The sequence below is a fragment of the Saccostrea echinata genome, unplaced genomic scaffold (assembly GCF_033153115.1).
Source record: "Saccostrea echinata isolate AGI-Se365-2 ecotype Australia unplaced genomic scaffold, CSIRO_AGI_Sech_v1 ptg000081l, whole genome shotgun sequence".
Lineage (NCBI taxonomy): Eukaryota > Metazoa > Mollusca > Bivalvia > Ostreida > Ostreidae > Saccostrea > Saccostrea echinata.
The window spans coordinates 1,977,946-2,050,034 of NW_026889830.1; the positions used below are offsets into that span (position 1 = coordinate 1,977,946).

General features: G+C 33.0%; 6 protein-coding genes across 7 annotated transcripts; 2 read left to right on the forward strand and 4 right to left on the reverse strand.

Annotated features, from left to right (window-relative positions):
• The first annotated feature begins 830 nt into the window (after positions 1-830).
• On the forward strand, positions 831-32,210 carry LOC133176748 (A disintegrin and metalloproteinase with thrombospondin motifs like). Of its 2 annotated transcripts, none has more exons than XM_061311820.1 (14): positions 831-903; positions 17,911-18,448; positions 27,035-27,086; positions 27,331-27,593; positions 27,835-27,951; positions 28,453-28,591; positions 28,766-28,965; positions 29,072-29,307; positions 29,750-29,892; positions 30,044-30,173; positions 30,272-30,545; positions 30,713-30,820; positions 30,960-31,012; positions 31,156-32,210. In XM_061311820.1, exons 2-13 carry the CDS (start codon positions 18,365-18,367, stop codon positions 31,002-31,004), a joined length of 1,791 nt encoding a protein of 596 aa, XP_061167804.1. In that variant the 5' UTR covers positions 831-903; positions 17,911-18,364; the 3' UTR covers positions 31,005-31,012; positions 31,156-32,210. The 2 variants fall into 2 exon arrangements, with proteins under 2 accessions (XP_061167804.1, XP_061167803.1); XM_061311819.1 differs by lacking the exon at positions 831-903 and adding an exon at positions 8,597-8,737.
• A 5,846-nt stretch (positions 32,211-38,056) lies between these two features.
• Positions 38,057-40,329, reverse strand: LOC133176769 (uncharacterized). The gene is made up of 2 exons (XM_061311840.1): positions 38,311-40,329; positions 38,057-38,122 (listed from the first exon to the last, which is right to left on the reverse strand). Exons 1-2 carry the CDS (start codon positions 40,327-40,329, stop codon positions 38,057-38,059), a joined length of 2,085 nt encoding a protein of 694 aa, XP_061167824.1.
• Positions 40,330-45,532: 5,203 nt separating this feature from the next.
• Positions 45,533-47,805, reverse strand: LOC133176770 (uncharacterized). Its single transcript, XM_061311841.1, has 2 exons — positions 45,787-47,805; positions 45,533-45,598 (listed from the first exon to the last, which is right to left on the reverse strand). The coding sequence occupies exons 1-2, from the start codon at positions 47,803-47,805 to the stop codon at positions 45,533-45,535; spliced, it is 2,085 nt and encodes a 694-aa protein (XP_061167825.1).
• Positions 47,806-52,209: 4,404 nt separating this feature from the next.
• LOC133176747 (acyl-coenzyme A thioesterase 13-like) lies at positions 52,210-63,100 on the reverse strand. Its single transcript, XM_061311818.1, has 3 exons — positions 62,978-63,100; positions 54,882-55,066; positions 52,210-52,668 (listed from the first exon to the last, which is right to left on the reverse strand). Exons 1-3 carry the CDS (start codon positions 63,065-63,067, stop codon positions 52,515-52,517), a joined length of 429 nt encoding a protein of 142 aa, XP_061167802.1. The 5' UTR covers positions 63,068-63,100; the 3' UTR covers positions 52,210-52,514.
• A 52-nt stretch (positions 63,101-63,152) lies between these two features.
• On the forward strand, positions 63,153-64,656 carry LOC133176746 (thiol S-methyltransferase TMT1B-like). Its single transcript, XM_061311816.1, has 2 exons — positions 63,153-63,664; positions 64,042-64,656. The coding sequence occupies exons 1-2, from the start codon at positions 63,158-63,160 to the stop codon at positions 64,279-64,281; spliced, it is 747 nt and encodes a 248-aa protein (XP_061167800.1). The 5' UTR covers positions 63,153-63,157; the 3' UTR covers positions 64,282-64,656.
• Positions 64,657-67,488: 2,832 nt separating this feature from the next.
• LOC133176771 (C1q-related factor-like) lies at positions 67,489-67,949 on the reverse strand. The gene has a single exon (XM_061311842.1). The coding sequence runs from the start codon at positions 67,876-67,878 to the stop codon at positions 67,489-67,491; it is 390 nt and encodes a 129-aa protein (XP_061167826.1). The 5' UTR covers positions 67,879-67,949.
• Positions 67,950-72,089: the final 4,140 nt, after the last annotated feature.

Genomic DNA, 72,089 nt, shown 5'->3' on the forward strand with positions numbered 1-72,089 from the left:
ACAATTTCCCGTTAAAGTGATGAAAATAAAGAGCTCACGGTGGTAATCAGGGGATACTATATTGAATTAAGATATCTTTAATCGTTTGAAAAAGTAACTGCTTTCATACTGAAATATTTCCACTTCATGAAAGAACTACGACGGATTGTATAATATATGATGCGCAGGAATAAAATTTAATAAGTTTTATTTTTTAATGTATTTTGTTCTTTGCATTAGAAGCAAAGTATGATGTTAAATACGTCATACATTCAAACATAAATTATGTACATTATAGTGTTCCTGACTATAATGGTTGTTTATAGTCAGATTTAAAAAATGAATTTCTTGAAAATATATTTTTTTCTTTTTTATTGTATCCAAGTATCTTACAAACAAGTTGCCTGATATGACACTACATTTACTTGTATTAAAATGAGGCCACATAAAACTAGGCAATATCTGGTACAAAACGAAAAGCAACCTTAATCATCTTCCGTATTAAATCTTTTTAATTCTTAAGACTTCAACTTTGTCAAGCCTAATTATCAGGAAAAAATGGTCTAAAATTTCTTTAAAAATTGTAAATTGTATATTTTAAATCAAATTTTATTTCATTAGGACGTATTACAAAAAATGCTTACTTAGAAAAATTAAATTTGCACACCAACAATATCTTTGCATGTTTTTTTGTAAAATTGCTGTCATCTTTTAAGTAATAGCTTTGCTTGTCTCATTTATCACAAACGGTCGTAATGCAGAGATGCTTAAAATGTAGAGTAATTTTTCGTGGGAAATAAATTTTCTGTCCAGAAAAAGCTTCTGCAGTGGTTTACTTTAGTTTGTAAGGGATTATGGCTGTTTTATTCTTCCAGGGCTTAGCAGTCCAATGTTTTCTTTGTTCATAGGAAATGTGGCATATACGTGAGTACAAACATACATCAAGTTGTCGGTTGAATGTGTTCCTTTATATGTATTTTTAAATATGAAATAACATGTATCTTAACGAAACTTTGAATGCTAAACGCAAACGGTAAATCAAATGTTCGATACCATTAAATGTTTAGAACTGCTTTTTTTTCCACATATTTAAAACCATACCACTAAAATCCGGGTTTACAGCTTCATAAATGTATCTCCTTTCGTGACCTCTGGATTGTTTAATTATGGTCTGTTTGGCTACTTTTAAATTGGATCTATTGATTAAAAAGATTAATAGAGGTCCGAGTCTGGAAAGGCGATAAAACTGGTTAGTAGACAAAGTTTCTATGTAATTATACTTTTACGTGTATCAAGTTTTTGCCAGCTAGGATTATAAATTAACTATGAAGGAAAGATGTAAATATCGGGATTGTGTAATTTTATTTTATGTTTGGTGGTGAATACCAACCAAGAATCAAGTAATAATTGCAACACTATTACGGTTAGGTATCACCTCATACACACATTTCTTATTACTTATAATGTTCTTTCCGTCCTTTATTCTTTACTCAACAATTAGGCTTTTTGATATCGTTAGCAAAAACAAACTGTAATGCCTATTTAAACCATTTTTATTACGACTTTTTTGGGTAAAATTTAATGCGTATGTGCAATTTATCATTATAAACAAGACAATGTCGTGTTAGAACCACTTAAACTGATATATTATGAGAATATTTTCGTTCCTTTTTTACTACTTCCCCCTTTACATAACAAACATTATTTGCTCTATAAAACCGTTTGGAGAGATTCCAGTGAGCTGAATAAAGTCATCTAAATAATTTCTTGCTCTAAGTGCAATTTGAGAAAAATATTGAATAGGAACGAATTATAGAAACTTCTTTTAATTAATGTGTGTTTCTTTTTTAAATTCGTTAACAAGTATATCCCTCACAATCAATCGAAATAATCCAACTGAAACATAATAATTATCAAAAAATACTAAACATTTTTTTGCTAAATAAACACATTTTTGTTTTCTATTAATGACTTATACTGTAGCCATTTTTTTTCACTCAAAACGATAGAGACCTTTGAGTCTTAACGACTCCCTTAGTGATACTAAGCTTGTTTTTTGAATCGTGTTCTTTTTGAAATCCACTCTTTTGTAAAACGTAAGAACTCCATGTATCTTCATTTGGTTCTAAAGACAATTACTTGTATCTAGAGAAATTTTAATTTCTAGTTATGAAAATATGTACGGAAGTTTGGTAATTTGATGTGCTGTTTCTGTGAAGATTTTTTTTTAAAAGTTCTTTTAGAATTCAATAGGCAGGATTGAATACCAAAAATGACTTTATTTTGCCCTGCATTATGCTGAGTGCAAATGAATGTAATATTTGCGTTCTTGAGAAAATAATTTGAATCCCTTTGTGGACATGCCCCCATCAAACCCCTGGGGCCACAGAATGATTAGTCTTAAATCTATTTAAATAAAAATTAAAATCTTAAAGAAACAAGATGTGTTTGTGAAACACTGATGCCCCCGTATGGCAGCTTATGGCGAAGATTAAAGTTTCTTAAATGCAGGTCAAACTCCAAGTCAAGAAATCAAAAATGTTGGTACCCAAAGAAATGTCTTGTCTCGAGGATACACTGTACCTGTGAAATATGAAAGCCCTAGTACAAACCGTTGAAAAGTTATTGCGAAGATTAAGGTTTTTCAAAGTAAGTAAAATGGCAAGGTTAAATGGTGCCCAAGGGAAGTTCTTGTCACAAGTGATTCACATGATCATGAAATGTGAAAGCCCTAGAACCAAACGTTCAAATGTTATGGCCAATGTTAAAAATTTTTAAAAGTAGGTCAAGCTCCAAGGTCAAGGTCAATGCCAAAACTGTTGGTATCCTAAGGAAGGTCTTGTCACAAGGAATATACTTGTGAAGTATGAAAGCCCTAACACCAACTGTTCAAAAGTTATGGTCAAGGTTAAAGTTTTTCAAAAGTAGATCAAACTCCAAGGTCAAGGTCAAAGGGTCAGAGTTGTTGGTCTCTTAAGGACAGTCTTGTCAGTCTTGTCACAAGGAATGCATATGTGAAGTATGAAAGCCCTAACACCAACTGTTAAAAAGTTATGGCCAAGGTTAAAGTTTTTCAAAAGTAGGTCAAACTCCAAGGTCAAGGACAAAGGGTCAAAGTTGTTGGTATCTAAAGGAAGGTCCTCTCACAAGGAATGCATATGTGACGTATGAAAACCCTAGCACCAACTGTTCAAAAGTTATAGCCAAGGTTAAAATTTTTCAAAAATTGAAGTAGGTCAAACTCCAAGGTCAAGGTTAAAAGGTCAAAGTTGTTGGTTTGCAAAGAAAATTCTTGTCACAAAGAGTACACAAGCGAAGTATGAAAGACCTAGCTCAAATTGTTCAAAAGTTATGGCCAAGGTTAAAGTTTTTCAACAGTAGGTCAAACTCCAAGGTCAAGGTCAAAGGATCAATGATGTTGGTATCCAAAGGAAGGTCTTCTCACAGGAAATACACCTGTGAAGTTTCAAAGCCCAAGCTCCAAGTGTTCAAAAGTTATGGCCAAGGTTAAAGTCTCAAAAAATTTTGCAAAAGTGGGTCAAACTCCAAGGTCAAGGTCAAAAGGTCAAATATGATGGTACCCAAAGAAAGGTCTTGTCACAAGAAATACACATGTGAAATATGAAATCCATAGCTCCAACCAATCAAATGTTATGGGCAAGGTTAAAGTTTTTGCGGACAGACAGACAGACAGACGGAGTGACAGGGCAAAAACTATATGCCCCCGAATCTTCGATTACGAGGGCATAAAAAAATTGAAGTTAACGAATATTAATCGATCTAAAAAAAATCTACAAGCAATACAAATCTGGTAACAGGGCATAAAACACGGATCCATGAAATTTCAGAGGTGGGATCAGATACCTAGGAGGAGTAAGCATCCCCTGCCGACCTATCACAACCGCCATGAGCCCTATGTATTGACCAGGTAGACGGAATATTGCGTTGTCAAATTTAGAGTAAATAAAGGCCCAACAATTGGTATGACACACGTCAGTCAAAATACAATCCAATGATATGGTATTTTTGCTAACAAGGTCATTATAACGATCATAGAATTTTCGAAATGCTGACTTTAAACGAGGCTGTTGAAATCAATGTAACACCAACTAATCTGTCAGTATCCTGCCTCGGTTTAAAAGTTTATCGTACTTTTAGCATGGTCTTGAGTATCGAATACGTTGGGAGACTAAGAACCATATACAGGTGATAGCGTAACATTATTACAGAAATAAGGGAAGGTGACGCTGACGTCATCTCCTTTGTCATGAAATTTAGTTGTTAGTTGGCCCTTATCGTCTATAGTCAGTAAAACATCCAAATATTGATACAGATGTGGCAGACTCGGTGGTACCTTTTATTTCGAGTTCACTGGGATATATCAAGTCGATATATGAATAGAAGTAACTATTATTAATTGATATTACGTCGTTGATATATCTATATGTCGAGTTGAAGGCCAAAGCTAGTGTTTTCTTCTTCTCATATAGAATTTTGGAATAAATTTTGCTTCATAGGAATACAAAAACAGGTCGGCTAATAAAGGAGCACACAATTATTGCCCATGGAATCTCCACAACAGTTTGTTGGAATACCTGGTCTTCGTAGATTACATAGATGTTGTCAATGAGGAATTCCAGCATCCTTCTCATGTCAACCTCAGAGTGCTTGTGTGTCGAATCAGAGTGATTTTTAACAAAGTTACTTCGTTGATGACCAATCACAAGATATAAAAATTTCCAAGTTCCGTTTATACATGTAGTTTTTAATTTATCATGAGGAACGGTTGTATAAGATGTATTTTAAAAAAAAGGCGAACGTTTTTATGTTACTGACTTTTGAAAAATTTGTTGATTTCAAATTTTTCTTTAAGTTATTTGGAGTTTTTGAGAATCCACATCTGATATATACCAATTCTTAGAATTTGAAATAGCACAGTATGTCTGAAGTTTCTCCTTTACAGCATTAATATTTTTGTGAGGAGTAAAGATAGGGCTTCGTAGAGCATTGCTGGACCCGGCAGTGTATCTGTAAGGATTTTCATGAAGTTTATGAATCCAGTATAGGTAGAGTAGATCGAACTCACCTTGGTTGACTGGAATGTTAAAAGTATTAAAGACTGAAATGTGATTTTGAAGAATTTCATTCTTAGAAAGTGAGCTGTCACTATAATTTGGATTTTCAGACGTAAAATTAAAAGCAAATTCTTCTAAAATACAGTTATGATAATGAGCCTTACAAGGACGATGTTGTTACAAGCCTTGCCTGCTGGAACCATAACATATTGGTCATGAAGTCTTTCTAATTCTTTTATGATCTAAAGTGTTCAGGTCTTCCCTTTCATAATAAGTCCAATGTCTGGTATAGGCTTCTACAGAATTCATTATATAAATGAAGTTCAATTGAAAGATCGGGATTTCCTGTATTTAGGACCTTTTTAAGATGATTGGTTTTAGGTCGTCATTTTCAACTATATTATCATCACCGGTGATGACTTGTCCAGCGAGACTGTAGTTGAAAGAAGAACAAGACCACTTAAGAGGAATTTGTTTTGAATACTCAATATCAAGGCACTGTAAGCTTTATTTATAATTGAAAAGTTTGGATGCAATAGTTTTGGGGATATCTGTAGGAAATGCAGGGTGTAAACTTGAAATACGGTTGAATGTATGACTGAACTTTTTTATGATTAAGAATGTTACTAGGGTTCACAGCATCCTATCCTTTGTTGGTAAATCTAAGTGTAAGGAATCGACGGGTTGAATTACAATTGTTATCTTCCGACACACATGGTGGCTTAAAGAGACTGTGTTGGGCATTGTTATTAAATTTTACAGTTTGACAATTCAATTAATCCTCGAGATAAGATATTTCACTGTAAAAAAAAAGAAAGAAAAAAAAGAACCCTTTTTGTTGCCCCTTTCCCCTAACCCTAACATGGATTGCTCAAAGTTGAATCTAAATTACACAAGGATGCTTTCTCCATATTTCAGTGTATAAAATTACCCTTTATGTGGTTTCATTCGTGCCGCTATTAATTTTGAAAAGGGATCTGGCAAGTCACTTGAACAAATATGAATCCCAATAACCAAGGGACGTTTGTTAAAGTTTGGCTGAAATTAGTCTTGAGGTTCTAGAGAGAACAAAGATTTTGGAGGATAGAAATTATACTGAGGAATGACTAATCTATATATATTCTGCCTTATAAAACTCACATTTCAGTCTCTTATAAAGTGCACGAATATATTTAGTGTATTCTCGTGGACAGCAGTCTCTAATGACATTGTCTATTCTATGCTTATTAATTTATTATGCAAATAAGGGTAATTTTCTAATTTGTTACAAACACCTGTGGATATATTCAGATCAGGAAAGGTCCAGGTAAGAGTGGCAGTGAAGCAGTTCCGTGTCCTTCAGAGGCTTACTTTTTTTTACAATATACTTCAAATTCTATATAAAAACGAGTTTAGAAATTATGTAATTCGTATCTTAAGTACTTTTATGATTTGCTGTCCCTTTTCTTGCTAATCAACAGACCTTCCCTCCTTTTAAAAAACTAAACTTTGCCACAAATCGTAAAAATCAGATAGATTTTGATTTCTGAAAATGGCTTTTAGAAATTCTTACATTAAATATCTACATTTTAAAGCAAAATGTATATTGTCAAATAAATGAAAAACCCGACAAGCTTAATCCGTAAGTTAAGAATAATCTGAAATTAAAAATAGTTTGAAAAGAATAGAGAATATCAAAGTCTAGAAGTTTGTTTTATCCTACATTTAAAGAATTTCACTTTTTAAATCTCTGTTCAAAATTTGTTGAATATATCATATATTATTGGGTAAACAATTAACTCGTAATCTCTTAGAAATTCATTAACTAGCGCTTTCATTCTGCTTAAGAATGTAAAAGAGATAGATTAAAGTCCTAACTTATTTAAATTTTAAGGAAATGACTCTTTGGTCCTATCTTAGAGAAATACTAAAATTCTGAGGTTTTTAAATTAAAAAGAATAACTATCACTTGTGACAAATTGACAAAGATTTAGTATAACACAAGAACACATAATTTTTCTGCAATAAATATCAAGATTCATCTCTATTTCAAATATGATATTTGACTATTATAAGATTTATACTTTAGAAAGTAAACAATTGCATGCCAGTTTTATTTCCAAAATTTGTGTGGTGACATATCATCATTAGCTGTGTTGTAGACATGTTTTATGAATTCATAGTTTTTGAGAAAGAACCCCACCCACCACCCAAAATACTTTGGATAAAACGAATTAAATCTTAAAGCACCCAGCATTAAAATCGCCAATTTTTTTTTTATAAAAAGTGATGTACTAAAAAGGTTGTGGTTTTTTTTGCATTTTGAAATAATAATTTCTAAATTTGTAAAAAAAAAAAAAAAAAAAAAAAAAAAAAGGAAATAGAATTACTCCTGTTAAATCCAACACAGAAATTGAGGTGAATGAAATATATGGAGATAACGAACAGTATTTAAGCTCAAAAGTCCATTAAACATTACAAAATAGATGCAGAGCAAACACGGACCTCCAAAACATCAGAGGTGGGATCAGGTGCCATGGAGGAGTGAGCATCCCCTGCCGACCGGTCACACTCGCCGTGTGCTCCTTGTCATGATCGGGTAATAATGGAAAAAATCCGTCGACAATTCAGTGTGTAAATAATGGCATAAAAATTGGTATGAAAAACGTCAGTCAGCATTTGACTCAATGATAAATTGTATTTGCTGACAAGGTCATTGTATCGACCATAGAACTTACGAAATGATGACTTTAAACGAGACTGCTGATATTCTTGTTTCATCAACTTGTTTGTCAATAATTTACCTCGTTTTAGAAATTGTACATACGTAGAGCATGTTCTAACGTATCGAATCAACTGAGAGATATAAATCCCGCATGCAGGTGATGAAGGTATATTGCTGCATAAGTAAGGGAAGTTGACGATTGAAAAGTTAAAGTCATCATGTTTATCATAAAGCTTGGTTGTTAGATTACCATTAACGTCTTTTTCAAGTAAAATATCCAAATATGAAACAGATGTGTCAGAATGTAACGCATGAAATCCGTTGATTATATTTAACAAGAGTATTAGACCAGGTGGATTCATAAAGTACGACATATTGTTTTTATGTTATGTACATATAGCAAACTGTACTGCAGTAAAAGTTTTTGAAGGCGTCAAACCTTCATTTACATAGAAATGGTAAATGTCAATTTTTATGGCCAACTTAAAAGCTAAGACAGAAAATGCGTATACAAAAGATACATGTATATAAAGATAACTATTCATGCCTGAAACATTTGAATTATGATACGAAAGCAAAAGAAAAATGTTGTTTACACAAATTAATTATTTATTGCTAATTAATTTTCTATTACTGGTATCCAATAAGGAACTTCCCCTTCCTAAAAAAAAAGTGTCAAACTCTCATTCAGTTTAAATGTCTTATTATTCGACAAATCACATTTTAGAAACTCTGTTCCCTACATGTTTGGAGCCTCTGTCTGTTTCCAAATTTAGAATTATGTTAATTAGACAATCTAGGAGAATGGTTTGACATACAACTTAAAGAGGTGAAGAAGGCAGACATCATTTATTTCTACAGAGCAATTTCAAATTTGTTTTTAAAGCACAGTGTAATTATAGGGATTTAACTAGATACCAAATATAGGCACATGTCTTTTTCCATATCTGAAGTCTTTGGGGATTTTCAACTTTGACAAGTAAGTCTTTTAATGACTGTAACATTGATTACAGGCTTAAATTTCAAAAATACCTAATTATGCATAGATGTCTTTTCTTGATAGACATTGTAAAGGTTACAGTAGTAAAGACCAGATGAAATATTTATGTGTTTACTTAAAAATGCATTTATAGTTATTATTTTAGTCTCATATATCATTTCAATGTGTATCAAAGAATATGTCTAAACTTGTTTTTATACTTGTCATTGTCATTGGTCATTTGCAAAATTATTTTGTTTAAAATATTCTGATTGTACACGCAAGTACTCTGAAGTTGATATCAAAAAGATGTTTGAATTTCTAATTGACAATAATCTATGAAGTTTTTGGAGATTAAGTTTTCCAACAAGCTGTTGGAATTGCCATGGGAACTAACTGCGCCCCGTTATTAGCAGACCTATGAAGCAGAATTTATTCAAAAAACATCTGCATGAGACGAAGAAGTCTTCAATTCGATATTTGGATATATCGACGACGTTTTATTATTATTTTTAAAACAATAGTCATTTTCATTCCTATGTTGATTTGATGTATCCTTTAGAACTCGACATAAAGGACACCACAGAGTCTGACACATCTGTTTCATGTTTGGATAATTAACTAGAAAAGGACGTAAATGGCAACCTATCAACAAAACTTTATGATAAACATGATGACGTCAACTTTTCTATCGTCAACTTCATTTATTTATGTAGCAATATACCATTATCACCTGCATATGGAGTTTATGTCTCCCAGTTAATTCGATACGCAAGCGCATGCTCTACGTACAACAATTTCTAAAAAAAAAAAAAGTCAAGCTATTGATAAATTAGTAAATAATACAAGGATACTAAACAGTCCCTTTTAAAGTCAACATCTCGCAAATTAATGACCTTGTTAGCAAATACAATATATCGTTAAATCGAATGTTGACTGACGTTTTTCATACAAATTATTAGGACATTTTTTACACTGAATTGTTTACAGATTTTTTGCGTTAGTCTGATCATGACAAGGAACACGCGGTGGGTGTGACCGGTCGACAATGGATGCTTACACCTTCATGGCAACTGATCCCACCTCTAATGTTTTTAGAGGTCTGGGTTTTTACTCTACTTCCAATTTGTATTGTTTCAATGGATGTTTGAGCTTGATTACTGTTCACTATCTTCATATTTCATTCTTACCATTGGCCAAATATAATGCATATTGATACCTCTATGTCTTAACTTAATCCCAACCCAAAGTGAATAAGAAGTAGGGTGTACAATGGAGATCTATAATTGATTTGTCTTCACAGTCTCTGAATGAGACTCACAAAAAGACATAAATATGTGTAAATGAAATGGGAAAATAATGAACGGTAATCAAAAGTCCAGTGAAACAATACAAATTGTGAGCAGAGCAAATACGGACCTCTCAAAACATCAGAGGTGGAATTAGGTGCCATGGAGCAGTAAGAATTCCCTGTCGACCGGTCGCATCTGCCGTGTACTCTTTGTCATGATCGGATAAACGGGAAAATCCGTAGAAAATGCAGTATGAAATAATGGTCTAACAATTTGTATGAAAGACGTTAGTCAACATTCGACCTAAAGACAGATCGTATTTGCAAACAAGATCATTGTATCGACCATAGAATTTGCTAAATGTTATTGTAGATACCTTGTATTATCAACGTGTTATAAATATCCTGTTAAATAAGAGACAGAAACAAATTATACAATTACACGCCCAACAATAAATAGGAACGTGCCAATATCTGTTTCATTAAAATCAATTCGCTTTGAAAATGAATTTTCTAATTTTCCCAAAACTATTTTTAAAAAAAAAAGGGGGGGTAAAAAACAGTTTTAAAATGCTATTATACTGCTAGTATGAGATGTTGGAAATAAAATATTCAGATATTTTAACACACCATATTCCTTAGGATTGGAGTAATTAACTATAAGGTAAATCGTGTTTTTGAAATAAATTTATTTTGGCGTACTTTTACGATATTGTATCGACACCAGAAAAAGTTCTTGAGAATAATAAAAGTAAAACATCTCATTGCTGATCTTTTGGAGGCTTCTCGAAAATGACACTTTCTTAATTATTGTGCTATTTTTCTTGCAAAAATAATGTTACGCGAAATACAAGTGAGTTGTATTTTAAAATAAGAGAATTATACCGGTAACAGATTGCCAACATATATGTTAATATACAGTTGCTCTAACTCTTAACAATTATTCTACGGGGCACCAATAAGAAGTCCTTTATCATTATTTATTATACATACTACATTATATTTCATACTTATAAACAGAATATGAAGTGAGAAATAAATTGTGTAAAACCATGACATCCTTGTAAAGGGCGCCCCTTTACTTGTTCATATTACGCAATATAATACCAATTACTTCTACTTTTACCTTATTAGAAACCCTTTCTTGCATTTTCTGACAGTGGGAGTTGGCTGCCAGAGAATTAACATACAATTACCTTTACAAATTATCAAACACCATGCAGAGAGACAACAGCAGCAATTAATCTACATATCAACTAAAGCGTTGGGATTTTGAATACAGCTGTATAAATAATTCTGCTGTATCAAAAAAATTCACAAAAGATTACACGAGCAGTGACGGCATATATTTTTATGCCCCCGTATCGAAGATTGCCCTGTCCGTCCGTCTGTCTGTCTGCCTGTTTGTCCGCAAAAACTTTAACCTTGCCCATAACTTTTGATTGGTTGGAGCTATGGCTTTCATACTTCATACGTGTATTCCTTGTGACAAGACCTTTCTTTGGGTACCACCATATTTGACCTTTTGACCTTGACCTTGGAGTTTGACCTAGTTTTGCGAAATTTTGCCAAACTTTAACTTTGGTCATAACTTTTGAACAATAAGTGCTATGGCTTTTATGCTTCACATATGTAATTCTTGTGACAAGACCTTTCTTCGGATACCAACAAGTTTGACCCTTTGACCCTGACCTAAGAGTTTGACCTACTTTTGGAAAACTCTAACCTTGGCCACAACTTTTGAACGGTTGGTGCTAGGGCAATCATGTTTCACGTGTGTAATCCTTGTGACAAGACCTTCCTTTGGATACCAACAACTTTGACCTTTTGACCTTGACCTTGGAGTTTGATCTACTTTTAGAAAACTTTAACCTTGGCCATAACGTTTGAAGGGTTGGTGCTAGGGCTTTCATACTTCACATATGCATTCCTTGTGACTAGACCTTTCTTTGAATACCAACAACTTTGACCCTGACCGTGGAGTTTGACCTACTTTTGGAAAACTTTAACCTTGTTCATAACATTTGAAAGAGTGGTGCTTCAGCTTTCAAATTTCACCTGTGTATTTCTTAGGAGAAGGCTTTTCCTTGGGCACCATTAATTTTGACTATTTGACCTTGACCTTGATGTTTGACATACTTTTGAAAAAACTTTAACTTTTTCCATATCTTTTCAATGGTTGCTGCTAGAGCTTTTATATTTCACAGGTTTATTCTTCGAGACAAGACCTTACTTTGGGTATCAATATATTTGAGTTGCATTTGAGAAAGTTTAATCTTTGCTATAAGTTGCCAAACGGGGGCATCAGTGTTTCACAAACACATCTTGTTCCTTATAGCATCTCATCTGTTAGGAATTAACCACCTTAAAAATCTTATTTTTTATCGAAGTGGTTTCTTTTTTCATTTTACAGGAAGAAAGTTGTCTTTCTTTGAATTACGCCATACAGAACATTGGCCATGGGACAAACGAAACCGTTATGTTGGGGTTTTGTCCTGAAAATAATCTAAGAGCATTGAGTAGATCTGGTTGATGTTTCGGGTGGGGGATAAAAAAGTACATTTATTTATCACATTCGTATCAGTTAAAAGGTTCATTACATATACACCTATAAAGATAACATGCAGTATTTAATAAAAACACTGGTTATTAATATGTATCTTAAGAGTTGTGCGTATTAACCGATTATCGATTACTTTTCTTCTATTCAAATCTCTTTCATAAGTTCATTAGATGGTGTATTGAAATAAAATGCTAAAACTTCCAATATACACACTGCTTCGTACGTGTATAAATTTAATGTTAATTTATCCCGTCGTCAGGTGTGGATCATTAGTGTCAAACAGGAAATTTTAGTGCACTTCAAACTAAAACGAAAACCGCAGAGGTTTCCCGATAATGTGTCGATGCACATTGTCTCCTCTGCACCAATGAATTCACTTAATGTGGTATTTTGCAATACATTTTATCCTCTAATTTAGTTCGACATATTGCTTCATATCTTAAAATGGTTACTTAAATAGATGATATCAGAACAGAATATTCAAAAAATGCTCATGTCATTTTTCAAGAAAGCTGACTTAAATAATTTTTGAAACCTTTTTAACTTGACCTATTTTAATATTTGATTATGATTACTTTCAATACGCCTTTCTTCTATAACTCGTTAAATCATCCTAAAACAGATTTGTTTCCCATTAAAAATAAACTTATTTTTCAAAGGGCTTTTAGTTTGAGCTTAAATTTATATCAGAATTAAAGGCCTGTAAAATCACAATAGATATATCATAAGCAGCAACACATCGAAGTTATGAAGATGACTGGCAATTTAGATTAGCAATTTAAATGTTCATCAAAAATCGCACCAAACTAAGCAAATCCAGAAAGACCCAGAATTGCATCGTAACAGCATTTCAACTTATCATTCCTGAAAAAGTTATGGAGACATGAAAAAATCATTAAATGGCACCAATTTCTTAATTTGAATTCTTAATTCCATTCATATCATTTATTGAGAACAGAGTAAGAAACAGACTAAAAACAATAGAGATGGATGAGATGTGCAAGTATCCCTTTAGACTGGTCACATTCGCCATCAGCCCTTTGTCTTTGTAAGTAAAGGCTCAAAGACATGTATTAAAAAATGTCAATCAACATTCGACGTAGCGACAGGTTTGTAACTGCAAAATAGACGTCATTGTATCCACTGTAGAATTTGCTAAATGGTGACTTTAAACAAAATTGTTGATACCCTTGTAACATCAATTTATTCATCAGTAGCCTGTCTTGGTTTATAAATTGATCGTACATGATACATGCATTTGAGTTGAAAACCAAAAAGGATAAATAAACACAAAAACAGGTGATACGTATATAGAGGATATTCAATGTTTTATAGTTGGATAGTGGGATTTGGAATTTATTTATCGAATTTAAAGATCACTTTAAATGTGTCACTACTGATATGTCAAATTCATAAACGTATCGAATGAATCTCTCAAAAGATGTAACTAGCTGTGAAAGGTTGTCACCATACAAATCGACTACAAGTGGAAACTGAGAAAGCATTGGCTGAGCTTAAGATTCATTAAATATCAGTCCCTGTAGTTGTCTCATAAAGTTAAAATTTGTCTCCCTAGAGTATCATTAAATCATAACAAGAGACACCATATTTTGACTCTGAAATTATTTCATTTCGTTACATCATTTCTGTAAACATCATAATTACATATGGCAAGAAGTTGTTTTCCAGATGAGGTATATGTATTTGAATATTTCTAGGATTTTGTTACTTGTGAATGGAAAGGAAATATGTCAAGATGTCGTTTTAGTAGAAAAAGAAATTCTTTGCAGTTATATTTAAAATGTTTTAAAAATACAGGTATTTATAATGCAAGAACCTAATACACTTGAAGGTAAATACTTGCAATCCCTTTGTCATTTTTTAATTTTTTTTTTTTTTTTTTTTTTTTTTTTTTTTTTTTTTTTTACAGATCATTATTTTCATCATTCTTAAACAAGTATATAAATTAAAAAACGAGAAGTATTATCAAGTTAAACAATCTAAACATGTGTTATACTGGCTCGAATAAGTGTGCTTGCTACTTGCCCAAATTAGATAGCTTTATCTTGTTCTATATCAAGTATCAAATTTATGTAATACTTCTATACTTTTTCGGAGATAAATCTTTCATTAACATATGTTTCTGTTGTTGCTGCATTTTAAACTATTTTTTCATAATAATGAAAATAACTAAAATATATTTACGTCGCAGATGCAGGGAAACATTAATTTTTTTTTAAGTATTTGCTTTTTTAATATTGAATATTTCATGAGAAACCTGACAAATGTTTGAAGACAAATCTAAAATTTATGAAAATAGCTAAGCCAATGTACTTCTAAGAAACAAATTACATTAGCGTTTAACATTCCCAAAATTTGACCACAAACAGACTATTTGGTAAAATGATTTATGTCAGTAACTTCACCTTTGTAAAAATTAAATGACCTCCGTAAGGTAGCCAATATTTGCTTTGCAAAAAAGACAGTTAACATTTAAAGATCACAAGATATTCTTATAATACTGAGAATGCACAAAATGTTGCTGTAAATTTATCCAGCAGATATGGTAATAATAGCCGTCAGATTTACTTAAGGAAAATCATGAATTAAGAATTAGTTTCGTTACAAGCCGAATAATTCCACGTGCATATGGTTCTTTCTTACATAAGTAACACGTAGATATGAAGTAAACACACAAGTTGCTTCATTTACTATTATTGCAGAGCTGTATTACGATTCTAAACATTCTCGATATTCTATTGTAAACCTCTTATACATATCAGCTAGTGCCACTTTCACTAAGGTCAAATTCGAGACATTGTGACGACTAGGAGGGAAAAACCAGCCTAATGATTTTAATTCATCTTAATTAATTATGCGCTTCATTTAATTTATCAAAAAAGAAACATTTCCCTCAGAAAATGTTCTACAATGTATCTGCCGTATAGATTTATGATTAACCTGCAATGGGAGGAAAAAGTAACACAGAAATTGTCATGTCAAGGTCTCCTGATACTTAAAGCAATGATAGATATGACGACTAAGTTAAATAATGTATAACAAGAAAGTCACGAGGTCAGATTTCAATACTCTAACCGAACAATAATCATCAGTGCTCGTTTAAATAAGCCTCAAACTGTCTTCGCGTGGTTCTCCAGCAAAGAAACCTTCTCACTTAAGTCAAATTTTTCATGTAGACCTAATCTGATGCCATCTAATTCAAACGAAATGTTACCCCCAGGCCAGTAGAACGCGTGAGGAAGGGGGAGCTTTTTTAAGAAAGGATTTGGAGACATAACGTTTTATGTACAATTAGTATCTCCAGAATGTTCTTTGAAACATCAAGGGTAAAATCTAAGAACATGCTTATAATATTTAGAAGTAAAGAATGTCAGATCACGCGCAAAATTAATTCAATCACGTACATCGATCATTCATTTATTGATCTGGTATGTAATGGTTTCAATAACTTTATCAATTGTCACCTTTTTTATGGTTCAAAAAACAAGGAATAGACGCAAAACCTACGTTTTAAAATGTTTGACTGATTTACAATTTCAATAATCTTCAGAATTTTTGATAGATCTTTAATTTGTATTGCATATATACTGCAGATTACAGTTATGTAATAATGATCATTAGGAGACTGTTCAAAATTATATTTTGCATAGTACGTAATGTATTTCTGGGTATCTATCAACGTCAAACACGTTATTTTTAAGACATTTCCTTGACATTCATATAAAAGGTTTATAGGTCAAGATTTCTTGATAATCACATCAAAATTAATCATTGCAAAACCAAATAATTTCATTCTAATTTGTTGTAAGGAAAACATTAAACGTAAGGTAAACATAATATCATTATGTAGATCAATACAAACTGTACATATGTTATGTTGTAAAAAATGTCAAAACTCTAGAAATCGCATGCTTGCAATTATACTGATGTAATGTGAAGATAAATAATTTCATTATTATTAATCGGAATTCATTTTTCATTTAATTGCATTGAATAATATGCTATCTAGCGGGCATCTTTTGATGATTTCATGTCAAAGTGCATATCCTCGTCTTAAAAGTATTTGAACCTTGTGATATGGTATTGACATATGCAAATTAGTCCATTTGCATAATCACACTAACAACGTTAGGTACCAATAACCATTTCTGCTCGTCTGTGCTCTGTGTTTTATTGTAAACGTAAATTCATTGTCTAATTTGTATATTTGACAAAACACATTACTATCGCTTAATACATTGATTTGTAATTAGTTTCCTGCAATTTTGATAGTTGACATGATTTCAGTGCAATTTTTTATAATATTCAGAACATGTCCAATAATTTAAAACAAAGAAATTATCAGGATATTTATTCTTTCAATAAGACAAGCAATGCTTAGCATTTCGTTTATACAACTTAATACGAGAATTTTTGTGTCAACCACGTCTTATCCATTTTATCTTCAATTGTATATGTTTTGTAACTTTTTTAAAACTATATTTTAAGTTTAAGTGAAACAGCCGTCTTCAGAGCATTATACATGCTTATATTAATGATCGATGTCTTCACATTCCACAATATAAACACTAATTAGAATTCTATGAAAAATATTTAAAAAAAAAAAAAGAAAAAGAAATGCATGCTGCAGTTGAATATAAACATATAAATATTTTGACTTCAAATAGAAATAAAATTTGTTATGAACAATTTTCCCCATAGTCAGACAAAAACTTATTCAACTCAGTTTTTGAGATGTCTATCAAAATGTTAGAGTAAAAATACGTGTACCATTCTTAGCATTTAACACAAAAAATAATGGATTCTCTTCGGGTCAGACACTTACAGATACTCAGTAGTCAGTACTACACTATTCCAAACAACATCACTTAATATTTGATTCTCAGTTAGAATTAAAATACTTTGTATTGATTATAACTTGAATATTTCTTTCTTGCCAAAACCCTTTTTTGGTTGTGTTTTTGAAATAAGGTAATAATTTGGTAAAGTTAGCTTTCCAATTTATTTCGATTCAGAACACGTCAAAAAAGACATTAATTACGTGATTTGATTTTAAATGATATTTCTTATATCTTATTATTCTATTGGCATTTTGTGTATAAGAAATTAGAAAACGCTGTCATTACCCAGAAGCTGTTTAGCCCTATAACCTGATAACTGTGTACTACACCTTTTTTGTGGTTCCTATATTTTCTACTGGCGATACAGGATATCTTAAGTAATCATAATTTCTAATATAACAACAAGTTATATGATGTTATTTCTCATAAAAATGCCAAATTATTTTCTATTTTACAGCAGTAAAGTCTGAAAACACAGGTAACCAACTATTTGATCTCCAACAAGTTGCCCTGAAGACAGTAAGCAGTCAAGCGTGACCAACGAAGGCACTATTACGCGAACGTACGACCGTGATTAACCCCTATTACGAGCATGACGGAAAATCAACTACTTCCGAAGAGCTAGCTTTTTCTCCAGAGTGATCGGCGAACTCGTCAACGAAAAAAGCTCAAGCGCAACTAACATCCAGCGAAGCCTGTTCGTTATCAAGTTCACGATTACAGCTCTCCGGGGTGCATCGTCTACAATACAACACATAGAACCAGAAACAGAATGGAAAAAAACATTTTAATTTAAAAGATTCTTTCAATGAGGATTTTACAAATAACTTCAGCTATTAAGGCCATCGTCGATGTGATTTGATTTCTGTTATTTTTATATATTTATTTATTGAGTGATATTTTTATCTATTATGGAATTTACACAAATCTTCAAGACTTATTTGCTTACCCTCTTCATATCCACGTGCACAAGTTATTCACAATGGCAAAATAAGGTAAGATGATGAACATTTTACTTCAGAAATCTACCCCTATTGAATGTATTTGATGACAGCAGTTTTGATTGTCACAATTTATATTTAAATACAATAAGTACACTAATTTAAAATAAAAAAAAAAAAAGTTTGGCATATTTACTTTCTTTTGAGTATACCGTTTACAAAATATCAAAGGAAGAACGAATACGGTACTTGCTACACTGAAATTAATTTATTGCAAACGTGTAAAGCACACGTTGAGTTTGTCATAAATATTTGCACGAAATAGCCTTATGCTATCTTTACACTATCGCAATATCTTGTAATAAGTTCACAGAAATAATTTGTCTTCATATTTTTATTTTTAAAGCTTTTAATTGGCGATTCATTAAATTCTAACATTTGCTATATATGGAATGATAAAATGCTTTAACGATGCAGGACATTTTGAGATTGTAATGTACAGATCCTTTTTTAAAAAAAACAAAACAGATCCTAAGCTTGAACAATTGTCATTGCATCCATTTAATTATAAATCTCAGGATATGACCTGAAATAACAGAATTTCATTTTTTTTTTTTTTAAAAAAAGATGAAATCGACAGTCTGATCACATATTCTTGACGGCTGAGTAACGACCAAAATGTAAATTTCAAATCAACTGCTGTCATTTTTCAAGAGGGAAATATACGATTATAAAGCGACACTCGATAATTTTCTTTGAATAAATTAGAGTTCTTTTTATGATAAATAATTGACTAATGAAATGTTTACTGAAGAACTTGACAAAAAGTTAACATTTAAATGGCATTTTCTTGACCCATGGCAAGCACATAAGTAAATTAGTGGTGAAAGAACGTGGTTTGACTAAATGATATTAAAAAATTCAAAAATAACTTCAATTTTCTTCTGTAAAAAAAAATTGAAGTATACCATCACAAGTGAAACACAAATTGCCTTAACAGGTTTAAGTTTTCCTCTTTCAATATTTTAATTAGAATGTCAAATTTAAAGGGTCACGAGTAATTAATAATAGGGAATAAAAGGGGAATATAGGAAACGCACTGATTTATGACGTCACTATGGGCACTTCCGCAGGAAAATATTCCATTATATAGTGCATTATCTCTTTATTAAGAAAAGCATTAAAAATAATTTGATTTGTTTAGTGAAGAAACTTTCATCACATTAATTTGTAAACAAATATTCCTTTTAGGCACAGGTCAAAAAATAAGACTTGTTATCATGCTGTCTTTGATTAAAAACAACAGTTGTCTTATAGGACATTGACAAGATAGGCTATGCTATGGCAAATCTCCACCAGCTGTGGACAGTTACAAGAATCATATTTGACGAAGAAGCTTTGTAGATATGAGAGTTTCTTATGGTTTAGACAGAAATAATGTTCAATGTACGTGGTTTCAGTATGCAAAGTGACTCTATAAAGAAGATTCCTTTGTTCTGGAGAACTTACTATGTATTTAAAGCGAGATTGTTTTTGAGTGAAAATTTTACAATCCATACAATTTTACCATTTTTAGTTTATGGTGATTTGAAGTACTTTAAGTTATATATACAATGTATGCCTTATATTAAATCTACAGATATTCAATTTTACAAACAATTTCCCATCTAGATCCTCACATTTTTTAGGCCTAGGTGGCAAAAAATCAACAAAATGTAGAATTTTTAAAAGTTATTCATACTTTTTAAAAAGAATGTGGTATATTTTCTAAACAATCTTAATTTTTATTTATAGAATTATATTCTGTGTATCAAGAATTTTCAGTCTTTGACATTACTAATTGATTTGTTACTGAAAATAATCGTACTTCTATTACGGCAATTTTATAAAATTCTGTATAAGAAGACTATCTAAGTTATAGAACTTGTGTCTTATCCTTTCGACTTTCTCAATAAAAAAAAATATGTTCAATTCACTTCAAAAATCAAAACCAGCATCATGTCAGGTACTGCTACGTTTGAACAATACAAAGTGCACAATCATTTCTTAAATTATGTCTCAAATGGTAACTGTGGTCTTAATATAGAAGCATTATATATATGAGAGGCGGTATGCTTTAATAAGCTTGATTGATAATCCTCGTTAAAAAATAATCGATAATTATCATTTCTTTACCAAATTTTGACACGAAATGTTTTAAATTTGCATACATCAAAAATCACCTCAAAACCTTTTATATGTTTTATTCTTTTATATACTTGCGTAACAACCAGATGCCTGTACTATCTTCCGTATATATACATATATATCTGTAGTTTGATTGCTATAGTCTTAAGTAATTCTCAGGATGGGTCTATGTCTGTTTAACGATTGCTCTTATTGCATTACATATTATAGCTTTGCACAGACCGAAAAGTTTCCAGTATTTATGACTTGAGTCATAGTGACGTCTGCAGGTTATTTCAGACTTTTCAGCATCTGATAGAGTGAATGCAAAACAAAGGATGGAGCCTGTAACATGTAAATGAAAAGTAAACGTTAAAATCAAGCATATGTCCCATGCCTTACTTACATATTTTTGCTGAAGTACTTTTCTTGATTTAAAAATACTTTTAACCCGTACAGTTGGAAGTTCCCAAGAACTATCTGGTTATTTATGGTGACAGTCGAGAAAAGAGAAAATGGTTGGACTCCATGCATTTCCGTCAGATGTCATTTTTCAAAAACAGTATTTAGCTTAGTAGTGGTGCAGCTAATTCAATCAATCTTAAAGGGAATAAATTAGGTCTGAATATATTACCTTCAAAATCCTGAAAATTTAAATCAATTTTTAATAAAAATAGATATTCTTGATTGTGCATTTTAATGTTCGGAACACAATGCAACTTATTTGTTATGCCTTTACAACGGCAAAACCGTTTTCAAATTTTTGTCTCCTACATAAATTTCGGTGATTTACACCTTAATTTATTAGATTCTTCAACAACAAAATTGTGAAAGGATCGCCTTTAGAGCTAACACAGATTAGTAAAACATACGAATAACACAAACCCTGCTGTGAATCATTTAGCCAAGTGGCCTTGGGCAATAGTTTGGATACACTAACACTGACTCCATTACGGGTAGAAACCCCTCAGGGAAGCAGTTCTGATGTTGTGTGTGCTAATCTTATACAAGTCTGTAGGTATTTGGATGTGAACAACGTAAGCATATCTTATTTGTTTAATTACATCACGGACTTGACGTTAATCGTTCCTTCTTTGACCCCAATGTATCTTTTTATAAGTACTGAGAAATATTTGCTAGTGTCCGCAAATTTTAAACTAATTTTAGAAAGTAGCTATCAACATTTATTTCAAAATTATGATTAATATACTTTTAAATACGAGGATTATACTCCTCAGTAATACGAATACTATCGTGTTAACTCTTTTTATTGTTCTTTACGATATGCATTAAAAGGAATACAGATCGAATACTCCCATGAACGACAACTGGGGTATTTAGTGTACAAAAGTTTTAGATTTTTTTTCATTAACATATGAATAAATAATTGTCAGCTTGCTTTATCTTTGTTATACAAGACCATGTCTAACCATGAAAGATATTAATGGAGGTTTTTTACAGAACCTTTATATTAGGTGTCAAGAAACATAATTGCCTCGTTAACTCTACATCAACCCTGGATTATTTCTGTAAATAGACACCTTTCTTGTCCTTTCATTATCGTTTCTCTCCATAAGGTTAGGATTATAAGGAAGTTCCGATGTGTCTCAGACATGTCCACTTAATTTTGAAAGGTTCCAACCCTCCCAGAACAGTAATGTGTATCTTAATTGTTACCACTGACAACAATGCATTCGTCGTTGAAACGAAAGCATCTTGTGGTATTGTCCTTCCTAGAATACTTTATTTTAGCAAATAAAATATACAACATGATATTTTATTTGTTAAAATAAAGTATGTCAGGAAGGAAAGTTTAATCAACATATCTTCTTTTTCAAGACTGTTCTCCTAAAATGTTTGTAATCTCTCTCTCTCTCTCTCTCTCTCTCTCTCTTGGCATGTACCTTGATATTTTCTGTATGCTATTGATGAACTCTTGAAGCTGAAGAAATATTTGTGACTCAGTGTCTCTACTAAAAATGCTCCAAAAATACGATCTACAGTTCTATTTGCGGAATAATACTTTGCTAACTATTGTTTTATTTTCTATTCTACCGACTTGTATGTAAAATAACTAAGCATGCATTTTCTTCAACAAAGACAAAAATGTAAATATATCTGACATTTGCATTAAATGCGAGTACCAACATGAAGTGTTAATTGAAGATATGAAAATGACAAATGGTTAAAAAGTATTTTTTATATCAATAAGAAAAAATGAAACATAACTATAAAAAGGTTTTACAATTGATTCAAAATAAAACCATGGTTCTAAATTCTTGGAAAAAATGTTCATCTTAAAGGTTAACCAACTGATATAGCCTTCATTTGAACTGTAGTTTTATGTAGCTTTATATTTATGCCGTTTACCCACGTTTACATGTGTTTCTTATGTTAAATAGTCCCTTTCCTCTGTTAACATTGTAGATTGGTCTGTTAACACACTTTGTAGATGCACTTGCATGTTTTATGCTGAACACAATAATAAACGTTTGTGGGACAGGTATGAAATCATGACAGCAAGAAGTTTTTAAGAATACGTGGTAGTGGCTAAGCGACCAAGGTGTCCATTTTGGGCTCATTAATGACTTTTTGTAATTATGATAATTGATTACTTACTGCTAGTAAAACTTCTCACGATGTCTGCAGGTGTCGCTATGTCACAAGGAAATCCAAGTATTGCTTCTTTTGCCATTTTCGTCCATAGAAACTAGTTTTACATTTCTCTCGAATTGTTCTATAATGTAAAAAAAAAAAAATCGGAATTTGTCTGTTTGATGATAATTGGCTGTATGTATTCATGTTCCAAATAAAATATATTGCTTTTGAACTTTTACGACTTAATTCTTTAAGTCAAGAATCAAATACTCTAGAAAGAAATTCTAGTTGTTGAAATACTTACCAGTCTCATTTTATAACTTGAACATCTTACAACAGTTAAATTACCCATGTCCTAAAAAAATAAAACTGCTGATGAAGATAAATCAGTGAAATAGAGGACAATGTATATGTAACTACAAAATTTGCTTCGACGATTTTGTATGAAGGGTAACCACAATCTATGATTACGTGATTTTCATCGGGTTCTCGGATATTGTCCGAAGTGAAGTCGGATTCATTTTACTAAATTTAAAATTCAGCTCTCTGCATCAGTAATTTATCAGTAACAGTCGGAAATTATGATTTACACACTCACCCAAATACCAAATATCTCTCCTGCTACCAGCATATGGTGCTGAGAATCGTCGCAAAGTGGGGGTATCAAATACTATCAATCAGCCACCTGGCATCATACTTGCTGTAGTTCCTCTGTGGAAGCCATTCATGGTGTAGCTTACACTAAATCTTATAGGGTATTTTCAAATCTTGAAATACCATGACTTCTTAAATAAATCACCCGAGATGACAAAGGATTAAGTATATTCTATGTTATTGTATTTTCCTAATCTATCTGATATAATTGAAATATGCAAGATGAAGAGCAATACACCATGAAGGTTAAATCCTCTTTCCAGTGACTGTTTTGGTATAGGTTTTTGGACTGATTATTTTATTATTACAGAACTGTGTTACAATAGGACGTATGATAAAGAGTAGGGGTTTTTATTAAGTTAGGGTCTCTAACCTTTCTATAAGCTTTGTTTTGCCCACCGTGTCAGGCAATTTTTAATCGTAAATATTATTTTGGCAAAGCTATGTAGTTTATATCTTTGTTTTGACACTTTTGCTCCCTTAATGTGTTTTTCCCTTTGTCATTCGTCGAATATCTTGTTAAATCTTTTAACCATAACTCTTTCTGCTATAAAACATTCTGTGAATATTTCATATAACATTTAAGAAAGCTTAATTACATGATTACTACTAAATTTGTTTTTATTTTGCATTTAGAAATACAGACATCAATTAAAACATCCGAATTAAGACGACGATTGGATGTTTTAATTACTTCTTTGTCATCAGATCATTAGATGATCGCTTAAACCGACTGTTTCATTTCTAGCAATAATTGCTTGGTCTACCACAACCTTCTTTTCAAGTCTTGGATGATATTTATTAACTGCTGTCAAAAATGATTTCTAAACTTATGAAAATTCTTTGGTGAATCTTATACTCTTTTTACCAGTTATTTATTTTTAAGTAGGTTTTGTAGGAGTACTTGACATATTGCTGAAGTATAATAATAGCTTAATCATTAAATTTTTTAACAAAATAACAACAACAACAAAATGGGATAAAGCAAGGCAAAACTGTTCAACTCTTAATGTATTTTTAATTGAAGACTGAACTATGTTAACTTTTTTCTGGTTAAGTTATTAATTTTCTATTGAATCAAAGTTCATTCTCAACTTTTGGACACGGAAATGGAATGGCGTCTCTTGCAAACGTGCAAAAGCCATTACTGCATGTGTCAAAAAATGTTAATTTGCAAGTCGCTCTATTAATTACGTCTTGTGATCGTTTCATTATTACTGATTATTATATTAAACCAAAAAGTTTGATAAATGAGTAGGGCAACCCGAAAATCTGTATAAATGAACACCGAACAGACTTGTCTGATTATCATAATTATTGAAAGGTTAAATTAAGAAATTAGACTTAAGACTCTTTATGCAAGCGAAAGATCTAACAAAGAATTGCCATCCTGTTAATAAATGCTAGGTCTATCTCATAAATTACAAAGAGTTAAATTCTTGTAACTAAAACTTTCCCTATACGTAAAAAGAAATGATTTTATTTTGTTTGAAAGAATTTCACGTCTAATTCTTTATCAAATGCATTCTTTAGGAAACACGTCCTTTAATCTTATAATGCTTGCTTGAAAATACTCTTAATTCTTGCTTATTAAAGTTGTTTTTATAATTATCTTATGCTGTCTAACTAGTCTGGAAAAATAAAAGCCACTGTCATATTCTGTCATATTAATTATACCCACTAATCTGTGGAGTACTTATGGAAACATAAAACAGACTTCCTTATATCTGGACACTGGTCGTTCTTAGACTGCTACCATCAATTATTTTGGCCATGTTCTGTCATTCCAGCTCATTAATATTTCTGTACATTCAATTAATAAAAAATGGAATATTGGCATCGTACTTGTCACGTCAAGGTTATTGAATTTTAATCATTTGAATGAACATATATTAATAATTATGACTCAGAAATTAATATCCCTTGAATTATAACACTCCGTCGTTTCCACTGGAAATTCAAAAAATCATCATTACTTAATTTTCTTTGTGTATAGGGCGGAGCCCTAACATATTGATCTTCAACAATATATTGATTATAAATACGAGTTCTTCGACATGGTTTTGATAAGATGATAGATTAGGTCACTAATTTTTAATGTTGTTATATTGCCAATAAAACAATTGCACTTGACAAAGAAAATGTACATATTTCAGAAAATTATTTGTGTAACTATTTATTTAACGGTATAAATTCTTGTTTCTACGACTAAATTAAAAAAAGGAGATGAAACTGTTATTGTATATTTTTTATTGTTCAAATTAGTTTTACATGTACTTATGCGAGACTAAAACGTTTTTGATCAACTTCAACGACCCCTAACGTATGTAAAACTCAAACATGTTCGATCTACCTCATCAATATTTATCGATCATGTTTATTTTCTTTATCTAAAACAGAGAGAACAGTTCTATTGTATTTGTAACAAAACAATCAATTCAGGCGATATGTAATAACTGATATGTATCACATCCTCCGTCTAACGATAATGCATTAGAGTTTGACGTGAAATGAATAAATATGCTTCGAATGAATGAATGAGCGTATCCTATACAACAATAATGTGTTCTTACTTCAAATGGAGTGTAAATAATTAAAGTTAAAACAAAAGAGTGTTAAATGAAAAAAATGTCCATTTCTGTAGTTTACATTTTATTAAAGTAGAAAAACGAAATAAAATATCATTGCTATAAAACACCGTTCATTTTATTATCGGAAGATAAAAATAATGAATATAAATGTCTTAAATCCATGCATTCTTTGTACTCGAGTCCATTAAAAAGAGATGTGGAAGTTTCTTGTCCAGTTGCAAATTCCAACAGTAATTATTGTTAGCTATCCACAGACTACATACGCCATTTACTAGCCGTTAAGGCAATATCAGGACAGATAAAAACAATTATTCTGCTATCATTTTACCATAAAAATGACCATTGATGATTATAGGTAGCCCAAAGTAGGTAACTAGACCCTCGATGGGCAATAGACCTAAATTTGCACCTTGTAAAAAGAAGTAGCAGATCCACACTTTGAAAATATATAAAGAATGTGAAATAGTATTAAAGGACTATTTCTAAACATTTGAAAAAAGTTAAGAACAATACATAATTATGAAAACTAGTGATTTGACTTATGAAATAGAAATATGATTGAAAACAGCTTGTTGTTTTTCAATTGTTGTCATTTTTCCAGTAATGATGATGACGTTTTCATTTTTTACAGCTTACACGACATCCAATTAATCGATGGAATCCGTCCAGACCCTGGCAACCAGGTAAAATTAAAGTATTGCACTTGTTGGGAAGATATTGTTTCTATAAATAGAGTTAAAGTTTTCTCAGTTTTATGTGTATTTGGTACCTTTATTCTGTGATGGTGCATGAAATTCTTCAATTAAACTTGCTAAAATCAGGATATATGCTCTAAATATCCTAAGGTCAAATAGCAACTTATATAAATTATCTATTTATTTACACTTTTATTATTATTATTTTTTCATATATTTAACTGTGTTCTAGGTGTCTCGAGAAATCAACACGTTTCAGGAATAAAAAGTAAGGCGCACGTGCCTGGTATCCAAGGAAGTGTTCCAGCAGATATCCATGTGCTTGGAGACCCTAATGTTGACAAAGTGCTAGGAGTTAGACTATCTACCCCTGAAAATATTTATAATGTTGAACTTCAAAGGGTGAATCATAATTTGTTTCACGAGGATGTTCGATATTTATCAGTATCTGTGGACAAAACAGGAAAAACTATATTCAAGGAAGAATATAAACCAGTAATTATTTTAATCTGACTTTTTCTAAGACCAGTGCATAAAGTTTATTTTATTTTTGTATTGATGTAAAGGATACAAAAAGTGTATATATAATGCATAAACATAGTGATGTACCACAAAATGATTTATTCTCGGTCGTGGTTTTAGAATGAGAGGAACATCTGCATGAAAAATGTCTTTTAAAAATACAGTCAGAAGTTGCCAATTCTACTTCTTAATTGATTGTTCATGTATTTTACAGGTTGATTTACATAAAATAGCCAAATCCATGAATTTTTACCACGACATTAATTCAGGAACTTTTTTAAACATCCGATCTCATCGCCTTGGTGGATCTACACCCAATCATACCTACGTAGTAAGTAAGGGCCTCCGACAAGGGGGTCCACTTTATACACACACATTCCACATCATATAAGAAATCCCGTTAACTCTCCAGCGTGAGGATGATAAAGAGAGGTCAAAAGGATAATGTACATATCTAACATTAAAAATCGATTTAAATTATTTAAGTATGGCCATAAATAGAATATTTGACAAAAATAATCACCGTCGCCCGATTTTTGTAGGAATTCCTAGAGCTGCGGAGTTGATTTATGTTGATGTGAGCTATTTTAAATCGACCACTGTTTATAATGACAGTGAGAGCACCATACGCTTTGTGTAATTTCGTTAGACGTACCAGTGTCCTATAAAATATTTACAAGCATAATACATAATTTGTCATTTTAGACACGCACTTTATGCCTCTCTTCTGTATTCGCTTCACACTTCTGCGAAGGAAACCCTTCCGAATATTATTCAGATAGCGTCTTATTTGCAATGGAATATGAAATAAAATTTCATAATGTTCTTGTAGGAAGGAGTGTTGTTTGACGAACTAATGGTTGCACCTCCAAATGCCGGACGACGCCACAAGAGAGATTTGTTTGCAGTCAAACACACATTGTGGAAAAAGGATAAAGAAGACTCTGAATTCGGATATGATACTTTAAATGGTGATTTGCATTTTTACTCAGAACACATTATTACCAACCATCAAACACCCAACCTCAACACTCGAAATGTCAAATGTCTAAAATGAACATTTATACTTGAAAGTAAGAGCTTTCCAGGGTCAGATTCACACATATGCAATATCCTTGCTCATTGTAAAACTTTATTTATTTCAGTTCCTGATTATGTTGACAAACTAAAAGTACATGTACAAGAGAAAACCAAACAGCAAAAAAGTCATCGACGAAAAAAGAGACAGTACAGATCTCCGAGGATAGAACCAGAATTACTGTTGTTTGTAGATCATGCACTCTTCCGAGCCTTTGAAGGAGACTCGAATGAATTACTGGAATATCTACTTCATTTCTGGCATGCAGTAAGTATATCATCTATTCGTGTTCTGATTGAGTAAATTCATATTTTATTTCTAAACAAACCTTCAAGGCATAACAAAAACTGTAGCGTTTAATCTCATATTTCAGGTAAATTGGAAGTATTTGACAATCACTTTAGCAGGACAATGGCCTGTTATCGATTTGAAAATCAGGGAAATTGGTGTTTTTAAAGAACCAAATGCTCAACCATTCATCGAGAACAGTCGTATATACAAAGGGAGTAAGCTTTTCTCCTTGTATGATGCCATGGATAGTCTGCAGAAATGGTTGATACGATACGAGAATGTTTTACCTGTACACGATATCACATTTTTGCAAACTGGGTAAGAAAATTAAACTTGCTAGTGTTTTCTAAAGGACATTCATTTTACATGCTCAAAGTGAAAACTCCGAAATAAATTAAAATAATTGTATAAGAATAACTAATTTTTTTAAAAGATGGATTTACTTAAATCAATAATTGGAAAACTGACTTTTTGTATTTTAAAAAAGTTAATTTTAAGGAGGCTGGGGGGTCAACAAATTAACCATCAGATATAACTTAATTTTTTAGATATGATATCTTAAGCTGTCAACTATCATTTGGCAAACAAAAATTTCATACATTTTAGTTTCAAAATTTGATCATTTTTGTATATCTTTATATGGAGCTCTTCTTTTAAAGGAGATCAATATAGTCTGAAAATGGCCACAACCACCCAGCCCTCTTAAGTGTAGTTTGTGGTTAATAACTGTATTCATATATACATATTTATTCTTTAACAGAGAAAACGCTTGTCGTAAAGTCAAGCACCGCGATACCATTACTCCATTCAGTCCAAACGTTTTGACAGCCATTAGACAAGGAATGCCTATCTCATCCATGGATGGACCGAAAGACTCTAATGAATGTGTTAAAGGAACTGCAGGTAAATTCTATACTCAAAAAGAAACAGATGTCAGAATCTTCTTAATTTCTAAAACTATGCTTAAAACATCCCCCATGAAATACATTATCAATATTTATCACGAGGTAGAGACCACCCGGAAAAAATCATTAACTACTTGCCTACTTTCCAGGTGTGGCCTATGTTAGAGGAGCATGCCTGTCGGCTCCATTGTTACGTGGCAGTGCCTTCAATTTTGGTATTGGGGAAGCTTCTACCAGTTTCAACGGAGTCATCATAGCAGCACACGAAGTTGGGCACCTGTAAGTATAAACATTTAATGACCTTTCTTTATTTTTCTTAACTCTGACTTCATTTTATTCGGAAATACATAAGTTTATCTTTGCAATGTATTTTTTAGTCTGGGGGCTTACCATGATGGGGAGTCCGAGGCCAGCACTTGTTCCTCTTCCTCTGGATTCATCATGAGCTACACAAGAGATGATTCGTTTAAATTTAGCAGATTCTCAGAATGCTCAATTCGAAGTTTCCAGAATTTTCTCAGAATGGACAGATCTTCGTGCTTAATGCAGAGATCCAGTAAAGAAAGTTTACAATTTCCAACCACTTTTCCTGGAAAATACATGACATTACACGAACAGTGTAGACGTTTTACTGGAGGTCCACCTTGTGAAGTAATTCAGATTCATCTAATCATGGTCCTATAAAATGTCAATATACAGAATCTTTAATAAAATAATTTTTAAGATTTTATTAATTCATATATAAAAGATAATACTGAAAAAAATCTCATCGTATATTACATGAGATGTGAAATAAAGTGATGAATATTATTTTGCAGGAGGGACCAAAACAGTGTGAACATTTATGCTGTGATGATCGTCAGGGAGAATGGAGATACACGCGATCCGAGCCTGCAGTAGACGGTACAGCGTGTGGCAAGGCAAATGTAAGTTTGCAAAAAACGTCGACTTTTTAGATTCATTTTAGAATACATATAGTAGATAATTTTGAAGTTAACAAAAAATTAAATGTAATTCAGTTATAAATGCCATACTAATGTATATATTCCTATTTCTTCTCTTTAGGTTTGTCTAAATGGTCAATGTGTAGCGCTGGAATCCATTGGTTAACGGTTGAGGTAACTCATTTTGATACTTTGTATTCCAAGGAATTCAAACTTACCTTTATACATATAATCATTTTAATTCATGACAATTAATGTTAATTTCAACTTTTTAATATTTCTAATCGAAAAAATTGTTTGTTTTTTTTTTTCTCCAGGGTTTTAATTTAAAATTGTGGTGACATTCTACAAAATAGTGCTCCAGGCCATGTTGATACTAGTCTTGGAAAGTGAAGGATCATCGTCTCATTATTTCAGAGGATTTCATGATTTTTAATTATGAAAACATGTGCAATTTTCCTTCAGGATTACAGATCTTCAAGCATAGGCCTTTGGTTACTCAAGACACTTTTTAAGAGAGTGATATGAGATCCACCGGTTTGTGTTTGCCTGTCAAGAATGCTTCACTTTCAGACGAACTAACGTTCTCTACTTCATTTATTCGTGTAAATTCTAGCTATTGAAATTCTGCATGGATATTTATAGTGGAATTATTGAATTTCATCAGATAGACGATGTACTGGTGTTTATTTGATGGGTTAAGTCACTTTCAACTTACTGTGTGCCAAAGAATGCGATATTTACTGCTTCACTGTATGATTTAAATGTGTTCGTGCAAAAACGTGGTACCATTTAAGTAATTCAAAAATTTTGTTTAGGTATTTGATAATATATTTTGCAGTGAATGACACGGCTTAGGTTTCCTACTATGTTGAAAATATCATTTATTATATTGTGTGTATATACATACCACTAATTTACTAATATCCCCATGCAAAAAAATATACTGTGGTTTTTTAAAACACATACATTAAGAGAAACATTCTTTTATATTACTTTTATGAAAACTTTATGAAATTTTATCTTTAAAAAAAATTTAATTTTTTTCATAACCTCATGAGACAATATTTATAAAAAGATGATTTGCATTTATTCGTGTCTATCACAGGTAAAATGTTCACTTGATTGTCTTAAAAATACATTATTTGTTATTCTGAACTGACCTTTCCATTAGCTAACAGGCACCTGTGATTAATTTGTTCGAGACAGTAACGAAATATTTTGTCACGATTAAGTAACTCCTCGACAGGACAATGTTAAGAGAAAAAAAAAATCAATCGATTCACATTATGACAATTGTCACATTTCAATGCTTATTTATTATCTGTTATACTTTGTTTACAATGGTGATGTAAAAAATAAAACTTAAAATTGAAAATGTTGTTGTCATTCTGGATGAGATGTTTAATAGATTGACATAAGAGTTTTTCTTTTTTTAAACGAAATGCACCCAATTTACATAGTAAATCTGAACTAGTGCAAATTAAGCTTGGAATAAATGTATTTTTTTTCTTTTTGCCAAAGAATCTGGACTCAAAAACACATTCAATCAAAAAAAAAAAAGATTACAACACTTGTAAAAGTATATATAATATCCTACTTCAACAAAGTCTATATATATCTATCAGAAAATGAAAATATGCATCAAAACGAATTATTTAATTTGTTATAATTATTTTGCTATACGTTATATTTCTTTGGGTATCTATACCCGCTATATAAACTCTGATGCATTTGTTTCACTTGAGTGATTTTCTACCCTGGCCAATCACTCAATGATTTTTTTCAGATCCTTAATAATGTTTTATATACAAATAAATGTAAAACATAGATAATCAGAGAATACACAGTTCACCTATAAGAATGATATATATATGTATTTAAGTAAGGCAAAGTCCCACACTAAACTAATAATTTAGTAGCATCCCTAGATGCACTATTTATGCAATTTTTGTCAAGGTAATGCCTGCAGTATTCTCTTTAGAGAAGTGGACAGGCTTTCGCCTACATCCACTTCTCTTCGCAAGCCTTCATGTTTTGATTCTGGAAAACGTGTAAATCTCGAACCGGTGACGGTCTACACTTCAACTGACATTTCGTCTAAAATACGTCTGAATGTACGTAATAGACGTGTTATATTAACAATTTTAACATAAATACACACAATTGTCACAAGAAAACTGACCTTTAAGTATTGTTAATCCATTTTCACAAGTTCTCCATCCCGGATTTAAACTAATGTTTATGTACCACAGCTTATTAGAAAAAAATGAAAATTTTAAGTCGGATAATTTGGAAAAATTGGCGAAGACGTATTTTAATGTTCAAAAAAAGTTTTTGACAATTCACTTTTGATTTAGCATATTATTCAAAATTAATATTATTACCTATACTTATTTTTTCTATTTTAATACAATTTAAATGTAAATTTGAGCTTAAAAAATACTTCATTACTTCCTCACTGACAATACTAAAAAATATTTTCTTTTATTTTTAAACGATATTAACTCTACATTTCCCGAAAAATGAAAAAAAAAGATTTAAAACAAAGATCAAAAGATTTTGAACGAAACTTGAGGAAATACTGTCTCGTTAGTTATAACAGAGTAGACGATTTCTCTCGTTTCATTATTATTTTGTAAAAATAGTTTCCATTTTTATCCGAATTAGAGATTTTTGAATACTTCAAGAGTTACTTGCACATAATTTAAATCCGGGATGGAGAACTTGTGAAAATGGATTAACAATGCTTAAAGGTCAGTTTTCTTGTGACAATTGTGTGTATTTATGTTAAAATTGTTAATATAACACGTCTATTACATAGGTGCTTGAGGACAGGACTCCCCTCCCCCCCCCCCCTCAATATAGACCCCCGGGCCTTTTCGACTTTTTTTTCATAAATTATCTTTTAGTAACATATTTGTGATATAATCCATACAATCAGCCCGAAAAATTACGAAAAACAAACATTTTATAAAAATTCCCCACTCTATATATAAAAAACAACAAGGTTGCCAACTTCGTCTGTCATCCGAGAGGCACTACCAAGGAATTTTTTTTAAAATGTACTATAAAACGGTACTTACCAGTAAAAACGGTTTGATCACGCCGTGTCCCAAATATTTCCTTCACTAAACATCTGCATGTCACAATAATATAAGTTTATTTATTGGGTCAAATGGCATGATTTTCACCGACAAGTTATCGTTTTTTGAACTGATCAAAGCTTATCCAACGGAAGTGAAGGCATTACGTCACCTATCGCAAGGAGGATAACTCTGCTGCTTAACTGAGAAGTTCCGAGTGTACATGGAAACAATGAAAAGGTAAGAGAATTACGAAAAATTTAATTTGGCGCATATTTACAAAATCGAAAAAAAGTCTAATTTAAGAAATAATAATTAAAATCAAGCCGCGATGAATTGCAAGCATTCTTTATCATCTTGGGTGCTGGAAAATTTGGTAGAAGGCAGTCAAAGTCAATATATTGACACGGAGGACATCAAAAAGAAATATGAATCTGATGTTACCAGTAGGGCAATTGGTAATGTAATTAAAAAAACATTTAAGAATGTTATAGTTAAAGCAGTTCGCTCAACAGAAGACTGGTCCAAATTAACACAAAGATATTTTGGTCTTTCATGGAACATGGAGTCTGCCACTCAATCTGAAATAGAGTTTATAAATATTCCCTCATTATTACCACCAGACTTTTTTGTGATAACAAACAATATAAAAGAAATAAAAATTGGACACTTTACTGGAGAAATAATAAATGGAAGGAAATCCATGATTGAAACTGATTTACAGTCAGATGGAAAATATTCACTTAATATGATGGGGAAAAAAATTGACCCTGAAAATTTAGGTTTACAAAGTCACTTTTCACTAACTTCTCAGTCTGTGAAATCATTATTTAAAATCATTGGACATCTTCAATACTGCAGAGGAGTGAATACCATTGAAAGAAAAGAATTACCCCATTTTCAGGAACATATTTGTAGTGTTGGTGATGAGAATAGTGAAATTCTTCAATTCAGGTCCAAAAAGTGTTTCAAAGTTCTGCCATTTAACACATCAAATGCCTCATCATATTCAACTTGTAAGAACTGTAAAAAATTGAACATGAAACCAAAAATGAATAAATCTGAGTGTGATGCACAAAATACTGATGACAACATTACACACAAAGAACAAGTTACAAAATATGATGAGATTATACTACAAAAAACTGATCATGATGATTTGAGTACAATTTTAAAGACAATTTTTCCTGAATGTTCTTTGAAAATGCAAACATTTCTAATGAACCAAAAAATGGCTTTAGAGCGAAACCCAAATGGCAGAAGATGGAGTAAAGAAATTGTTAGACTATGTTTGACATTGTATTGCAGAAGTCCAAGGGGTTATAGTGAACTGAGGAACAGTAATTTTCTGATATTACCCTCTCAGAATTTATTACGAAAGTACAAGAACTCTGTTCACCAAGAGGGTGGGATTAAAAAAGATATGCTTGAATGGATGGCTAATGAAGCCAAATTGAAGAATATTCCCCCTGCAGGATATGAAGGCGGACTCATCATTGACGAAATGTCGATACAACCAGATTTACAATTTCGTAAACAAAATAATGATATTGAATTGATTGGATTTACTGAATGTACTCCAGAGTCCATTGTTTTTGATCAAATGAAAAACGGCAAAAGAGAAAAAACTCTAGCTACTCATGTTTTGCAATTAGTATTTTTGGGCTTCACCGGTTTTCGCTTCCCATTTGCCCATTTTCCATCTCATACTGCATCAGGTCATGAACTTTATTTACTTATATGGAAATCTGTAAACATGGTTTCAACATTTGGGTTCACAATTCAATATATCAGTACAGATGGTGCCCAAAGCAATCGAGACTTGTACAAAATATTGATACCAAATTTTGATACTTTAAATCCAATTACATGTTCATTCAAAAACATTTTCTCTCAGAATGAAAATCAGAAGTTATTCTTCATCATGGACATATCACATGTGTTGAAAAAAATAAGAAATAATGTATCAAAAAGTGGAAAAGCTGCATTCTGTAAAAGACATTTGAAATATGAGGACACATTTATAGAATGGGATCACTTCAAAGGGGCATATCTGTGGGACATTTCTACAAACCCATTTCCTATCCATCACAAACTCACACAGGAACATATCTACTTAACATCAGAAAGTAAAATGAGGAATCATTTGGCTGAAGATGTGTTAAACAGTGAGATGTTGCATCTAATGAAACTTTATCGTGAGAGTTTAGGTGATGCTGGGCACAAGCTGGATGGAACGATAGAAATGTTGACCCATACTAGTGCACTAATAAGGAACTTTAGAGACTCTAGACCAATCACTGATGTCAGTGATGACAGACTGAAGGAAAACAATGATGCACTGCAATGGTTCATTAAGTGGGAACAGACAATCAAACAGGATAAATTGATTAAAAACAAGGAAAAACATCTCATATCTCACCAGACAAGGGGAGATATAATTTCTTCAATTATGGGATTTGAAGAGTTGTGTGTATACAAATTAAAGTCTTGCAATGCATCCATCATCCCGAGTCGCGTCAATAGTGATGTGATTGAGAACATGTTCTGTCAGCAGAGAACATTATATAACGGGGCCAATACTAATCCAACTTACCTAGGTTATTGTCATTCAGTTAATTCAGTAATTCTTGGGCAAGCTTCAATATCTCGAAAATCTAATGTAGGAGGTGGTGAAGGAGCACAATTACCAGTACATCATGGTGTAAAACCAAAGGTATGGAATATAGCTGTAAAAAAAAAATAATTAAGGGAATTTTTTTTTTTTTTTTTTTGAAACATGCATCCTTCCATTGATGAACATTTATATTCTCTGAGAATTCACTCCTTAATTAAGGTGTTGAATGCAATACATGTAGATAATCACTTTATAGGTATATAGGTAGTCTTAATCTTGAAAGAAATAACAGCTACTTAATGTATGGTTACTGTCATTAAAATCTTTAACTTCTAATAGAAAAGAGTACACTATTTTGGTTGCAAACAATTGGAATAATTAAAGAATCATTAACTAAGGGCAAAAATTACATGTAATTTGAAAGAAACAAATATAAACTGAATACATTACAAGTATCAGAAACCATATAAAATAATTTATAAATGAGCAAATACATGTATTGATTAATTGATATTATGTTTCAGAACACACAAAACATGCAGATAAGTGTACGTACATGTATACCCATCTTATTGGCAGAGTGCGCAAGTATAGACCCCCTCAGGCTCACTGATAATAGACCATTCCTCATCATCCTGTAAATTTGCACAATCCCTGTGGTACCACAAATTACAAATATCGCAGCTTATCCAGTCCTCACCATCAACATAATGTCCATTACATACTGCACAGTCCTCATCTTGATCATATACATTAGCTGCTGGAGTCTTCTTCTTGGCTCTTCCTTTACCCTTACCCTTTCCTTTCCCTTTCCCTTTTCCCTTCCTTGATTGACATTCTGTGGTAATTATTGTAGGTGCGAGTCCTGAAGCCGAAGAATCAGAAGTAACACTGACAGGAGTTGAGGGAGGCTGTGGGGGGACATATCCACTTGGTCCTGGAATATCTTCAACTTCAGGCACAGAACGTGAAGATGCATCTGAGAGAAGTTTGTTTGGACAAGGTATGGAATCACAATTTAAGATCACTCTGTTAAGATTTAAAAGTATATCTTCTTTTTTCTTTTGAGATGACATCTTAACTTCATACATTTGGCATATAAGAAGTAAATCTTTTTTTGTAAAAGATAAAAGGAATTTTTCATTCAATACAACTTCAGATTTTAGCCGCAAGTGTGAGCTAATTCTGTCGTTTGACTTGTCTTCTGTTAGGAACTGTATATTAAATGTCTTAACAGGTTTTCTGGACTTCTTCTCCACAACTTTTTTACGGAGAGCCTTACCCTTTTCTTTTTTCAGGAAGGACAGATAGTCTCTCCGAAATTGACTGAACGACACCTTCAAGAATAACTGAATCACTGAATGATAGAGTTCTATGAAGTTTTCACAAGAGGTTACAATTGAGTGTAAGATACTTTCAATGTTTTCTTCATCACTAGATGTAACATAAGTAACAACATAATTCTTATTCAAAGTCTCAACCCAAAATTCAAATAATTCAGTGTTTTTGTAAAGTTCATCTGTCACATAACTGAATATGCTTTTCCCATGACACACTAGATTGATGTGTGTCAGTTTTTCCCTGCACAAAGTTTCAAGTTTCATGAAAAATTCAAAACTAGCATCAGTCAAGTTTGTAAGACTTTCTCTTTCATTTTGTTTTCTTCTAGTTTCATGCAAACTTCCAATATCCTTAGTTGAATCCTTCAACTCATCATATGAAATACACAATGAATTTAAAATGTTCATTTGACTTTGAAGTTGTAATACTTTAGAATTGTCTCCCTCTGCAAATAAAGAATTTCTTGTTTTCACTGATAAGTTGTGTTTCAGTTTTGCTAGAACATATCCACTGATGTACCTGATTTTTCCTCTTGCAGGTGCTAGTAATTCTTCTGCTGACACTGAAGTGCTCTTAATAGATTCAGGATCTTGCAAGTCTAGATGTCCTGATAAATCTTCAAAAAACTTTCTTTCCAGATAAAATAAAAGTGTTGTCAGAAACTGAAATTGTGGGCCACTGTCCTTTATTGAATAAATATTAAGCATTGATATTACACTGTCTTTGTATTCATCAGAACTGAGGTATTTATTAAATCTAACAAAAAAATCATTTTGCTGTTTGGCAGAGTATGTCTTTTCACCTTCAGGTAGACAAATCAAACCTATGTCTTCAATGACTGAGGACTGCAATTGGTACCAATCATGGTAGATTTGAAAATTTTCCAGAATTCTCTGTTTAAAGGAAAACATCTCATTTTCCAAAGGTGTTCCAACAAATTCAGAAAAAACTGAATCTAGAGCTGTCTTTGCATTTGATGAAAATTCTTCTGTTATAATTTGTTGTTCAATGAGAGAGTCTAAAATTTCCAATTTCTCAATTTCACTATCTGAAAAATCAGAGTCAGATTCAAAATTTGCATCAATATTTCTATTTTCTGAAAAGTCAAAATCATTATCACCATCATCATCAGTATTAGAGTCTTCAGTTTTTTCACTTCTAATTCCCCTACAGCAAGACAAATCATTTTGCACATTGCCTATGGTAAAATTTTCATAAAGCCTTGTAACATGGAGTGGATGCTTACGACATAATGTTTTTTTGAAGTTAATTACTCGTAGACCCTCAACTTGCTGTGCACGTCCTACAGCAACACCAATTTGCCCTGGCTGATAACAGTTTTCACAATTTATGACAACATTCTTCAAGGTCATTCCTTGTGCTTTATGCACAGTTATAGCATATGCTAATTTCAATGGTAACTGAGTTCTTTTTGCAATGGTAATCTTATCCACAGGATCAAAAGTTGTAAAAACCACTGGCTTAACAGTCACAACAGTATTTCTTTTTTCAAAAACAAATTTCACATCAACAGAGTCAGACATGAGTTGAACGACAGTGCCACATAAGCCATTCACTAAAGAATCACTTAAATTTCTGACAAGCATCACTGGACAACCAACTTTAAGTCCTAAATTTTTGGGTGCTAGGAATTTGCTTAAATAGTGGTTTGATCCTTCATCTCTTGATTTGTAGAGTTTAAGTTCTCCTGGTAAATTTTGCAATTTGTTATAATTGAAAATGTCAACATCATAATTACGGGCAAAGAGATGAATACATTCTTCCTCACTGGGCAGTGGTCGGTCTAAAGACTTTAGGAAAGCTACACTTTCATCTGATGGATCTCCTATCTCAAGTTCATTTATGCATTTGATAAGTGTTGTGTCACTCTGTCTGTGAATTATGTTTAATTTTACTTTATGTGGGAAGCAGTTATTAAACCATGGTAGTTTGTAACAATGGTTACCTGGATCACCAATAATTTCATTAGCGACTGGGGGTAACTGATAAAAGTCACCAGCAAGAATGACTTGCATTCCCCCAAAATATCTGTCATTGTTTCTTATATTTCTACACAGCATTTCTAATTGATTAAATGTTTTGGCACTAATCATTGATATTTCATCAATTACAAGAAGATCTGTAATTTCAATATTATTTTTCACTTTCACAAAACGTTCGTCTGTTAAAACAAGGTGAATAAGTTCTTCGGTGACATGCCTTCCATCTTCTATTCCTGCCCATTTGTGTAATGTAACTGCCCCCAGATCACCGTAATGAGTCGCAGCTATTCCTGTGGAACATACGATGGCGACATGTTTTTCTTTACTATATTTTTTAACAATCCTCTTCACAAGAAATGTCTTTCCTGTACCTGCCTGACCACTAATAATCAAATTATGGCCATTTGAAAGACGAAATGCCAACTCCTGGTCTTCGTCAAACATTGTGAACTCTAAAACAGCTGACTTTCCGTCTTTCGCGGACTTTTTGTTTACATTTTTTCGTAATTCTCTTACCTTTTCATTGTTTCCATGTACACTCGGAACTTCTCAGTTAAGCAGCAGAGTTATCCTCCTTGCGATAGGTGACGTAATGCCTTCACTTCCGTTGGATAAGCTTTGATCAGTTCAAAAAACGATAACTTGTCGGTGAAAATCATGCCATTTGACCCAATAAATAAACTTATATTATTGTGACATGCAGATGTTTAGTGAAGGAAATATTTGGGACACGGCGTGATCAAACCGTTTTTACTGGTAAGTACCGTTTTATAGTACATTTTAAAAAAAATTCCTTGGTAGTGCCTCTCGGATGACAGACGAAGTTGGCAACCTTGTTGTTTTTTATATATAGAGTGGGGAATTTTTATAAAATGTTTGTTTTTCGTAATTTTTCGGGCTGATTGTATGGATTATATCACAAATATGTTACTAAAAGATAATTTATGAAAAAAAAGTCGAAAAGGCCCGGGGGTCTATATTGAGGGGGGGGGGGGGAGTCCTGTCCTCAAGCACCTATGTTAGTTATAACAGAGTAGACGATTTCTCTCGTTTCATTATTATTTTGTAAAAATAGTTTCCATTTTTATCCGAATTAGAGATTTTTGAATACTTCAAGAGTTACTTGCACATAATTTAAATCCGGGATGGAGAACTTGTGAAAATGGATTAACAATGCTTAAAGGTCAGTTTTCTTGTGACAATTGTGTGTATTTATGTTAAAATTGTTAATATAACACGTCTATTACATAGGTGCTTGAGGACAGGACTCCCCTCCCCCCCCCCCCTCAATATAGACCCCCGGGCCTTTTCGACTTTTTTTTCATAAATTATCTTTTAGTAACATATTTGTGATATAATCCATACAATCAGCCCGAAAAATTACGAAAAACAAACATTTTATAAAAATTCCCCACTCTATATATAAAAAACAACAAGGTTGCCAACTTCGTCTGTCATCCGAGAGGCACTACCAAGGAATTTTTTTTAAAATGTACTATAAAACGGTACTTACCAGTAAAAACGGTTTGATCACGCCGTGTCCCAAATATTTCCTTCACTAAACATCTGCATGTCACAATAATATAAGTTTATTTATTGGGTCAAATGGCATGATTTTCACCGACAAGTTATCGTTTTTTGAACTGATCAAAGCTTATCCAACGGAAGTGAAGGCATTACGTCACCTATCGCAAGGAGGATAACTCTGCTGCTTAACTGAGAAGTTCCGAGTGTACATGGAAACAATGAAAAGGTAAGAGAATTACGAAAAATTTAATTTGGCGCATATTTACAAAATCGAAAAAAAGTCTAATTTAAGAAATAATAATTAAAATCAAGCCGCGATGAATTGCAAGCATTCTTTATCATCTTGGGTGCTGGAAAATTTGGTAGAAGGCAGTCAAAGTCAATATATTGACACGGAGGACATCAAAAAGAAATATGAATCTGATGTTACCAGTAGGGCAATTGGTAATGTAATTAAAAAAACATTTAAGAATGTTATAGTTAAAGCAGTTCGCTCAACAGAAGACTGGTCCAAATTAACACAAAGATATTTTGGTCTTTCATGGAACATGGAGTCTGCCACTCAATCTGAAATAGAGTTTATAAATATTCCCTCATTATTACCACCAGACTTTTTTGTGATAACAAACAATATAAAAGAAATAAAAATTGGACACTTTACTGGAGAAATAATAAATGGAAGGAAATCCATGATTGAAACTGATTTACAGTCAGATGGAAAATATTCACTTAATATGATGGGGGAAAAAATTGACCCTGAAAATTTAGGTTTACAAAGTCACTTTTCACTAACTTCTCAGTCTGTGAAATCATTATTTAAAATCATTGGACATCTTCAATACTGCAGAGGAGTGAATACCATTGAAAGAAAAGAATTACCCCATTTTCAGGAACATATTTGTAGTGTTGGTGATGAGAATAGTGAAATTCTTCAATTCAGGTCCAAAAAGTGTTTCAAAGTTCTGCCATTTAACACATCAAATGCCTCATCATATTCAACTTGTAAGAACTGTAAAAAATTGAACATGAAACCAAAAATGAATAAATCTGAGTGTGATGCACAAAATACTGATGACAACATTACACACAAAGAACAAGTTACAAAATATGATGAGATTATACTACAAAAAACTGATCATGATGATTTGAGTACAATTTTAAAGACAATTTTTCCTGAATGTTCTTTGAAAATGCAAACATTTCTAATGAACCAAAAAATGGCTTTAGAGCGAAACCCAAATGGCAGAAGATGGAGTAAAGAAATTGTTAGACTATGTTTGACATTGTATTGCAGAAGTCCAAGGGGTTATAGTGAACTGAGGAACAGTAATTTTCTGATATTACCCTCTCAGAATTTATTACGAAAGTACAAGAACTCTGTTCACCAAGAGGGTGGGATTAAAAAAGATATGCTTGAATGGATGGCTAATGAAGCCAAATTGAAGAATATTCCCCCTGCAGGATATGAAGGCGGACTCATCATTGACGAAATGTCGATACAACCAGATTTACAATTTCGTAAACAAAATAATGATATTGAATTGATTGGATTTACTGAATGTACTCCAGAGTCCATTGTTTTTGATCAAATGAAAAACGGCAAAAGAGAAAAAACTCTAGCTACTCATGTTTTGCAATTAGTATTTTTGGGCTTCACCGGTTTTCGCTTCCCATTTGCCCATTTTCCATCTCATACTGCATCAGGTCATGAACTTTATTTACTTATATGGAAATCTGTAAACATGGTTTCAACATTTGGGTTCACAATTCAATATATCAGTACAGATGGTGCCCAAAGCAATCGAGACTTGTACAAAATATTGATACCAAATTTTGATACTTTAAATCCAATTACATGTTCATTCAAAAACATTTTCTCTCAGAATGAAAATCAGAAGTTATTCTTCATCATGGACATATCACATGTGTTGAAAAAAATAAGAAATAATGTATCAAAAAGTGGAAAAGCTGCATTCTGTAAAAGACATTTGAAATATGAGGACACATTTATAGAATGGGATCACTTCAAAGGGGCATATCTGTGGGACATTTCTACAAACCCATTTCCTATCCATCACAAACTCACACAGGAACATATCTACTTAACATCAGAAAGTAAAATGAGGAATCATTTGGCTGAAGATGTGTTAAACAGTGAGATGTTGCATCTAATGAAACTTTATCGTGAGAGTTTAGGTGATGCTGGGCACAAGCTGGATGGAACGATAGAAATGTTGACCCATACTAGTGCACTAATAAGGAACTTTAGAGACTCTAGACCAATCACTGATGTCAGTGATGACAGACTGAAGGAAAACAATGATGCACTGCAATGGTTCATTAAGTGGGAACAGACAATCAAACAGGATAAATTGATTAAAAACAAGGAAAAACATCTCATATCTCACCAGACAAGGGGAGATATAATTTCTTCAATTATGGGATTTGAAGAGTTGTGTGTATACAAATTAAAGTCTTGCAATGCATCCATCATCCCGAGTCGCGTCAATAGTGATGTGATTGAGAACATGTTCTGTCAGCAGAGAACATTATATAACGGGGCCAATACTAATCCAACTTACCTAGGTTATTGTCATTCAGTTAATTCAGTAATTCTTGGGCAAGCTTCAATATCTCGAAAATCTAATGTAGGAGGTGGTGAAGGAGCACAATTACCAGTACATCATGGTGTAAAACCAAAGGTATGGAATATAGCTGTAAAAAAAAAATAATTAAGGGAATTTTTTTTTTTTTTTTTTTTTGAAACATGCATCCTTCCATTGATGAACATTTATATTCTCTGAGAATTCACTCCTTAATTAAGGTGTTGAATGCAATACATGTAGATAATCACTTTATAGGTATATAGGTAGTCTTAATCTTGAAAGAAATAACAGCTACTTAATGTATGGTTACTGTCATTAAAATCTTTAACTTCTAATAGAAAAGAGTACACTATTTTGGTTGCAAACAATTGGAATAATTAAAGAATCATTAACTAAGGGCAAAAATTACATGTAATTTGAAAGAAACAAATATAAACTGAATACATTACAAGTATCAGAAACCATATAAAATAATTTATAAATGAGCAAATACATGTATTGATTAATTGATATTATGTTTCAGAACACACAAAACATGCAGATAAGTGTACGTACATGTATACCCATCTTATTGGCAGAGTGCGCAAGTATAGACCCCCTCAGGCTCACTGATAATAGACCATTCCTCATCATCCTGTAAATTTGCACAATCCCTGTGGTACCACAAATTACAAATATCGCAGCTTATCCAGTCCTCACCATCAACATAATGTCCATTACATACTGCACAGTCCTCATCTTGATCATATACATTAGCTGCTGGAGTCTTCTTCTTGGCTCTTCCTTTACCCTTACCCTTTCCTTTCCCTTTCCCTTTTCCCTTCCTTGATTGACATTCTGTGGTAATTATTGTAGGTGCGAGTCCTGAAGCCGAAGAATCAGAAGTAACACTGACAGGAGTTGAGGGAGGCTGTGGGGGGACATATCCACTTGGTCCTGGAATATCTTCAACTTCAGGCACAGAACGTGAAGATGCATCTGAGAGAAGTTTGTTTGGACAAGGTATGGAATCACAATTTAAGATCACTCTGTTAAGATTTAAAAGTATATCTTCTTTTTTCTTTTGAGATGACATCTTAACTTCATACATTTGGCATATAAGAAGTAAATCTTTTTTTGTAAAAGATAAAAGGAATTTTTCATTCAATACAACTTCAGATTTTAGCCGCAAGTGTGAGCTAATTCTGTCGTTTGACTTGTCTTCTGTTAGGAACTGTATATTAAATGTCTTAACAGGTTTTCTGGACTTCTTCTCCACAACTTTTTTACGGAGAGCCTTACCCTTTTCTTTTTTCAGGAAGGACAGATAGTCTCTCCGAAATTGACTGAACGACACCTTCAAGAATAACTGAATCACTGAATGATAGAGTTCTATGAAGTTTTCACAAGAGGTTACAATTGAGTGTAAGATACTTTCAATGTTTTCTTCATCACTAGATGTAACATAAGTAACAACATAATTCTTATTCAAAGTCTCAACCCAAAATTCAAATAATTCAGTGTTTTTGTAAAGTTCATCTGTCACATAACTGAATATGCTTTTCCCATGACACACTAGATTGATGTGTGTCAGTTTTTCCCTGCACAAAGTTTCAAGTTTCATGAAAAATTCAAAACTAGCATCAGTCAAGTTTGTAAGACTTTCTCTTTCATTTTGTTTTCTTCTAGTTTCATGCAAACTTCCAATATCCTTAGTTGAATCCTTCAACTCATCATATGAAATACACAATGAATTTAAAATGTTCATTTGACTTTGAAGTTGTAATACTTTAGAATTGTCTCCCTCTGCAAATAAAGAATTTCTTGTTTTCACTGATAAGTTGTGTTTCAGTTTTGCTAGAACATATCCACTGATGTACCTGATTTTTCCTCTTGCAGGTGCTAGTAATTCTTCTGCTGACACTGAAGTGCTCTTAATAGATTCAGGATCTTGCAAGTCTAGATGTCCTGATAAATCTTCAAAAAACTTTCTTTCCAGATAAAATAAAAGTGTTGTCAGAAACTGAAATTGTGGGCCACTGTCCTTTATTGAATAAATATTAAGCATTGATATTACACTGTCTTTGTATTCATCAGAACTGAGGTATTTATTAAATCTAACAAAAAAATCATTTTGCTGTTTGGCAGAGTATGTCTTTTCACCTTCAGGTAGACAAATCAAACCTATGTCTTCAATGACTGAGGACTGCAATTGGTACCAATCATGGTAGATTTGAAAATTTTCCAGAATTCTCTGTTTAAAGGAAAACATCTCATTTTCCAAAGGTGTTCCAACAAATTCAGAAAAAACTGAATCTAGAGCTGTCTTTGCATTTGATGAAAATTCTTCTGTTATAATTTGTTGTTCAATGAGAGAGTCTAAAATTTCCAATTTCTCAATTTCACTATCTGAAAAATCAGAGTCAGATTCAAAATTTGCATCAATATTTCTATTTTCTGAAAAGTCAAAATCATTATCACCATCATCATCAGTATTAGAGTCTTCAGTTTTTTCACTTCTAATTCCCCTACAGCAAGACAAATCATTTTGCACATTGCCTATGGTAAAATTTTCATAAAGCCTTGTAACATGGAGTGGATGCTTACGACATAATGTTTTTTTGAAGTTAATTACTCGTAGACCCTCAACTTGCTGTGCACGTCCTACAGCAACACCAATTTGCCCTGGCTGATAACAGTTTTCACAATTTATGACAACATTCTTCAAGGTCATTCCTTGTGCTTTATGCACAGTTATAGCATATGCTAATTTCAATGGTAACTGAGTTCTTTTTGCAATGGTAATCTTATCCACAGGATCAAAAGTTGTAAAAACCACTGGCTTAACAGTCACAACAGTATTTCTTTTTTCAAAAACAAATTTCACATCAACAGAGTCAGACATGAGTTGAACGACAGTGCCACATAAGCCATTCACTAAAGAATCACTTAAATTTCTGACAAGCATCACTGGACAACCAACTTTAAGTCCTAAATTTTTGGGTGCTAGGAATTTGCTTAAATAGTGGTTTGATCCTTCATCTCTTGATTTGTAGAGTTTAAGTTCTCCTGGTAAATTTTGCAATTTGTTATAATTGAAAATGTCAACATCATAATTACGGGCAAAGAGATGAATACATTCTTCCTCACTGGGCAGTGGTCGGTCTAAAGACTTTAGGAAAGCTACACTTTCATCTGATGGATCTCCCATCTCAAGTTCATTTATGCATTTGATAAGTGTTGTGTCACTCTGTCTGTGAATTATGTTTAATTTTACTTTATGTGGGAAGCAGTTATTAAACCATGGTAGTTTGTAACAATGGTTACCTGGATCACCAATAATTTCATTAGCGACTGGGGGTAACTGATAAAAGTCACCAGCAAGAATGACTTGCATTCCCCCAAAATATCTGTCATTGTTTCTTATATTTCTACACAGCATTTCTAATTGATTAAATGTTTTGGCACTAATCATTGATATTTCATCAATTACAAGAAGATCTGTAATTTCAATATTATTTTTCACTTTCACAAAACGTTCGTCTGTTAAAACAAGGTGAATAAGTTCTTCGGTGACATGCCTTCCATCTTCTATTCCTGCCCATTTGTGTAATGTAACTGCCCCCAGATCACCGTAATGAGTCGCAGCTATTCCTGTGGAACATACGATGGCGACATGTTTTTCTTTACTATATTTTTTAACAATCCTCTTCACAAGAAATGTCTTTCCTGTACCTGCCTGACCACTAATAATCAAATTATGGCCATTTGAAAGACGAAATGCCAACTCCTGGTCTTCGTCAAACATTGTGAACTCTAAAACAGCTGACTTTCCGTCTTTCGCGGACTTTTTGTTTACATTTTTTCGTAATTCTCTTACCTTTTCATTGTTTCCATGTACACTCGGAACTTCTCAGTTAAGCAGCAGAGTTATCCTCCTTGCGATAGGTGACGTAATGCCTTCACTTCCGTTGGATAAGCTTTGATCAGTTCAAAAAACGATAACTTGTCGGTGAAAATCATGCCATTTGACCCAATAAATAAACTTATATTATTGTGACATGCAGATGTTTAGTGAAGGAAATATTTGGGACACGGCGTGATCAAACCGTTTTTACTGGTAAGTACCGTTTTATAGTACATTTTAAAAAAAATTCCTTGGTAGTGCCTCTCGGATGACAGACGAAGTTGGCAACCTTGTTGTTTTTTATATATAGAGTGGGGAATTTTTATAAAATGTTTGTTTTTCGTAATTTTTCGGGCTGATTGTATGGATTATATCACAAATATGTTACTAAAAGATAATTTATGAAAAAAAAGTCGAAAAGGCCCGGGGGTCTATATTGAGGGGGGGGGGGGAGTCCTGTCCTCAAGCACCTATGGTCTATTACGTACATTCAGACGTATTTTAGACGAAATGTCAGTTGAAGTGTAGACCGTCACCGGTTCGAGATTTACACGTTTTCCAGAATCAAAACATGAAGGCTTGCGAAGAGAAGTGGATGTAGGCGAAAGCCTGTCCACTTCTCTAAAGAGAATAATGCCTGCAGCTGCTTGGCAATGGACTTAAGCTAAAACCTTAAACTGGTCATTTATCCAGAAAATGCAGGTCTAGTGTGCATCCCTTCATGCATCATCATCAATGGTTCACGTTCGCCATAGGGTCACTTGGGAATGGATCTGCTCAAAAAGCTTAATTAACCTGGACAATCATTCGGAAAGCGGACTTCACATCCAGCAACCAAAGTAAGTCTGGTAAGTCAGTGATACACTAGATGAATCATTAATGCAAGTTCGCTCTATGATAGGCTTTAAACTAACCTGGAATGAACGTGCTCTAAAACCTTTCACTTGGTCACTTGTTCAGAAATATAAGTCAAATCCAGCATCGGAAGCAAGTCTGGAAGTACGCATACCTAGATGCATCATCCCTCAAAGTTTGGTCCAGGTAGAGCTTGAATTTACACTAGAATGAACCTGCTGTAAAATCTTTAACCTGATCACTCATAAGTCAAATCCCGCATCCGAAGCAAGTCTAATAGTGTGCATCCCTTGATGCATAATGCAGAAGTGAGACAAGAATTAGATAGATTACACGATCAGTATGTACTGGTTTCCGCTTAAAAGCAGGTAACAACGTTGTCTTTGTTTGTAAGGCTCATTATTTGAATTGTATTTTAGAGGAACTAGGATTTAATTCTGCAAGTGGTAATCCAACTAATACCTATAACTGCCTTTCTAAGGAGGAAATTCGTCAAAATCATATGTCAGTTTTAAATATTTTTAATATTCCAAAAAATCAAAATGAATTTGAATTATATGTACCATATCTATACTGGATTCCTAAACTCCATAAAAATCCTTACAAACAAAGATACATAGCGGGTTCCAGTAAATGTTCTACCAAGCCTCTTTCTTTACTCCTCACTTAAATATTTACAGCAGTGAAGGAGAAACTTCAGAGTACTGTACAATAGTATATTTGAGAAATGGTGTAAATCAGATGTAAATGCTTAAATATTCCACGGAACTTTTCAAAAATTTGAAATCACAAAATTTACTTACCTTGTCATTAGCCATTGGCAAAATTATTTTGTTAAAAACATCCTTATTGTACACACAAGTACTCTGAAGTTGATATTAAAAGATGCTCGAGTTTCTGATCGACAAAATCTATGTAGTTTTTGGAGATCAGGTCTTCCACCAATCTGTTGGAATTCCCAATGATACCAATTGCGCCCCCTTATTAGCAGACCTATAAAGCAGAACTTATTCAAAAACTTCTACATGAGAAGAAGAAAACAATTGTTGTGGCCTTCAACTAGACATTTAGATATATTGACGACGTATTATCAAATAACGATAGTAACTTCCACTCATATGTCGACTCGATATATCCAAATGAGCTTGAAATAAAAGATACCGCAGAGTCTGACACATCTGTTTCATAATTGGATATTTTACTAGAAAAAGACTTTAATGGTAATCTAACAACAAAGCTTTGTGATAAACGTGATGACTTCAATTTTCCAATCGTAAACTTCCCTTACTTTTATAGCAATATACCCTTATCATCTGCATATGGGGTTTTTGTCTCCCAGTTGATTCCATGCGCAAGAGCATGCTCTGCGTATGAACAATTTCTAAAACAAGGCAAGCTACTCTCAAACAAGTTGATGATACAAGGATATCAACAGTCTCGTTTGAAGTCATCATTTCGCAAGTATTATGGTCGATACAATGAGCTTGTCAGCAAATACATCAAATCATTGACTTAAATGCTGACAGACGCTTTTCATACTAATTGTTAGTTCATTATTTACACACTAAATTATCTACGGATTTTTCCTTTTTTCCGATTATGACAAGGAGCACAAGGCGGGTGTGATCGGTCAGCAGGGGATGCTCAGTCCTCAATGGCACCTGATCCCACCTCTGATGTTTTGGAGGCCTGTGTTTGCTCTGCTCCCGATTTGTATTGTTTAAATGAACGTTGCGCTGAAATTGAATACTGTTCGTTATTTCCATATTTCATTTGATGCAAAATCCATACAAGCTTTGCACACTTAGGGCTTGAAGTTACACTGGAATGAGCCTGCTCCAAATTTTAACCTGGTCATTCATTCAGAAAATGTAGGTCATATCCAGTATCCGAAGCAAGTCTGGTAGCGTTCATTCTTTGATAATAATCATTGCATATGTTTTCTAGGGAGGGCTTGAATTTTCATTGGAAAGAACTTGCTGTAAAAACTTTACCCTTGTCACTCATCCAGAAAATGTAGTCAAATCCAGCATCAGAAAGAAGTCTGATAATGTGCATTCCTAAAATTCTATTTTTTATGTTTTTAGAAATTATGTAAATGGTTAGTCGGGAAAAAAAATGAAAATTGATGTATAAATTTCAACACAATTTACTTAAAATGCAATTTTAACAAATATAAATTAAAATTTCTGAATGTAAACATTTTTATCCCCATTTTTTAAAGCCGATTCTGAGATCCATAAACCTCTCGTTTAAGTCTCAATTGACTTTGTGGGAGTAAATAGTCAGTTTATGAGATGTTTAAATTGCTGTTTAAACTCCCTGTCTTTACATCAACCTGCCCTGTGTTTCTGTAATGATTTAATTAATGATCGTTGAGTACCATGAACTGATTCTAATGTGTATCTTATTTTGTCTATCCTTTGCAGTTTCAGATTATATTATCAAACAATCATAGTAAATTAAGTGAAGGTTAAGACTTATTTCTCATTATGGTGACAATGCAGAATGAACTTGCGCGTCATCTGGTATGAAAAATGTGTCTAATCTTGTAGGCAGGTTTCATGGTGTTGCAATTTGAATAGAGTTTACAAGATTGTTAGGCCATTATTTAAACACTGAATTTTCTACTAATTTTCCGTGTGCCCGATCATGACAAGGAGCACAAGGCGGAGTGACCGGTCGACAGGGGATGATTACTCCTCTATGGCACCTGATCCCACCCCTGATGTTTTTAGAGGTCCGTGTTTGCTATGCTCCCGATTTGCATTGTTTGGACTTTTGAGGTCCATATTTTACGATAAAATATGCAAAAACAATTGATACGATTAATTGTTTGGAATTTCTTGCGGTTAATATATTGGCAATTCGTATTCGATTGCCATCCCTAATATTTATGTATATTTTGAAAGGAAAAAATGGTACATATATATGATTTTTAAAGTTAACTCTTATTTTTTCCACAGATATATATATACATCCCTCCCTATTACAACCCTGTCCCTCTTCTGGACTTCCCAATAGCTTAAAGATTTAAGGTGGCTTTTTTTTCCATATTGTCCTTTCTCCACTCTTTATCTAAGGAAATGTTTACTATGGACCTTCTTTTTGTCTCTTTTGGAATAAAATGCCAGATACTCAGTACATCTTACATACATGAGTATGAAAATCACGTATATAATTCATATAACTGTAACAGTTCCCAAACTGAAAACTATATAAAATTTAATGAAAATTAATCAAAATTTGGGAAATTAAGAAAATTGTTCTCAACTTGATACTCTCTTGTGATCACTCGGTGCGCAGTGAATTAAAATCGATGCTAGGTTTGAACTAAGCAAGATCGAAAAACGTCACTTTATGACAGGGTGGAGTTTGCTGTACCCTTCTTTTCTGAATGAAGACCTCTGGTGTGCTAGATTGTCAATAATAAAAAAAATTACAAATAGCATCACTTACCCATTTAAAAAGTACGTAAATTCATGAATACTAAACAAGAGATATTTACAAATTGTGCATCTACACAAATTTTTATCTAAGCACATTCAACAACTCTGTCACTGCATTTGTTCACACATAGATTCACACACTGTCACCGGGAAATGACCGTATATAGTTAATTCTTTAAATATTTTACATCTAAGAATGAAAAAACGCAAAAAACTAGGACAGAAATGAAGAATATGTGCATGCCAGTTCCGTCTCTGCAATTCAAATACAAATTGTCCATCGAAAATCAAAACGCATTAACTTTATCATCCCACATACTTTGTATGTTTTCCTTGAGCTAAAAGAGATCCGTCGTTTTTCAATTTAATGTCAACTGAACAAAATGCCAGAGTCTTTCCTATCTTAAGCGTATCAGCATCAATCACAATGTCCTCTCCAACTTTTACTGGTTTCATAAATCTGTAAAGTAGAAATGTCTTCAAATATGAGTTTCTGTCGTTTTTTTTTTTAAAAAAACAATAATCATATATACTAATAATTGTGTAAACTTGATCAGTAGTAAAGATTTTCAAGTAGGCAAAGTAAAAATATTTAAAGATATACCAAACAATACACTTTACTACTATAAAAAAGCATGTCTTAGTGCGTGCCAAATTTTGCTTTTATTAACTTGAAATTCAATGGTAGGACATTTTCCACAATAATGAATTAAAATATTTGGCAATCTTATAACTGTGTGTAGTATTGAAAAAATTGATTTAAGTGAAAAAGTTCACTAAAAATTAATTGTAAACATAGTTTTATATCAATGCTTCTTTAAAATATGTTACCTCCAATTAATCTGAGAGGACAGTATATACATGTATTTGAACGATAAAGACATGGGAAAGAAAGTACAAAATTTCAATCCTTCTCGTGTGATTCTAATGATTGTGAATTGTAGTCTTTTTTCCACAATTTTAACATAAATGGTACTGGTAAATGCATGCAAAAACCGGTGCTTTAATGGAGAAAATGCTGTTATAGCTAAACTTTGGAGGTTGATTTCAAAGTGGCGCATAATAAATTTTAGGTTCAAAATGCATATTATCAAATTTATTCAAATCATGACTTCATGGGGTAGGGTGGGGCCACCAGAGTTGGATTCAGGTGCCTTGTTTACAAATACAACCATTTTGACTGACATATTTCATATCAACTGTTAGGCCATTTTTTTAAAACTAAATTTGACAACGGATTGTTTCGTCTACCCGATCAAAACACAGGGCTCACGGCGGTTGTGTCCGGTCGATAGGGAATGCTTACTCCTCCTAGGCTCCTGATCCCACCTATGATGTTTTCAGGGGTCCAAGTTCTTGTCCTGTTCATGGTTCGTATCTTGTTTTTTGTCTCCCTGTTCACAGTTTGTACTGTTTTAGGTTTTATGATATCATTGTTCGTTGTCTTTACCGTTATAAAATTCGTGATGTAGTGACATTTGTCTGTTCATAGATGTAAATTGCAGCGGATTTCTGGGCCATCTTGTGTGACATGTTATCAGAAATTTGAGAATAAGGAGACTCGAAGTGGAAGAAATACGAGAGTTCCTAGCAGAAATATCATCTAAGTAGGTCTTTAGAAAGAAAGAAGACGTTTTACTGCTTAAGTGGAAAATAGTCATGTGTTTCATCTGTAAATGTGTTGAATTGCAAGAGATTTCTTTTTTTACTTCATGTGATGTTGGATAATTCGGGTATTTTACATCAGTTGCTGGAACATAATTTATATTGAGACATCAGTGCCTGGTTAAGCATGATCATCTGATTCGACAAACATTAGAAATCTATGGAACGCCATAGCTGCCTTATGTGGTTATTTCATGAGAAGGTGGTGCTTTTTTATGTTATGCTGTGGTTATTTCATGTGAAGATGGTGCTTTATTATGTTATGCTGTGGTTATTTCATGTGAATATGGTGCTTTATTATGTTACGTGGTGGTTATATCAGGTGAAGGTGGTGCTTTTTTATGTTATGCTGTTTCAAAACCACATGAAAAACAACCATCACATGAAAAATCACCTTCACATGAAAAACCACCATCACATAAAAAACCACCTTCACATAAAAAACCACCTTCACATGGAAAACCACCTTCACATGAAATAACCACAGCATAACATAATAAAGCACCACCTTCACATGAAATAACCACAGCATAACATAATAAAGCACCACCTTCACATGAAATAACCACAGCATAACATAATAAAGCACCACCTTAACATGAAATAACCACAGCATAACATAATAAAGCACCACCTTAACATGAAATAACCACATAAGGCAGCTATGGCGTTCCATAGAAATCCCACAAAAACAGTCAAGAAAGGACGACTTCAGCATCACCAGATCCTTATTAGTCCATGATTTGAACTTAAACCTCTTACACGCAAGACAAATAAATATTTTCTTTATAAAGGTCAAAAATGGAATATCTAAGTAATTTTTAACCACTTCTTTAATTGGGCATTCTGGTTTAATTGCTGAAATGACAGTTCTTGGCTATTTTCCTGACACGCTACATAGTAAAAGGACTCATGAGGGATGTCAAACTGTAAGCGGCCTAATTTTGTGATGATTTAGTATACTATGAATCTTAATTACTTTCATCAAAATAAGATATGCTTACGTACGAAACATTAAGGTCAACGCTCACTCCGGGCACCTGTCGCTGGGAAGTCATTAAAGCCCAAGTTGACACAGCATCCACCAGCGTGGCAGTCACATCCCCATGCAGCGTCCCTCCCGCATTCTGGTGTTCTTCCTTTATTTTCATTTCACATATACATTTTCCTTCTCCTCCGCTAACAACTCGAATCTTTACAAGAAAAATGCAAGTGTTTAAACACACTTTTGCTGTTATTAAAAAATGACAATGTATCTGAAGTCCTCAATACATTGTAATAAAATCATATATATACGAGGGGTTATCAAAAAGTTCGTGGACTAGCGCCATAAAGTTAAAACCGCTTTAGGTACATCAATGAAATTTAACACATATAGTGAGCATCATCTTTTCTATCTATAGAATTAACCATAAATCATAATTTTTATTTTTTAATAAATTGTTAATATTTTTGTAAGCAATGGTATGTCCAGGCGGCGCAACAACCTCAAATATGACGTTTTTTCTACCTGAGTGTAACTGAGAAAATCTTTTGATATGAGCATTTGTCATCAAAAAATCCCGTTATTTCAGGCATGTTGTACAACACAGTTGTTCCGTAAAATTTGCAATTTTTACCCCATTCTTTAAGTTCTATGAAATTTTATCGTAAATTTTATATGGAGTTTTAAAAAAATTAAGGGCTTGAAAATGACGTCATAAAGGGGGAGGGGTTTCTTTTTCCTGCATTCTATAAAGTTTCGCACCTGGAAAAACTGGTATAGACCTAGGGGATGTTTAAACGGGCTACAGAAAAAGAAAATGCATCCAGAGTACTTGTTTTAAATGCCCAAAAGATTCAGAGAGATGAAAGATGCTCAGTTAATGTCGATTTGTAGTAAGGGGGTCAAAAGTCAGTCACGTCGAAAAGTGACGTTGATCATGTTTGGTAGAAATTGAACTCCAACAAGCTGAGTATTCTGGCATAATCAAGTGAGGATATTTCCCTATGTATAGATCCATTTACAATATTATATGCATTGAAAGTAGCTGTTCATAACATTGTAAAGTCATATAAACAAGACGAGCTTAAGTCCTTACTTAACTCCAGGTAATCTCATTAAGATAAGTGTATGAGATAAAGAGAGAGCGGACATTGAGAAACAATGACATTGTCGGACGTCAGGAAACTAAACGGCGACAGCGCCGGGTGATCATACATGTATAATGTCTTTTTTTATTTTACAATAATTTGGAAAACTATCAACGTATCAAGCTAAAATTTTCAACATTTCTTAAACTTTTGTTGTTTTATGTTTCTTACAAATTTTATAAGCACAGACTACATAGTATTAATTTTACTGCATCAGTTCACAAACTTTTTGATAACCCCTTGTACATGCATTAAATACATGTATATACATTATACATTTATTGACTGGGCATATTTGCTAGCCTAGGATTTCTGATCCGCTACTCTCCTCAAAAACCTTTGGCCTATGGTACTATCAAAAGTCTGGATTTTTTTTCCGAGTAGTGATTGGAGTAAATTAATGTAGTACGACCAATCAGCAAATGCTTATTTAAATGACTTTATCTCGGTTCGGGATAAATCTGGACTGCATGGTATCTTGCTACATAAAAAAGGGGAGTTGACGGTAGAAAACTTGAAGTTATCGGGTTTGTCATAAAGTTTTGTGTTAGTTTGCTATTAATGTCTTTTTCTAGAAAATTATCCAAATATGAAACAGATATGTCAGACTCTTAGGTGTCCTTTCGAGTCAAAGGGATATATCGAATCAACGTAGGAATGAAAGTTAAATATTGTTAATTGATAAAACGTCATCGATCTATCTAAATGTCGAAAGTAATGAAGTTGGTGTTCCCAAAATTTATGTGTGACGTCACTTCTCTCCATGTACTCTGTCAGGAATAAATGTCTTTCACAATGTTTTTTTTTTTGTTTGGTTGGTTGGTTGGATGGGTGGGTTTTGTGTGTGTGTGTGTGTGTCTTTCCCCCTAATAATTTTTAGATAAATGGAGTATTTTCCCCCTAATAATTTTTAGATAAATGGAGTATTTTATCAAATCAATACAAGCGTTTAATTTAAGTAGGAATAAAATATTTTAAGTGAACAGTGACTGTTCATTTTAACAAGGATAATAATTTAGATACGGCTTGCTTTCTCCTCTGCTGTATTACTGGCATTGAAGAAATTTGCATTTACCAAAATCTAACTAACAATTAAATACGAGGGTCTTTAAATACATAATGCAACAAACAGTATATCATAGTAAATGTAGATCTATTTAATTTTATTTTTTCACAGTTGAAATGTTTGAGAGCTCCTAATCACAGGAAACCCCATGCTTTTTCCTATTGTCGTCGGAAAGAAATTCACTTTTAAAGTAAGCATGGTCACTACACTGAGCTGAAAACTGTTTAAAATGATCTCTGCCAAGAAGATGAAAATGAGAGCGTTTGTGAAAACTGTGCTTCTTTACATAAATCGCCGAAGAACTCATATTAAAGATATGATTTTTGTATGTGAAAAGAATAGTCTTTAACGCTGTATAATTTTCAGATTGATTCAGAAACTCAAAGTAAAAAAGGAGAGTTAAAATATAAAAGTCAAACTGTCGACTGAAATTTGTAGGGACACCAAAAATTATCGATGCAATGTGCAACATGATATCTGAAAATGTCAGATTTAAATCCAAAGACATTGTTAGAACGCTAAGCATTTCATCGTCACAACATTTTATAGAATTCTGACAACGGAAATGAGTATAATAATATTTCTATTAGATATGTGCATTATTTTCTTAAAGTTGCCTTAGAGAAATATACGCATTTATGTGCCAACGGTGTACCTAAAAACAAATATTTTACCAAAATAGATTTGTTAAATTTACGTGATGGATGACAAAACGTGGGTGCACTTTTTGTAGCCAAAAAGGAAGATCAATAATAAAATGTGGAATCAAAGAAAAAGCTATCGTTCTTATTATTATAAAGAGAGACAAGAGCTCCAAGCATGTTTTGTTAGTTTTCATTTTTTTTCAAGAGGTCCAGTAAAACATGTAGATACACCCAAAGGAAGGACCATTAATAATAACTTTTATGTTCGAATTGCACTGAGGAAAGATGAACAGATTTCCTGCAAAGGAAATCCAAATACTGCCCCCAGGGTAATTTTCTTGCACCTGGCAACGCTGCTGCAAATAAGCACAGAGAAATAAATGAAATTCTGAAGAAAAGGAAGTTTACAGAGCTTTGCCATCCCCCAATTCGCTAGATCTCAGCCATTGTGAGATCTTTTTATTCTAAAAATGCATGCAAACAATCAAAGGAAGATTGTACAAAATTAGAGCAAATTGCATTAGACCTAAAGGATTTCAAAGTTTGTGACGCTGACGCTTTGCTTGTCGAGAAGTTTAAATACTAGTACTACGTCACATTGTTACCACATCAAAGGAAGTAACCGAGATCACTTCTCTTCCACGCTAAAGTCGGTCAACTGCAATACAGATCGCCGACGTTTAACGGGTTCATAAAAGGGGACAAACAGTCCAACCGTCTTTTTATCGAATATTTCTTGCACAAATCTTAAACAATTGAAAATAGAGCAGTATGCATTTTTTAGAGTACATAATAAATTGAAGTTGAGGTGATTATTTTATTCCATAACATATTTTACCTTTTTCATATTTGCGTATAAAAAGTAGTGCATGATTAACTGGATTTATCAGTCATGCGTATCAATCCAGGTCATGCATTCTGAGATTGTAGCAATTTATTACAAATTACTGCTGAAAAGCCCACTCTGTACGCATATATTCGAAAGAGATAGTAAAGAGGGAAGGCGTGTACATTTACGTTCAAATTTTATCCATTGAAGTTCAATACATACATTTTGTATTCAAAGTATAAATAATACCGAAGGACAGAATGTAAAGCCTATATTTAAATGCACCTCTTGATTCTGAGAAAGGGACCTGGAGGATTTTGGAAAAAGATAAGATGTCCTCGAAAATATTGAAAATAAATAATCTGTCCTCGACCGGCAAAATAAATCTGTCCTTGACTAGTACTTCTACCCCCCCCCCCCCCGAAATAGAGTTTCCCTTTTTAGTTTACTTGTCAACCTTATTTCAGAGTAGAAGAAAAGAAGAAAATAAATAATCTGTCCTTGACTGCTATAATGGTGTGACTCTTGCCAGCTCCCTCCTTCAAAATCAAATGGTCATCCCCTAATTGGACAAGCAGTGTATGCATGTATTTTCTCAAGATGTATGGTTTGGTTTGAACATATTTTATTGTACTTTCTAATTACAAAGGGATTGGGCAAAAGTTCTAAAAACTTATTATGCCCTCTCCCTCAAGATGTATGTATTATATAGGCTATAACAAGGAACAACCGTCTCTATTTCCTTTTTTCCTTTCATTTTTCCCACATCCCTCCTCTAATCTACTTTTTAAAACCACCATTCATTCCAGATACGTAGCTTTTTTATTGCAAAGAATAGTAAAGACATAGCTGTCCAAAAAAAGCCTAGAAATACTTTGACAAGCTCAAAAAGTAGAACAATAGTTATCATCATAAATAAATTTTAAAAATATGAAATTTCAAAGAACTCAAAATTAAGAATTGGGCGGAGAAGGGGTGTCTTTTCTCATATTCGTCACTTTTTAGGCACAATAACATGGAAGAGCTTACATTGGACTGTAAAGAAAAGTTGGGGAGAGGGTTCTGGTGCAACAGGCCTCCGAATGAAAATTTCAATACATAAAAAAATTATAACAGTAAAAAAAATTGTGAAAGGGGGGGGCTAAAGAAAACTGCCATTCAGAGTTTCATAAAAAAGTGGCCGGGAGGGGTTTCTTATATTATGTGCCCGTTAACATACTTGAAGGGATAAAAACGAATCGGATTGAAATGAGAGCCCCACCCCCCCCCACCCCCCCCCCACTTTTTGTCGCCAGTTACTCGAGTCTATGCTGTATGTAACATATCAAAGATGTGGAATAATATCAATTGGTTTTTATAGTTTAATTGAGTTAAAACAATACTCCATTTCAAGTACGAAATGGTGACAAATATTTAGGAAGCCATATTCTCTAAACGTCGTATTAGTTAATTCAAACATAAGTAAGAAAACACGCATAAGATCTAAGAAAACAAATTGCATCGCATAATTATTAAACACTGTAAACACGCATAATTATCAAACAGTGTATCATTAAACATTGCATAATACAGATCCGCTTTTTATTTGGTTTAGTATATAAATTTAATAACTCAGCAAATTCTAGGAGGGGGGGGGGTCCGGACCACTTCCGACCCCCCTCTAGATCCGCGCATGATAAGGTTGTTTGGGGTATACATGTAGATCTCTATATTCAGTTCTTAAGTCCTTCAGTTCATGGTTTAATACATACACGAAATATATTTTTTCAAAGAAAAATCATTTTTTTCAACAGTGATTTGAAACAAACTACTACAATCCCAGAATGACCAGGACTGATACGGACACATCCAGCTTGATCAGGCACAACATTTTATGTGGCATTACTTCAATTATTATGGAATCTAAAAAAGGCATACTGCTCTATTTTCAATTGTTTAAGATTTGTGCAGGAAATATTCAATAAAAGGACGGCTGGACTGTCAGTCCCCTTTTATAAACCCGTTATACGTCGGCGATGTGTATTGCAGTTGACCGACTTTAGCGTGGAAGAGAAGTGATCTCGGTTACTTCCTTTGATGTGGTAACAATGTGACGTAGTATTTAAACTTCTCGACAAGCAAAGCGTCATCACGTCACAAACAGTGAAATCCTTTAGGTCTAATGCAATTTGCTCTAGATATGTCATGGGAAGTGATATTCATCAGTGCCTTTGGGGTATCCTTAAAAATGGGTATGCTGAGGTTTTTTGGTCATGGGTACAAAGACTTAAGACATGTCTAAAGGATAACAGGAAATGCATTGAGAGATTGAAAATGTTTAGAATATTGCACACTTTTCTTACTTTTTTATGACCGATTGCATTATTTATTGAACGACCCTCGTAAGCAAGTATATTCTATATTGTACTCGCTAATATACTAAATAGTATTATAATGTGATTCGTGGCACGATAGACAACATTCGTATTATAAACAATTCATTAGAATCTGAAATTCCGGGTCAAGAAAATATCGTCATTGTTATTCGAATTATGCATATTTCAATGTAGAGAGAACAAAAACGTACATGTTCAATACTTCCATGCATTTTATCTATTTTCAACAGAAAAATAACTCTGTGGACGATCGAAACAATACATATTTACTGTGTGAGCTCTGTGAGGTGAGGTGCTTAAAGCGAAGGTGGATTTTAAGCGAAACAATATCTTCTTACATGTTCCTCTAAATTTATGAATGTGTAACTTCACTTCATGAACATATCGTCAGAAAGGATTTTCAAAATATGCCTGCAGGAATTAAGATTTTGTAAATTTACAGCCATGCTAATGCAAGTCTAGAAAATTTGAGTAAAAGAGCCTTAAACAGTAAACTAAATATATCCCAAGGAGGCGTTTACTGTTGGTGATAATATACACCGTGTCTTACCGGGGAGTCGCAAAAAAAAAAAAGGAATATAAACGCCAGGGGAATCGAAGTCCTTTGCTTCAAAATCGGTCGAAATCACGTTACATATTTTTCTTATTCAAAAAAATAAAAACCCATACCTAATAATTCACAATATTTCCAGTGGAAATCTACAACATTCAATACCCTATTCCAAAAGCGAAACTTTGTCACTGCGAGGTAGAATACAAAGTAGGAACTAAATGTATTTTCAATACTGTAGGAACACCAAAATGTATATTGTTTTAGCTCAATTTAATGTTTAAAATTGTCATTTTTCCCCTCGCAATATTCATTTGCATTATTTAACATTCCAAAACTCCATAAAAATCCTTACAAACAAAGGTACATAGCGGGTTCCAGTAAATGTTCCACCAAACCTCTTTCTTTACACCTCACTAAAATATTTACAGCAGTGAAGGAGAAACTTCAGGAGTACTGTACAACAGTATATTCGAGAAGTGGTGTAAATCAGATGTGGATTCATAAAAACTCCAAGGAACTTTTAGAAAATTTGAAATCACAAGATTTTTACAAAATCAATAACATCAAAACGTACGACTTTTCAACTAGTATACTTACCTTGTCATTGGTCATTTGCAAAATTATTTTGTTAAAAAGCATTCTGCATTCTGTACACACTGATTGACAATATATATGTAGTTTTTGGAGATCAGGTCTTTCAACAATCTATTGGAATTCCCATGGGTACCAATTGCGCCTCCTTGTTAGCAGACCTATTTTTGTATCATATCAATGCAGAATTTATTCAGAAATTTCTACATGAGAAGAAGAAAATACTTGCTGTGGCCTTCAACTCGACATTTAGATATATCGACGACGTATTATCAATGAACGATAGTACTTCTATTAAATTCATATGTCGACTCGATATATCCCAGTGAGCTTGAAATAAAAGAATCCAAGCTAGAGTCTGATACATCTGTTTCATATTTGGGATTTTACTAGAAAAAGACTTTAATGGTAACCAAACAACAAAGCTTTATATTAAACGTGATGACTTCAATTTTCAATCGTCAACTTCCCTTACTTATGTAGCAATATACTTTTATCATCTGCATATGGGGTTTTTGTCTCCAAGTTGATTCGATACGAGGCAAGCTATTGACAAACAGGTTGATGAAATAAGGATATCAACAGTCTCTCTTGAAATCATCATTAAGTCAAATGCTGGCTGACATTTTTTTATACTAATTGTTAGGACATTATTTACACACTGAATTGTCTAAAAAAAAAAGTGGGGTAGATCCGTTACGTATTTTGACCTTTGATATCCATTTATGACCTTGAAAATCAATCAATTAGTTATGTCTTTTTGAAAATTTAGATAAGTACGCTAAAAACACAGAAGTCCTTGTATCTCTGAGAAAATTCGAACAAAATTTAAGTCCACATGTAAAAGCACCGAGGAGCTTCGAAAGAAAAATCAAACAGTTTAACATTAGATCAAACACACTTATATACTTACACCTTGTAAGACATTTTCAAACGTTTTAGCTTCTGTTCTGAACTTTACCATTTGTTTTAAAAACTCAAGTCCATTGCGAGCAGTTGACATATTTCGTTAAATTACAATCAATTCCGAAATAATTATAATAAGATTGGGATCGGGCTCAGCTTTATTTCCATCTTGTCACATGACCTCAAGATGGCAGAGAGTGATATTCTTTTCAAAACATTTGTTGTCCGAAATGTTTTACCGATTTGTGCCATTATAATAGGGTTATATATACTTAAAAGGAACAAGAAAAAAGTTAATGGTATAGTGTCAGCGTATTTACTCAATAGATTTGTACCATCTGCAAATAAGGCAACAAAACGAGAAAAAGAGAAACTTTTTGCAGAATTATTTGATCAACAACGCGGTATTGACAGCGATTTAATGATACTAGAAATTGGTGCAGGAGGTGGAGCCAATTTTGAGTTTTATCCTCCAAATAGCGCTATTACTTGTTTAGACCCAAATCGGTATTTTAATGAATATCTTTTGGAAAATTCAAAGAAATATGGAGTGCATGTGAAGTTTTTGAAAGGTTTTGCTGAAAAAATGGATGATTTAGAAAGTGACATATTTGATGCCGTCGTTTGCACTTTTGTACTTTGCACTGTTGATACCACAAAGTCTTTACAGGAAGTAAGAAGAGTTCTGAAACCGGTGAATAATATCTTATTAAATAATTTAAAAATGTGCATGATCAGTTTTTCACTTGAAACAACCATCATGGAGAGTACTGAATATATTGATACACCTGTGGATCTGTAGGTCATGGTCTAAAAAAATTTTGATGGACAAGCAAGTAATTGTGAAGCTTTCAGAAGCCTGTTTTGTAATTAAACTTTCCTTTTAAGCTTTATTTTGTTTTGTTCTTAGCATGTGACCAGTTTTATTTACTTTGAAGCAAATAATTCAGTGTCATTTACATTATAAATGATCACCATTTGCATTTTAAACTTTTCATGCTCTTGATACTATATTTCCTAAATATCAACATTTTAACTCTGCATCAGTAAAATTATTGTTTATAATTTCAGGGTGGGAAATTTTATTTCTTGGAACATGTTGCAGCAGAAAAAGGATCATTTTTAAGCTGTATTCAGAGGCTTCTGAATCCAGTTTGGAGGAGGATTCTGGGTGGATGTCAGATTATAAAGGATTCAGGGGAAAGTGTGAAAATGGCTGGATTCAGTAATACACATATCACACCATTCAGTGGAAAGTTTCCTTTTGTGTTTGTTGTCAGACCTTTGTGTATGGGTATAGCAACAAAGTGATCATTTTTCTCATGTATGTTCATGTCTATATGAGATTTTTATTAGCTGCTTTTAATATATGTATATATTCCTGAAAGATGCAGATTCATATGAATACTTAAAAAGTTGCTTGTGTAAATCACCTTAATTAGTTTGTTTAAAATACATCCATGCATTTAAAAAGATCTGTGAGTATTTTTCTTCTTTCTTATCAGGAACTAAACTCTCAGAATAACCAATCTGAATGCAGTAAGCAAAGACCTGATATTATTTATAATTTATGAAACAAATTTATCAGCAAAGGAAGTTTGTTAAAAGTCTTTTATTATGTAATTTCTTAACTATAAACATTAATTATGAGTCATTCATTCTCATATATTTGTCATTCAATTCTCATACACAGATATTTGATGTTTTCAAGTGAATTTATGAGAAAAAAAAATCATCTCTAGCCATGTGCTAACTTGATTTCTTTTGTCCAAAGATAGCTTGTGGATTGAAACACCATTTTTCCTATAGTTTTTAGCTCACCTGAGCTGAAAGCTCAAGTGAGCTTTTCTGATCACCTATTGTCCGTCGTCCGTCCGTCTGTAAACTTTTCACATTTTCAGCTTCTTCTCAGGAACCACTGGGCCAATTTTAACCAAAGTTGGTACAAAGCATCCATGGGTGAAGGGGAGTTTAAATTGTCAAAATAAAGGGCCAAGCCCCCTTCAAAGGGGATATAATTAAGAAAAGACAAAAATAGGGTGGGGTCTTTAAAAAACCTTCTTCTCAAGAATCACTGGGCCAGAAAAGCTTAAACTTATATGGAAGCATCTTGGGGTAGTGTAGATTCTAAAATGTTAAAATCATGACCCTCGGGGGTAGGATGGGGCTACAATGTGGAATCAAAGTTTTACATTGAAATATATAGGAAAAATCTTTAAAAATCTTCTTCGCAAGAACCACTATGCCAGAGAAGCTGAAACTTATATGGATGCATCCTGGGGTAGTGTAGATTCTAAATTGTTCAAATCACGACCCCTGGGAGTAGTGTGGGGCACAATACTTATTACAAGGGAGAAAATCTGGTGAAGAACAACAGGGCCAAAGATACTTAGGTGAGCATTATGGCCCATGGGCCTCTTGTTTTCAATGAGTTTTTATCAGAAATGCTTGACATTGAGCTTGACATTTTTTTCAGCAGGGATTCTCTTAATTTTGTTTGATTTTCTTTCATAAAAAGATTTCACTTTACTTGACTTAAAATGAGATACAAGCGAGTTCAAAATTTTTCTCTTGACTTAAATTGTCTTTCATCTTTAACCAGTCAGACTTGTGGCTTCATTCTAACTTCTTCATTCTAACTTGCTACAAAGCATTTTCAAATGAATCCTCTAATTTGGACAACTTCCTTCCTTGTCCAAAGGATTAGGAAATCAGAAACAAAAACCACTTGACTGGAAGTGTCAAAGCAAATGGCACATGTATATAACTGTTCCTTCAATATGTGAATTTAAATTTGACCAAAGCCACAAGTCCTGGGTCCAGAATGGTGCCTTAAAATACAAAAAAGGGGTCCAGTTATTTACATGGGAATGCATGAAAAAATTCAACAAATAAAATGAGAACCAAAGTTCTTTTATTGTTATAATGAACATGAATCCATCAATACATGGTTAAGAATTTGGTTTGAAATTAATTTTTTTACAAATCAAGACTTCAGCTTATTTTACAACCATGGGATTCAAAGATAAATGAGGACCATTGAATGTGTAGTAAGTGACTTTTGAGGCCAATTTCAGGTGATGATTTTATATGTTGGAAGTGGAGGTGTTGATGATTTATTGTTATATGATTTTACTATATTTAATAGAAATATTTCAATTTTGTGATTCTTTTCATTCAATACCTCTAAAAAATACTCAATGATATTAGTTACTACTGTATGATATTTTTAAAATACATGTATATTTTTTTAAACATTTTAGTTAGAGATGATGTTTTAAAAACATTATTTAGTATTCTTCATTAATACATATCATTTACAAATTTCTCCTCTGCTTGTAGCAATAAAATATTCAGAGCAATTGACTTTTATTGTTCATGAAATTCAGGAAATTATTTAAAGCAAAAATTCAAAATTTGATTCCATAAAAGGTGCAAGACTTTGTATTCATCTTGAAATCATCTCTATTTCCTTCCAAATAATCTAACTTTTTTTTAGGTCAATAATAAAAAAAATAGTTGTTTGATGTACACCGACCAACCTTTCAAAACTGCCCCTACTCGATCTTTTTTTAAGTCTATACATATAATATGATCATCATGATCTATAATCTGATGCAATTGAAATGCATTTTTTAGAAATACTTTTTTTTATGGATAACCTGAGGTGCTTTATGCAAAGATGGGATTTTTTTTTTTTTGGGGGGGGGGGGGGGGGGGGGAGTGGCTTGATCCTACAAACTTTATTTGATGAAAGAAAAAGACATCAAAATTTGGCACTGAATTGGGAATGAAAGCATTTCAGATCTTTCTTTACTACGTATAATGTTCAAAGTTTGAAGAAGATATTACTTATTTGATTATCAATACTTGAAAAATTGAAATAAGATAAAGCGTTTGCTGTTCCAAATCCATCTTCGCTAGCCAAAGGTTTCTGATACGCTACTCTCCTCATAAGCTTATGAGGCGAGTAGCGTATCAGAAACCCTTGGCTAGCGAAGATGTTCCAAATCAGAATTATGAAAAAAGTTTTACGCAGCCGTAGACTGTATTTAAAGATTATTATTATTATTATTATCATCATTATTATTATTATCATTATATATATATATATATATATATATATATATATATATATATATATATATATATATATATATATATATATATATATATATATATATATCGACGACACACTGCAAGTTATTACGTGTACAATCAAGAAAATTGCCCTGAGCACGGTAACTTTGGTTATAATTTTTACTAAAAATAAAATTTAAACATTAATTGTGATCATCTTGGCAAGCCAAGGGTTTCCCATCAGAACTCTTGAGAGAAGAGCTTGGATCGGAAACCTTTTGTAAGCTCTTTGCAAGTTCTATGGTGCCTCTTTGGGTATATTACTTGTATAAGATGGACAAAACTCTACAAGAGTTCGGATTGGAAACCATTGTCTTGCAAAGATGTATTGTAACTTGTAGATTTTATCAGTAAAAGTTTCGCACAAAAGAGCTAAGATTATTGATTTCCAATTCTCCATCCAGCAAATGACGTCACTGCATAAACATCAACGTAAATATAAGCAGAACGTTCTGTTGCTGCTGTGGTCCGCATATTAACGTTGTCCCCTTTATTCAGGACAAGTACAATTGTCGACGAGTCAGAATCAAAGTCGTTAGTATCTTCTGTGTCTGTAAGTGTTCCTCCCGCGATATCACCGTTCACCAAAAGATTTAAATAGTGGGCACCTCCTGGACTAGTGTTTATTGTCCAAGTGAACACATATGTCCCCGCTGCAGGTGCTGTGAATGTCCCACTGTACTTACTGTAGCCATTCCCTAGATTTGTTTTGATGACGTCAAAAATTAGAGTGTGATGGTTGCTCGGCGTTGGTTCAGATTTAGACATGTAAGCGTAGAAGGCGATTGGTTCTACGGGTACTGGGGTGGTGGATGGAGTGGTTGTTTGTCCTATCAAAAGCCGACCTTAAGAGAATAAATTGACCAAGTTTATACGTTTAAGATTTCGAGCTTGTGCAAAGCGTTTGTCTATTAGATGCTTAGAAATGAACGATAATGAATGACATCTTATATATATCAGAGAAAAATATGATTTCAACAGAATACGTGACACACAAGAGAAGCTCGAAATTACTTATGTTTCCGTGTTTTTACAATTGATATCGAAATAAGAGACTCATCTAAATCATCTTTCCCCTCTACGATGTCTTGTAATTTTGAAACCTTGGTTTTGAGATCCGATACCTCGGTTTTCAGAAATTCTTTTTCCAGTCTAAGAATTTTTTCACTTTGGTATTCTAAAACATTTCTTATTGCAATAATGTCATCTTCAATTTGATTACCGACAACAATATGGTGCAGGACAAAAAATACAAAACAAAGGCATATGTAAAAAGGGCGATCGGCCATATTAACAGTTTGACTTTTATGATAGGTATGATAAGAATTGATATTATACTTTCATGTAAATTAGTTGAATCTGATTCGTCGAGAAACATTTGCGCCTCGGTTGACAATGGTTTTCTTGGGGTGAAAATTTTCAATGTTACACTCAACTACATGCAGTATTTATATATTAGAACATAGGTCAAGAATATTCATGGTATACAAGATATTTGCCGCACGATTAATTTTTCAATTAGTTCTTAGACTTATCTTTTATCGACATTAATATAATAATTTTTAGAACCTTTCGGTACAAAAAATAATATACAAAAACACTTTGATTTATTAAATCAGATCAATGAAGAATAAGACGAATTATTTACATTTGAACACACGTTTGCTGGCATTTGAAAATACTGTAGACGTATATTTTTTATGCATGGGATTAATTTTTCTGCGGAAATTTGTCACAGCGAACTCAAAGCGCATTAGAGACATACGATTGCAATCCTAGAAATCCGCGTAACTTTCTAATCGCGGATTGAACAGAAACTGTGATTCTACGGAATTATGATCCCATGAAAAAAATTAAGTTTACGATATACAAAACACGTATTTTCATTTAATGATTATCTGTAAATAAAAATATGATGAATTGTATACAAAAATACTCACAGAGATATATATAATTACGCATATCAATTCTTCAATGAAATGGAATTTCATTTTGTGAATATATTGTATTGATTTCTGGCAAAGCGTGTCTCTATAGTTAATTCTTTGATACAGCATTGTGTTCCAAAAGTTCACACGGTATTTTGCACACTATAAACACATTATGTTTTAATTTTTTATCTAAACGATGGTCACTTTTTCCGATTGTATTCTTTAATTCTAGTGTAGAGAATTTCTTTGGAAACCACATTAATATAAGTGCATTTTTTCTGATATTTTCATCAAGCAATGTCTGAATGAAAGTAAGCTGGATTATCACGTATTGAAACTGCAAAACGTTTCAAAAGCAGACAGTATCAGGAATTTGATAACCCTGTACGGAGACAGTCCTCCAAGCAGAAGTACAGGAGTGGCGTCATTTAATCATAATAATTATATGTGTCTTGTACACCCTATGATAAATCAATTGCAATGTTTCCAAATGCCAAGTCTGACCACCAGAACTTGGACTAAGGCCAATCAGGCAAAGTACAGTTTACGACCGCTGAAGTCGCAATTACACGATTACTGTTAATGGAAACCTCACTGGAGTTCAGAATGGTGAAATTCTCTATCTAGCAAAATGTCATCCCGTTCATTATAAATTCGGTGCGTAAAATCATCATGCAACATGGCAATGCCCACGTCCTTGTTGCGCATGTCGTTAATGAATGTTGTCTTGTCCATACAGCAAAACATTCAAGTGTTACAAACTTGCAAAGATGCTATGACCCATGGATTAGGCGACACATCTTTAAGGCAATGGAGCTTGTTATGTACATGTAAACATTTAGTTTCTAACAGATATAGTGCCAGATTGAAATGTCACTAGACGTCAATAATCTACTCTGAGAGAAGTGTTTTGGTCGTAGAGTCTGAAACTAGCATAAAGATTGTTTAGCTATGTTACAACGCACAAAAATTACGCACTTTGAAATTTATTTTCAAAAGGTCATTATTAAATGCATCATTGTGCCAAATGCAGCATATTAACCCTCCACATTTTTGTTTCTTATTTTTAATTAAACTATGTGTGTAGATATTAAAAATATGCTTTACAACAAAATCTAAGGACTTTTGATTGTATGATCCAAACTCCTTAAAATTGACGAAATGAAAACGCCTTTAGACGGAGGTGGTGACTGTAGAGGAATTAATTGTTAAGCTTTGCAAAATTGGTGAGATTTCTGCAATCTTTCAACGATTTCCCAGCCATCGCAATAGTCTCTCTCTTATCAGTGATCTCTCAGAGGTCTACACAGTCTCCATGGACTTCAGAAAGGTAAAATCTTTCGCCTAAAGGTAGAGATGTAAGAGAAGAGAGAGAGAGAGACCACATGATCTTACTGGAGACTGTATCGGAGCTCTAAAGTATATCAACGTCTGCTTGAGAAATCTATAATCTTGGAGAGATCTTGGAGATTGCAGTGAGATAAGGGAGATACTGCCGCGGCATTATTAATTCTTCGTCGCATAACAAGTGCACTATGATCTCCCTAAATATGTATCGGTAAGCAGGAACGGACTTCTCAAGGCTTTCAGAGATGCTCGCAAAGGGGCCTTCAGAACCAGCGCAATTGTTTAGGAGTTAAAATCTATCATTAGTGTTCTCTGTAAGTAAAATTTACATTATAATTTATATAGTAGATAGTAAAATATACAAATATGAAAAAGATGTGTCAGACTCTGTGGTATCTTTTATTCTCCAACCAGCAAATGACGTGAATGCATGGACATCAACAAAAATGGTCGGGGAACCCAGTGTTGCAGATGTAGTCTGAAGACTTACATTATCTCCCTTCCCAAGGACCACCACCACTGTTGATGAGTCAGAGTCATAATTCCCATTCCTTGTATCAGTGACTGTCCCTCCAACGATTAGACCGTTCACGAAAAGATTTATATAGTGAGCTCCGCGTATGTCCCTTCCGAAGGTGCGATAAATGTTCCTCTGTACTTGCTGTATCCATTCCCAAGATTTGTTTTGATGACGTCAAATACTAGAGTGTGATGGTTGCTTGGCGTCGGTTCTGATTTGGACATGTAGGCATAGAAGGCGATTGGTTCCACTGGTAATGAGGTAGGAGCGGCTGTTTGTCCAATCAGCAGTCTACCTGACAAAGACGGATACTGATAAAATTGTGAGCTTCCTCAAAGCAGTTTTTTTTTCACTTTCAAAAACAGATATTTACATCCACTGAATGAAATCTCCTTTTATTTCTTATGAAAACCATGCCCTGGCGGTCGTTTATGATAAATCAGTAAACACCGCTAAGCAAGCCACCTGTACAGATTTCTTCAGCGTGACTCTTCCATCAATGAAACTTGCATTGACGTACATATCAATAATACAATTTTTAACAAACTCAGTTCTACTTTATATGATTATTTTTACAGATATAATTTTAAACAATAAAATGGCTTTCTTTCTTTGTTAGGACGGGGATTAATGTTGCAGCTATTGCAGAAAAAAATTACATACCTCTCCTATGCGGGTTATGTATTTTTTCTGCAACAACTGCAGCATTAAGTCCCGTACTAAAAACCAAAGAAAGCATTTTATTGTTTGAATTAACACGTTGATTTTCCCCATCAATCAACGGAAATAAATTCATGAAAAAGCGATGTACTTTAAATGTAAGAATAAACATATGTGCAACAAAGGAAGCTGGATGATCACTTACGATTTCGCGCTTCCGATTTTGAATCAAATGATTCTTCTTGTCCTTCTTGCACTTATTTCAATATTTTGTAGTTTTGAAACCTTTGACTTCAGATCCCACAACTCAGTTCTCAAAATTTCATTTCCTTTTCCAGCATACAATTGTTTTCACTTAGGTATCCCACGACCTTTTTATGACCCCGTATCGAAGATTCGGGGGTATAGTTTTTGCCCTGTCCGTCCGTCCGTCTAGCTGTCTGTCTGTTTGTCCATAAAATCTTTAACCTTGCCCATAACTTTTGATTGGTTGGAGTTATGGCTTTCATATTTCACATGTG

Excerpts from the sequence above, each read along its gene's own strand:
- LOC133176748 (XM_061311820.1), top strand. The coding sequence starts at position 18,365 with ATGGAATTTACACAAATCTTCAAGACTTATTTGCTTACCCTCTTCATA. Across the intron at positions 18,449-27,034 it reads ATTCACAATGGCAAAATAAG|CTTACACGACATCCAATTAA; the intron begins GTAAGATGATGA and ends CATTTTTTACAG. Across the intron at positions 30,821-30,959 it reads CAGCGTGTGGCAAGGCAAAT|GTTTGTCTAAATGGTCAATG; the intron begins GTAAGTTTGCAA and ends TCTTCTCTTTAG.
- LOC133176769 (XM_061311840.1), bottom strand. The coding sequence starts at position 40,329 with ATGTTTGACGAAGACCAGGAGTTGGCATTTCGTCTTTCAAATGGCCAT. Across the intron at positions 38,123-38,310 it reads CAGAGGGAGACAATTCTAAA|GGAAAAACTGACACACATCA; the intron begins GTATTACAACTT and ends AACTTTGTGCAG.
- LOC133176770 (XM_061311841.1), bottom strand. The coding sequence starts at position 47,805 with ATGTTTGACGAAGACCAGGAGTTGGCATTTCGTCTTTCAAATGGCCAT. Across the intron at positions 45,599-45,786 it reads CAGAGGGAGACAATTCTAAA|GGAAAAACTGACACACATCA; the intron begins GTATTACAACTT and ends AACTTTGTGCAG.
- LOC133176747 (XM_061311818.1), bottom strand. The coding sequence starts at position 63,067 with ATGTCAACTGCTCGCAATGGACTTGAGTTTTTAAAACAAATGGTAAAG. Across the intron at positions 55,067-62,977 it reads TTGAAAATGTCTTACAAGGT|ATTCGAGTTGTTAGCGGAGG; the intron begins GTAAGTATATAA and ends TTTCTTGTAAAG. Across the intron at positions 52,669-54,881 it reads AGCGTTGACCTTAATGTTTC|ATTTATGAAACCAGTAAAAG; the intron begins GTACGTAAGCAT and ends TCTACTTTACAG.
- LOC133176746 (XM_061311816.1), top strand. The coding sequence starts at position 63,158 with ATGGCAGAGAGTGATATTCTTTTCAAAACATTTGTTGTCCGAAATGTT. Across the intron at positions 63,665-64,041 it reads TAAGAAGAGTTCTGAAACCG|GGTGGGAAATTTTATTTCTT; the intron begins GTGAATAATATC and ends TTATAATTTCAG.
- LOC133176771 (XM_061311842.1), bottom strand. The coding sequence starts at position 67,878 with ATGTCTAAATCTGAACCAACGCCGAGCAACCATCACACTCTAATTTTT.